At 34.4% G+C, this 72,089-nt stretch overlaps 1 protein-coding gene across 1 annotated transcript; it reads left to right on the top strand.

Moving 5' to 3' along the window:
• The first annotated feature begins 28,295 nt into the window (after nucleotides 1-28,295).
• Nucleotides 28,296-69,290, top strand: LOC139861477 (subtilisin-like protease SBT4.3). The gene is made up of 8 exons (XM_071849869.1): nucleotides 28,296-28,432; nucleotides 64,678-64,924; nucleotides 65,885-66,386; nucleotides 66,480-66,574; nucleotides 66,651-66,872; nucleotides 66,980-67,091; nucleotides 67,364-67,580; nucleotides 68,597-69,290. The coding sequence occupies exons 2-8, from the start codon at nucleotides 64,749-64,751 to the stop codon at nucleotides 69,181-69,183; spliced, it is 1,911 nt and encodes a 636-aa protein (XP_071705970.1). The 5' UTR covers nucleotides 28,296-28,432; nucleotides 64,678-64,748; the 3' UTR covers nucleotides 69,184-69,290.
• Nucleotides 69,291-72,089: the final 2,799 nt, after the last annotated feature.

Below are 72,089 nucleotides of genomic sequence, written 5' to 3'. Positions count from 1 at the left end.
GACGAGCTAGTATACCCGTGTGACATTACGGTTGAAGTCGAATGGAATCGGTAATTCATTCGGAAGCATAAATATAATTTGACAATAATTGAAGGTGTGTCCCCGGTATGGTTGTTATAAATATTCTCGGAGTTTTCGGATGTCCAAACCTGAAAAGATGAAGTCATGTACATGGCACATGGTGGTGTTTAGGTTGATCGAGTCTAACCACCATCACGCGTCACTAGAACTTTGGTATGTCTTACCGTAATATAACCACGTTGATCGAGTGTCGTTATATTACGCTAACTCATACCTCCATTCCCACATCACTCTATAGATTCAAGTTCGTGTAATCGTGAAATTTAAAATAAACAAAGTGTAACGACGTCTCTAACGTGACTCGTATTGAATCGAAAGAATTAGTGCAACTATAAAGAAGCGTTCCCCGAGGGAAGTGTATAAATGATTGTTCACGTCAATGTGGTTCAAGTCAGACAATATTGTATTTAGGTATGAAAAGAGTAACGAGTCATGATAACAAGTAATACGCAACCGTAGCGATAAATGGTGATGACGATACTCATCTAGAGTAGTGACAGTGACTTTACAATATTCATGGATAGTAAGATGAGACGGGGGGAATAACAACCAAGGAGTCAGAGTTCCCGAACTAAAGTGGCAGGATACGAGTTCGTATAATGAAGGTTGGGTACCATTAAAAAGTTTTCCTAAGAATGATTCAAGTATAATGCACAAGTAGTCAAGTAAGTGCTATCTATAGCAGATGTATGTCAGAATGCAAATGCTAACTATCCGGTTGTAGTCTAGACTCACTAATGCGTCCTAACGACTCTGTTAGACACACTAATGCACGTCCTAGTTCCCTACAACCAACGCTCTGATACCACTTGTAACGACCCGACCAAAACCGTTATTGACGGCGTCGTTAACTTAGGTCCCGTTGCGTGGTCGTAGTCCCTATATGAGACTCGTTTGACCAAAATTATGTCGCGTTCATTTGAAAGGTACAAAGTTTAGTTTAACAAACGGATCGACAATAAGTTTAAGTTTACAAAGTTATAAAGTATGAATGAAATAACTTGCGACATAATTAGTTTGAAACCACAGTTGCTATAAATAGCGTAAGTAAGTAGACAAAAGTTTGAATCCAAAAATGCTATCCCTAGCGTATGCATGCATGGTAGACTCCAATCAAGTAATCAAAGAGTGCGGAAGCGTGTAACAAATAGCCATGTGAAAACCTGAGAAAACATAGAAGAATCTGTCAACGCAAAAACGTTGGTGAAATCATAGGTTTGAGTAAGTGAGTAAAAGTAACGTAAGTCGAACCACAAGATTTGCAAAGTTGAAATAATAGTAGTACATTCTAAAAGTTAATATTCACGAGCACCCAATTATCAATGCTTAACATTTCCTTCCATTGAACCCCATCACTTAGTGCTAGAACATACACTGTTTCTCGAAAATATATTTCATTCGTAAACGGTAGCGAACCGTTTGAATGAGGGTTTGTCAAACCCATATGGATCCATACAACATAAGTTCTCGCTTACACCCGGCAAGTGTAACTAATGATAATCGAATTGAGGATTTTGTTCTAAACTCGTATGTAGAATGTTTGTTTTCCTGTACTTGTGTTCACTTAGTAAAAGAAATGTTTATGTTTTCTCATCCCAAATGTAAGTTCAAAAAGAGTAAGAGTGGGACTATGATCTCACCTCGAGTGCACGAGTATAAAAGTACTTCGCAAAGTAAACGTGTGCATGAAAGTTGCTTAGCCTTGACCTAAACAAGTAAGTTGTATCAATTAACCGGTTACGACACAAGGTCGGGCGAAATGTGTTCAATTAGTCCTATGGCTCGTTACGACTCGATTAGTATAGCATGTGAATCATGTTGTCAAGTTTCATGCAAGAATCACGTATAAAAGCATGTTAGAACATTTGCATAAAAGTTTGGTTAAGTTTGACTAAAAGTCAAACTTGGTCAAAGTCAAAGTCAAAGTCAACGGGGTCGGGTCGGGTATCCGACAATTTTCCCAAGACGAGAAATCATTTATGAGCAGAATGGCCAAGTTTCATGTTAATCGGAGTTACGGTTAAGCGGGAAACATTTTGTGAAAGGAAAAATACAAACAAAAATGAGCTGGGCATATGCGCGGCGCGCTATGGGTTGCGCGGCGCGCACCCTAGTGTAAATCCGGGTCAGAACTCAACTAAAGGGGGCAAATATCTGGGATTTCTGTTTTGCGCGGCGCGCGGGTATATGCGCGGCGCGCAATACCTGGGAAACATGCAGTTTGCAGAAAAATGGTCCAAGTCACGAACCAAAATACAAACAATCACATTTTATGATCCGCAAACAATTAGAACATGTATCTTATATCATCGGAAAGGTATTTTTACAAGGAATACAACTAAACACAATTCATCAATCACAAACATCATTTACAATAGCCGAAATCTCATCAAGTGATCAATAAAAGTCCATTTTCAAAGTTTCAAGTTCGTAAAACGTATTTTATGATTCGGGAATCCAATTTACACATACGATATGCCGTTCCGAAGGTAATTAAGCATACAATGTGTCTAAACACTTACTAACAACATTAACAAGCATTCAACGCAACAAAAGTTCATTTCAAAGTCTATCAAACCCTAACCAAAATTCACAAAAATCAATAATCATGTGTTTGAAGTTTTCTTAATCAACCTACGCATCAAAACGAAGCTAGTGATACTAGTAACACAATTAAAACATGAACTTTAACAATCAAACAACATTTAATCTTCCGAAATGCAAGATTAAGCAAACCCATTTCAAATGTTCAAACTAGTTACTCAAAACAACAAATCGAGCAAGTAAATCATATATTCATGCTAGACACGAGCCATAGACACTAACTAACACCATTTCAAATAAAAAACACGAATTTAGAGAAATCTATAGTTTTAGAAATGTTACCCAAACGAGATGAAGTTGGTATCAAATTGTAGAGGATGAAGAGAGGATTCCAAATATGTAATTTGTTTTGTTGTAAGCCTCCTAGATCGAATTTAGATGATGAATGATTGAATTGGGTGTTTGTGTGTGTGTTCTTGCTAGAGAGAAAGAGAGAGAGATGGAGGTGATTGAATGGTGGTGATTGGGGTGGACTAGTTGACCTAGTCAACTAGTTTGCCCCGTGTCAATTTTAGTCCCTCGAGTTTAGAAGCGGGTGCGGGATTATACCGAACGGATATTTTGAAAAACGCTCGAGTAAACGAGTGATGTCAAAATTAAATAGCGAGAATATAATGAACGTTACTCACGGAAACTATTAATTTAAATACGAAAGATTATGTTTTTAAAAAAAAAAGACGGTGTTAAAATTAAATTTAACGGAAAAACGCGGGATGTTACACCGGGTGTAAGCGAGAACTTATGTTGTATGGATCCATATGGGTTTGACAAACCCTCATTCAAACGGTTCGCTACCGTTTACGAATGAAATATATTTTCGAGAAACAGTGTATGTTCTAGCACTAAGTGATGGGGTTCTATGGAAGGAATGTTAAGCATTGATAATTGGGTGCTCGTGAAACAAACTTTTGGAATGTATTACTATTATTTCATTGATGCAAATCTTGTGGTTCACTTGTACTTACTTACTTAAACCTATGATTTCACCAACGTTTTCGTTGACAGATTTCTATGTTTTTCTCAGGTCCTTGAACGATACATGATACATGCTTCCGCTCATTATTTTGATACTTGCATTGGATGACGAGTATATATGCATACATGGAGCGTTTTTTGGCTACTTTTAAATTGTGTCGCATAAGTTTCATTTGTACTTATAACTTTGTAACGTAACTTGTGGTGGAACTATTCTCGTAAACTTTGAACAATCTTTACATTTGAAATGAATGCGACATATCTTTTGGTCAAACGTTGTTTTAAAGACTTATGACCACGTAACGGGACCTAAGTAGACGGCGCCGTCAATGACGATTTTGTCGGGTCGCTACATGTTGGCTCTTGAAGTCTTGATGTTTACTCCCTCCATTTTAAATTACTATAATATATTTTTTAAAGATTTACTTAATAATTATAAAAATACTTCTTTTTTTAAGATTGACTTTATATACTCGTAAAAGGTATAGCAAAACAAAAGTTATCTTTATAATTCAGGAACCAACTTAAAAGATTCTTGAGAGAGACGCTTACACTGACGACTTGTCATCCGAGTAAGTGTTATTCGACGTGGTGTCATCAGTAATGTTTGTTTTTGATGTAATGGATAAACGTTTCTTCGTAATTTCTACGCCAAGTAGAAAGAAATGGTTAATTTATTTCAGATGGTTAGCTTGGCGACATTTTTTATCGACTTATATAATACGGTATATATAATATAATAATATATAAAGACAAAAGTAGAAATTAAAAGAACATAATAATAACATAAATGATAGACTTTGATCATAATAATAACAATACTAATGGCATTAAACTCAACAGTAATTTGGAGTATAGATCATCGTGCCTTTCTCTCTTGCTCCTTGCTGGATACGACAAAAGCCATAACCTACTATGAATGCAATCAACACTTTCAGTTGCTCCATTATACTTCTCTTGTTTAGATAAAAATTGACAACACTTATTGATCCTTGTTGTATGGCTGCAAATACAACACCACAAAGTAAAGTAGCTAGGTTTTTAGATATAGTAATTATACAAACAGTTTTTATTATTTTCTATATATGAATTTCAGTATTACTAATATCATATTTTTCATAATTATTTTAAGCTGGACTTTCATCATTTAATACTTTAAAGGGTTTGGCTAACTTGTGCCTTAAGGGCAGAAGTTAAGCCTCATTTATTTCACTCAAACTTTTTTAAATATATTAGAAAATTAAATTATTAAACTCACGAATTTCTAAATTTACATTTACATTAATTACATTTTATATTATATATGGAAACTTTGAATTCATTAACCACTCTTAACTAGGAATGGCAATGGATCAGATATGGATCGGGTGAGGCCGTATCCATATCCATATCTATATTTTTTTTTTTTTACTTTTCATCCATCCATATCCATATCCGTCAGGTGAAGCGGGTTAATGGATAATTATCCATATCTGTTTAAATTTAGTTTATTTTTAACAATTATATAAGCGGTGGTTCACTATATACGATCAAAAGTAATATTTTTAATAGTTTATGCAACCGAAAGTCACATTTTACTAATCTATATAACAAATATTCAATAGATAACCCATTAAACGTGTAATGATATCGACATGTAAGTTGTTTACTTTTAGTTACATGGAATCACATTTGAACCACCAAAGTACGATAGATACATTTGATTATTTAAACAAAACAAAATATAAGAAGAAAGTTATATTTTTAGAGAAAATATAAAGAAAAATGAATATGAATATAATTAATGAAATATCACTACATAAATGATACTAATTTGAGTGATAAATTTATATATTTAGTTATTTCGGGTGAAAGCGGGTTCATCCATGGATGAAATTTTTTCATCCACATCCATATCCATATCCATTTAGATCGTCCATATCCACGAATAATCGGATGGATCGGATGGATATCCACTGGATCGGGTATCCATTACAATCCCTAGTACTCTTAACTAGTGCCCTTAGGGCATAAGTTAGTTTTTCCCTACTTTTAGTTTTTCCTTCGTATCATCTTGTAGATGTGAATCACATTTCACTTCTTTGATGTATACAATTAGCCACCACCGATAATTTTAGATCAATCTTTGACATCCCTTTTTGGTTTAAACCCTTTACGTGCGTACGTCGACCAACGTATTTTGTTAATATTGAAGAGATCAAGATGGCTTATGTGTGAAGATGACCAACACATTAAAATGCTTCGGATCTAATAAATTAATATTATTAAATCTTAAAATTAAAACAAGACTAGCTACCCAAGGGTTAGAATATTTTAGGATATTTTTTTTACTCTCCATTCTCGAACTTTTTTAATAAAAGAATGGAAAGGTACTGATTTCATTCTATTAGTTTTTACTTTAAACATAAAGGAAATTAGAAGTAGAGATTAAGAAAGGAAATTAAAAGGAAAGATTAAGAAAGGAAATTAGAAGAAAAGATTAATAAGGAAAGTGCACAAGTTTTTTTTGTTAACAATAAATTTCGTTCATATTAATTAGACGGATTGAAATGAAATCTATCCATTTACCTTTATATCATATTAAAAATTAAAGTGTTACCCCTAATCATTCTATCACCTAATAATCAACGTTATTATTTGTTGTACGCAACAGAATTAATCGGAAAAATTCTACCAATCTTATTTCTCTATCTATTTGCCCAAACATGTGTGTTTTTTTTACCTTGCCATAAGTAGGAATCTTTTTTTCTGTAAGTAATAAATTTTGACTACATATTTAAGTATTAACTAATACGGAGTATCAAATATAAAGAATATTAATGTTTATTCTAATTAGTTTCATTTTTTTTTCTTATCCTTTTATTTTCAACTCGAATATATATATATATATATATATATATATATATATATATATATATATATATATATATATATATATATATATATATATATATATATATATATTTCCTTCATACATGATTAGTCCATAAACTCAAAACCCAAAACCCAAAACTCTAAACCGTTCGTGTTAAAAAAACTCAATCTAAACCCTACATCTAAACCCTAAATTTCTAAACCCTAATATCTAAACCTTAATATCTAAACTCTTATATTTAAAATCTCAATATACGCTCGAAAAATACGATAATTGTTATATATTAATTTTTCGAGTGTTTTCCCGCCAAAATAAAAACATTTATCACAAAGTGTCTTTACTAAGCGTTCATTTTCATCCAATCTATAATCTTCGTGAACAAAGTATTTTCAGAAATGAAAAAAAAAAATTTGCTTCCCCCCGCTTCTCCCCAATTGGTTATTTCCCCTTGATCCTACCATTATATGTATGTATGTATGTGTGTATATATATATATATATATATATATACACACTTAAAAGCCCAACTGTATGCGCTGTGCTTTGCTGCTGCGCTGTTATCGGCGCCCAATGAGAGTTCGCATCTGGGATGACCCCAAATCCCCAACTATTAAGTAACGCCTGCGCATCCGCAGGAGTTAAAAATTGTGAAACTGGGCGCGGTGGTTGCCAAGGTTGCAACGGTGTAAATGACGAATTCTGCTGAATGCTCTGCGTATGCAGAGGTATTGAAACAGTGGTACTGTAAATAGGTACCTGGCCGCAGCAAACCACATGCGGCCCCGTTGTTCCACCGCCAACGCCTGCAAAGATGACCCTTGGATCCACTGACGAAAAGTCCAGCCGCGTGGTTGTGACTGGTGAGTTTGCTCTTGGCGGTGTGACCCCGTCTGAATATATCGGCTTGTACCTCTGAAAGGGTTCGCCGGATATAGGTGGAGGGTATATCGTGTATCCCGCCTGAGTAGCGGCCTCCGTAGTCATAACCGGTGTATGTTGACTACCAGACGGTGCGTTCTGAACATCTGTTTGGGTATGTTCCGATGATTCCTCGGAAGTCATGATACTGTTAAAGAAAAAATTCAAAAATTTTGTAAATAACGAGTCATACAATTCAAAACCTTAAAAGAAAAAGCAATTAAACAGTCTTGAATTAATTCGACTCTCAATGAAAGCACCACTTGATCATGCATATTTTAACCGAGGGGTTTAATATGCCTGCTCAATACGTAAAGAGGGGTTTAAGGATCTTCGAACGTGGCTCTCCGGCCCGGCTACCGTGAATAACCCTGGCCGACATGATGATGTCGGCGGGGTGGCCAAGTGATTAAGTCCACCTTCGATAGCGGTCGCTGATCGGAAGGCCCCAAATAAGGTCGTAGGTACTAGCTTACAAAAGACTAACCTGTTAACCTTGAAAAGATGCTGAATAATGCTGTTTTACGTAATGTGTATCGTATGCGATGGTTACGTAATGTGCTGTGTCCGGTAAACGATGATCAGGGTTTGTATTTATAGGCAAACCCTAATTCTTGAATCGTCCCAGATCATCATAATCTCATCCATAACTGACTCCCCCAAATCACCGATATAATTATGGAAAAGATATTTACTTGACAGCTAAGCAACCGCCGTACCGGGAACAAAGGCATTCGCACGCCGCATACCGCACACAAGAACACGCATACGCACAATAGTGATTGTCCGCATACATTCGCGGTGCGCCTGCGGGTTGCGGTATCATTAACCGGTTTGATCGTTTCCACGTAGTGAATCTTCAGATTCATGAACCCAACATTTCGCCAAGCGTAACTCATCTTGCTCGGTCCACGTATTCATCACGACTCCAGTACGTCTTTCCCTCGGTTTTTTGCTCAACGTCAACCTCCTTCGCTTTTCCTTTATCTCGAACACGTTAAGACGTTGGTGTTGGGACTTCGTCTTGAACCGATTGCGTATTCGATTCGCTTCGTTGTTGACTAGCTTTCCAAGCCGAAAATTGTTCCATTTCTTTGGGACTCATAATTGGGGTTTGTGGGACTTGAGTTTGTGATATTTATGTTTGGTAAGCATATGGATTTTGAAACGAGTTTTTTGCGGTGTTAAACGCGGTAAACGGATTCCATTGACTCGAGTATGGGTTTGACGGATTGTATAAATTGTTAGGATGGTTTGGATTGTTGGAATAGTTGGGATTACCTTGGTTGCTAGACATTTTTTTGAATAATATGGAATTAATTTGAAGTATAGAATTATAGAGAAAAAGACTGAAATAGTTGTGGAGAAAATGGGATAAATTTGGTGTATTTATAGGGATAAAATAAATTAATAAAAAAAATACCATTTTGACCGTTGGCAACGGACCAAAATCAACCAACAGCTCAATTTTACACCGTTACCCACTCAACGCTGGCGCCCGACGCCGGCATTTAATGTCGGTTGAACGTCGGTGGGGAGTCGGCACTTCCGCCGTCCCCGGCGTTAAACATGTAAAACGCTGATTTTTTTTGTTCGACTCCAAGTGCTCTAAGGGTCAGAGACTTGACATTGGTTTTTTTTAGGCACATTTTACGATTTTTAAAGGTAACAGATAATATATATCCTAATCCTAAAAAAAAATCATGGTTGAAGGAGTGGTCATGGGGTGCATATCTACCTAATCTAAGGGTTGCGGTGTGAAAACTCGGTGGTTTTTTTAGAAACTTAAAAATCAATTTATTTAAATCATAAATAAATAATATTTTATTGTATCTAAAACACAAAATCATCAATAAATTTGCATGTGTACATGATTGTCGTGAGTACGAGTCATGTGAGCCCTCTCTTTCGTATTTTTTTTTTGTTTACAAAGTCGCCAAACTCTTAAATGGTCAACTGCACTTTGAACTTGTTATTCTCATTTCTTTTACATTTCAATATTTTCGTAAAAAAAAAAAAAAAAAACACGAGAACACGTTATTTTTGTATGTGGTCAATTACATTGCTACAAAAGGCATAGCAAAACACAAGCTATATTTATATTTAAGGAACCAACTTCAAAGATTCTGGAAGCGATCCATTGCTAAAGGTAAAAGGTAGAAGGTTTTCTCTATTCGGGCTACTTCGGGGAGGGCGAGTAATCCGATCACATACTCTGATGTACGCAGCCCAGCAGGATTACTCCCTAGCTGTTTTCAGGCCTTCCCTAGCCACCACTAAATATTCGTCTCAAACGAGATTCGAACCCGAGACCTCTTGTAAGGAACTCATGGCCCCAACCACTGGGCTATCCAGTGATGGTTCATGCTAAAGTTAAAGTTATATTCTTGACCAAAATCATGTATAATTCATTATATATTAATTATATAATTCATTTTATTTTTATTAGTTACTTAAATGATTCGTATTTTCCCCCCTCCATGCACATACAAGATATACTCTTATGTAATTAGATATATCTGCTGAAAAGTTAGAAACAAGGTAGAAGATTCATCTTCAACATAAACAAAGGGTGGCTGCACATATTGTCCGCGACCATGTCACGATTAGGTATATATAAAAACAAAATTGTCAATTATTTTTCTAGAAAATCTAGATGCAAGAATTGAACTTAAATGCTTTCAATGGTACTTAAAGGATAGGCTTTACATGTTTCAAGAATGGTTTCCCTTTAAGTAAAATGTATCTTTTCTTCTTCCTCACTTTTTATAGATATATTTTGTAGCTAGGATCACCAGGAGTCACATCATGTGAAGTATACTACTACTATATAACATGCATTACTATACAGAGGTAACTTGTATGTTTGTTTTGTTTTGTTGGCTCTTGCTTAATTTGCATCTACTTTAGTTTTTGAACAATTTTTCTTTTATAGTAATGGATTTCTATTAATGCATGTAACAGAAATTAAAACAGTGTACGAAACCCAGATAGATAGATAGATGCTAACTTAATTATTATTACTTTATTTGATCAACGATAACACTTACTTTAGTACTCAATTAATATTCAAAGATCGAGGTGAAAATTCCTGAGGGTCACCAGCGACGACGTACTACTTCCGGTCAACTCTTTGATCGGCCGGAGATCGATCACGTAAACCGTCATCTTCACCGGCGAATCACCGGAATCACTACACTCTGGGAAACTTTTGCATCGAAGTTACGTACGTACGACGACTTACCATCAGAGCTAGCTAGGGTTTGATTTCTATCTCACTACGAATATAAATCGTTTAATACGACATCGTGGGGAAATTAAGCACTTTAATTACCCTTATATGTTTTCAGTCACTTCAATTGTTTAATTGTTACGCCTATTATTATTATTACTCCGTATATATATTTTATTTTTTTTCATCTATTGTTTACTTAATTAATACTAATAAAGTATTAATAATCAATAACATTAATAACTAATTATCTAATAATTATTTCAATTAATTATGCCTAAGGTATAATGGTTTTTTTGTTTATTTTTTCATGTTTATCAAATTACTATTTATTTACTTAATAAGATAGAGTTTATTTTATAACTTTTAATTAATGTATACATTTATTATAATATAAATATTAGGCTTGTTGTGTCGCGTTTTAATTAATGAATATCCACTGTATCGGGTAGTCATTGTCGTCCATATTTTAAGCTATTACGAAGGCCTTCATTACGTGAACTAGCACTTTTAGTTTTCAAATAAAGACGGTGCAAGTATATCGGGTTCATCTAAGAGTACTCGAGATAAGATTCTAATCGAGTTTCTAAGGCTCCGGTAGGGGTAAACGAGCTTGGGACTTCTTCGGGTAAATATGTTGGATTCTTGGAGTCGACGTTAAAAGGTCTCGAACATATTTGTGTTAAAGGCAAAATTATTAACTCGAAGATCCCCTCCGAGCCGAAAATACAAGAACAAGAAAGCTCTAAAGGTTCCGGGTGCCGAATTAAGAGATTTCAATATGGAGGGCATTTGAGGTTTATTTGTGTTTTATTGTTTATGTTCTGTGGTGCGGTTACGCGTTTGGTTGTGCTCTTCTTGTATGTATATTTGTTAGGTTTGTTTCCGGTGTGTGGTTGTTTTGTAATGTTAGTTTATGTTGTTTTTGTTGGATGTGTCAAGGTTGTTTCTTTTGGTCCTCGTTGGGTCGTGCTTCTTCCGTTGATTTCGTGTTTTTTTTTGTATGTTGTTAGTTTTGTTTAGTAATAACTTTTTTTTGTTTTTTTCGATAAAAAAAAGTATAGCATTTTTAGAACAAGAAAATAAATAGCGTGCACATTTAATCTTATACTAACTTACTAAAATGATTGCCTTTCTGAAAACTAGAGTACAGTTTCATCTTTTCTAAAGCTATAACATAATGCACTTCATATTTGGAATCTACACATATATATAGTATATATCTTGTACATACATGAATCATTCAATGTCTAACACTTTACTCCCGAACCAATGAAACTTTTGATCTTGCTTTAAAACATGAAAGTACTACTGTAATTTATCCTTTTCTTTAAGTTATTCTCGATCAGTTAAGTTCAAGCAGAATTCTTCTACTACTCAATGGTTTTTTAATCTTAGATAAATTACTTGTATTGTATGTTATAAAGGCTAGGCAAAGGGTAATTAGAATATGTTTGATTTTGTTTCAACATGAAAGATCAATAACTTCTGTCATATCTTAATTTAATCGAAACAGGAGAAGAAGATCAATAATATGGAGCATCGGAAAGTGTTGATCACGTTGCTACTAGTTACATCGGCTTTTGTCGTCGTCTTCAGCACTGAGCAAGAAAGAAAGGTTAGCTTATGTAAACTCCAAATTACTATTCTAACCTGTGTCGGAATTTGGAGATTAATCGTAACTATTTAACTAAGGTGTCTGTATTCTATGGTGCGTACGTAACTAATTTATACTTCACTTAGCCACCACAGACCACAGATAACTAACTATATATAGATCATTGGTGCCCACCTTTGGTTTAAACCCCTTTATGTCTCAGACCAAGGTTTTGTTTTGATATTTTATTAGAGACTAATTATATCACTTATGTTAAAGATCATCAAGAAATTAATAATGTGGCTTATCTAATAATTAACTTGATATTAATCTTTTGCAGATATACATTGCATACATGGGGCATCTTCCTGCTGAGGGAGAATACAATCCTGCACTTCATCATACCCAAATCTTAAAAGAAATAGTTGACCCTAGGTAAAAGTTTTATTACTCCGTAATTTATATATAGTAGTTGAATTTACACTATCAATCAAATTTTACATTATGGCTGACATATATACATATCGAAACTAAACAGATTTGCTGGTACTTCCTTAATAAGAAGTTGCGGAAGAAGTTTCAACGCGTTTTCTGCAAAGCTCACAACACAAGAAAAAGATAAATTAGCAGGTAGGTTTCTTTCTTTTGCTCTTTTCAATCTAAAATATCTGATATATAATATATAACTGAATGCATGTTAGCGGATAAGTTATGTTATGCTAATTAAATGTGTTCTTTTAGATTTAGGTTACGTTATATAATTATCATGTATGATGAACCTGAATTTTAAAATTAAGAAGGGAATTAAAACCGTAACTATATAGTCCATCCGGTATTAGAATCCATCTAGGATCTGGTTTCTATTCCGAGTGTTGAACTCAGATGTTATTAATAAGATACCGTCTACACGGATGAGCTCAAATCATTAGAATCCTATACACTAACTACAAGAGACATGTTAAGCTTTGTTACGAAAACAACCATTAACTCAAAGTATATAGTCACTCACAATTAGTGTGTATACTGTATGTGTGCAGGGTAATGCATCTTCTATTACAGAAGCAATTTAACTATTTAAGTAAACCTATAATAATCCATCCAAGTGAGTTAAGTATCTTTTAATTAAACCATCAATAGTCCATTAAAGTGAGTGAAGTATTTAAGAACCATATAATGTACTTTGTAATCATATTGTTTAAATACATTTACCGACAATGGTTCTAGAGGTTAGACCATGTTTGAAACAGGACATTGATCATCCATTCTTGTATCAAGAACGCTATATGTATAAGATGGTTATAAGAGAATTAGAAATCATTTGAGTTGACAGAAAAATGTGAATTGGGTACCTACTATATATGATAGTAATAATGTAATTATAGAGCATACTTAAAATGAAAATTTAATAATAATTACAATAGTCGTTGTAAGCTAGTAACACGGACCCTGAGAATCCGCATACTACTGCAAAAAAAAATTTGGAATATAAGCAGAATATGACAATCCAGAATGTGGGGCCTTATCATAGGTAGTTTTCAATCACAACTTCAGAACCTGAATCAGACAGTAGAACTTAGAGGTGGAAATCTCCACCCATTTGGATTTTGTGTGTGTTTTACCTGAAACTGGTCAAATGGGTTAGATAATTCATAGCCCGACCCGACCCGTTTGACACATAGTAAAAGTGACCCTTCTCAACCTGAACTTTTTCAACTTTACCCAACCCACCAGACCCACTTATCTCACCATTTGTTTAATCATGGTTGGTTAAACGAACGGTAGTATTAATTACCCTCCAGAATCGGATACATGGTATGAAGAAACGTTTGCACCACCTTCTTCTTTAATGTGAAGACCAACCAAAAGACTATAAGCCATGATTCTATCATGTTCAAGGAAATCACAGTCCCTATCGATTTTCCTGAAGATTCACACATGCCATTTTTTTAATTATTAGCATCATTTCGACAAATAAAGATCGAAACATATCTTAATTTTTACCTCCTGAATTTTTGGATCCAACTTTTATCTAGTCTAAACTGTTAGTCATAGTCCACTTATCATTGTAATGGGCCTAGCCCACGTTTACACTAGTCTAGGGTTAGATGGCTATATATATGTTGCACTGTATTGACATATGCAATCAATCAAATAATAATACGATCATTCCCATATATCCTGTGTCATGGTATCAGACGCCACCAGGGTGCAACCCTAATTTCTCTCTTCTTTTTTTTTTTTTTTTTTTCACGGCCGATCTTCTCAGGCCTACCATCATCGATCACCATGTCATCATCCTATGACAAGATATATACCGTAACCTCAATCTCTCATCTTATACCCGTTAAACTAGATCTCACCAAACTTAATTACACCCATTGGAAAACCTTGTTCACAACCCACTGCTCAGGTTTTGATGTACTTAAATTCATTCAAGGCACATCAACTGATGAAGAAAAAGCATCACTGGCTTGGAAGAAAGCTGATTCGGTTGTTCTCACATGGATCTTTAATTCTATTTCAGAGCCTCTCCTTGAACGCCTACTAAACTCCGAACCTGCATCATCAAACGAGGCATGGGTTTTCTTAGCTAACGTATTTCAAGATAATAAACTTTCCAAGACAATGGAATTAAACGCCCAATTGCGTGGACTTTCGATTGGAAACCTAACAATCGAAGAATACTTACGCAATATTGATCGAATTGCTGCTCATCTTCGCAACCTTGGTTCAACTGTTGAGGATCACGACTTGGTTATGTACGCGGTTAATGGTCTTCAAAACAAGTTTCCCCATGTCACTCACATTATACTTCACCGTGAGCCCTTTCCGAAATTTGATACTGTTATATCCATGCTCTTGATGGAAGAGATGACTTTGAATCGCCAAGATCGTCTCTCATCTGATATACCACTAAATACCTCTCACCCCACGGCTTTAGTTGCTCAACCACCACCGAAACCTGCATCAAATCAAACCGAGCTGTGTCGAAACTTTCAAAAAGGTTTTTGTAGATTTAAAAAGCACTGTCGTTATCTTCATACAGGAACACAGAAACGTACAAACACTAGCACCAACAATTACACTCGTGGCAACAGTGTTAGTCAGGCTCAGTTACTTCAAATTATTGCGACCCAACAGGCCCAACTAGCCCAATCCGCCAACACTCATCGGGCTCCCTTCAATCCTCAACAGGCCGCCACCTTTTACGGGCCCCCTTCTGTTTCTCGCCAACCTGGGCTTCTACCGATCCCGCCTGGGTTCACCAGGCCTACTACTTCGCATACTGGGCTTCATCAACAGCAACATTCAACTGGGCCACAGGCCTTTTACGCTAGTCAGCCCACGAATTTCACCATAGGGCAGCCCAATGTTTCGGCCATGCACTCTCCTCCGCCCACTGATTTTGGTCATACAAATTTAGCACAGCCCAACACCTTTGGTTCATTTGTTATCGATCCAAGGACTCAGACGCAGGAAACCGTTCTTCCAAGTGCATTTAGCGCCATGACACTCCAAGATTATGGCAATGCCGGTTGGCACATGGATACCGGTGCGACTTCTCACCTTACCTCTTGCATTAATAATCTTAGTACTGTGTTTAATAATTGCAAATATTCATCAGTCACTGTCGGTAACGGGAACACAATCCCCGTCACCAACACCGGCAATAGCTTGTTACCCTCATTTCATCGACCCCTTCACTTAAATAACGTTCTTGTAACCCCTAACATAGTTAAAAATCTTATTTCTGTACGTCAATTTACTCGTGATAACATTGTTTCTGTCGAATTTGATCCGTTTGGTTTTTCTGTAAAGGATTACCTGACACGCAGGCTTCTGCTCCGATGTGATAGCACCGGAGATCTTTACCCATTCACGACATCCAGCACTACCTCACCACAAGCTCTCCTCACCAGTCCTGTTATTTGGCACCAACGTCTTGGTCATCCTGGACAAGACACTTTTCGAAGACTTATTTCTAATAAAGATATTGTGTGTAATAAAATGTCGTTACCTTTATTTTGTCATGCTTGTCAGCTTGGCAAACACGTACGACTTCCTTTTTCTGTTTCTAGTTCTAATGTAACTGCAACTTTTGATATTATTCATTCGGATTTATGGACTTCACCTGTACCTAGTCTTAGTGATTTAAAGTACTACATCATTTTTCTTGATCATTATTCTCATTATGTTTGGGTGTTTCCACTACGAAATAAATCTGATGCATTTAATACTTTTATGACTTTTCGTTCCTTTGTACACACTCAATTCCAAAAAGAAATAAAAGCCTTTCAATGCGACAATGGTGGTGAATTTGACAACACCGCCTTTCACAAACTCTTTCAAGCCAATGGCATCCAGTTTCGCTTCTCTTGCCCCTATACTTCTCAACAAAACGGAAAATCTGAACGCATGCTTCGCACCATAAATAACCTAATTCACACACTTCTCTTTCAAGCTCACCTCCCTTCTACATACTGGGTCGAAGCCCTTCATATGGCAGCCTACCTTCTCAACATTCTCCCTTCCTCAGCCATAAATCATGAGATACCTCACTATCGTCTTTTCCACCAAAAACCTGATTACACCACACTTCGTGTCTTTGGTTGTCTATGTTATCCTCACCTACCCGACACTCATAAACTTGCACCACAATCTACACCATGCATCTTTCTCTGATATCCCTCTGATCACCGCGGATACCGATGTCTTGACCTTACCACAAATAGAATCCTCCTATCTCGTCATGTCACCTTTGATGAGACCTCCTTTCCTTTTGGCTCCATGACACCCACTGATCCTCCATCTTATGCATTCCTCGACCCCCCTCCTAGCCTCTTCTCTCGTTCATTCCCTCCTCCCCCTCATACCTCGGAGACTCAGCCTCCTCCTACTGAGGCTACCGACACCACTACCACTCAGCATACCACCTCGGAGACACAGCCTCCTCCTTCTGAGGCTACATCCAATTCCTCTAATTCCACGGAGACACAGCTTCCTCCTATTGATGCTACCGTTCCTAATACTACCCATCATTCCACCTTGGAGACACAGCCTCCTCCTACAGAGGCTACATCTTCTACATCGGTTCATCCTATGGTTACTCGTGCCCGTGTCGGTAAAACCAAACCTGTTGACCGACTCAACCTTAACACCTCTGTCGTTTCCCCCATTCCCCGCACTTATCCCGATGCCCTTCGGGACTCTAACTGGAAACAAGCTATGACTGATGAATACACTGCTTTAATTAATAATAGTACTTGGACACTTGTGCCTCGCCCTTCGAACACGAACATAGTTCGCTCCATGTGGCTCTTCAAGCACAAGTTTAATGCAGATGGTAACTTGAGCATGTACAAGGCTCGACTCGTTGCTAACGGTCGAAGTCAACAGGTTGGTATAGATTGTGATGAGACTTTTAGTCCGGTTGTTAAACCGGCATCGATTCGTACTGTTCTGAGTTTGGCGGTTTCTCGACATTGGCCCATTCATCAGCTTGATGTCAAGAATGCCTTTCTTCATGGACAACTTACAGAGACAGTTTACATGCATCAGCCACCAGGTTTTCGTGATCCCAGATTCCCGGATCATGTCTGCCTCCTGCAGAAGTCGTTATACGGCCTCAAGCAGGCCCCTCGCACTTGGTTTCAGCGTTTTGCAAGTTATGCTCACCAGCTTGGGTTCCATCAGAGCCGTTGTGATACGTCTCTATTTATTTTCCGCCAGGGTTCAGATACTGCATATCTACTTTTATACGTCGATGACATCATCCTAACTGCATCCTCCACAGCTTTACTTCAGAGGATTATTGCCTCCTTATATAAGGAGTTTGCCATGTATGATTTGGGTCCCCTAAACTACTTTCTAGGGATTCATGCTACTCGCACTACTTCTGGCTTGTTTCTCTCCCAGAAACAGTACGCACTTGAGATTATTGAGCGGGCTGGTATGCCCACTTGTCACCCGTACAGGACCCCAGTCGAACCAGGGGCCAAGCTTACTAGTCACGGGCCATCTGTTGAGAATCCCACTCTTTATCGGAGCCTCACAGGTGCTCTTCAGTATCTCACATTCACCAGACCGGATATCACTTATGCAGTACAGCAGATATGTCTCTTTATGCATGATCCTCGCGAGCAGCACTTTCATGCGCTCAAACGGATCATTCGATACATTCAGGGCACCACTGATCTTGGCCTACAGTTATATGCGTCATCTCCCACATCTCTAGTTGCTTATTCAGATGCCGATTGGGCAGGCTGCCCTACTACTCGACGTTCTACATCTGGTTACTGTGTGTTCCTTGGCAATAATCTTCTCTCATGGTCTTCTAAACGGCAACTCACACCCTCTCGCTCCAGTGCTGAAGCCGAGTACCGTGGAGTTGCCAATGCCGTTGCCGAGACTTGCTGGATTCGTAATCTTCTCGCGAGCTTCATTGTCCTCTCACCTCTGCTACTTTGGTCTATTGTGACAATGTCAGCTCAGTCTATCTCTCCAACAACCCTGTTCAGCACCAATGTACGAAACATATTGAGATTGACATACATTTTGTTCGCGACCTCGTGGCTCAGGGACATGTTCGGGTCCTTCATGTCCCATCCAGATATCAGTTTGCAGACATCTTCACCAAAGGTCTTCCATTCCCACTCTTCGACGAGTTTCGCACCAGTTTGAGCGTCCGGCGTACTCCCGCTCCAACTGCGGGGGATGTTAGTCATAGTCCACTTATCATTGTAATGGGCCTAGCCCACGTTTACACTAGTCTAGGGTTAGATGGCTATATATATGTTGCACTGTATTGACATATGCAATCAATCAAATAATAATACGATCATTCCCATATATCCTGTATCATAAACGTGAATTTGAGATCAAGATCTTTGAGTATAGTTTGTGGGATTGATTTCTGATTCGGGCTTATCTGTGAGTCTCTAAAGCAGTTGATTTTTGTTGCAATTCAATTAAAATTTTATCTAATTCAATAGTCTTTTTAATGATAGCTTGTAATCAGTCACGTACGTTGATGAACCAACGACTTCCTTTTAGTGACAGTTAAGGTAAGCTTTTATTTGGCATCATCTAAAAACTTAAAGCCCCGAATGGCCGAGTAGTTCCTTTTTATGCACCTAGCAGGCGGCTTTATACGTTTGTAAAATCAACTCTTTATAACCAAGGATATCGTTATTATGAAACCAAACCTTTCACAAAGATCAAATTATATTTATGTGCAAAGATCATACCATTCTGCCCAAAGATTTAGTTTGTCTACAACACACCCATTCTTCATAATACCGGCTTGCTGCCCGATCATCTAATGCACAATACCAGATTCTTATACAACCTACCCTGATATACATATTATGTAGACAACCCACCTTATAAACTAGGTTTACATAATGCGTACATGGCTTTCTCATCTGTATTCAATACAAAATAATCATAACGGAAACTTCAATATGAATATAAATAGTCACACCAGAGAAAGATGACCAAGTTATCGCGATATAGTATTTGTGATGCTCTAAATCACAATTTTGTATTTTCAATTCCGAATAGTTTCAGAAATGTGTTTTTTAAGGTGATGAAAACGTAATAGGAGTAATTGTTTTATTATTTATGTGTCAAGGGTATTTAATGTAATTTTGCACATTTGATTATAAAACTACTTGTAATGATGGATAATCAAAGAATTATTAAGGCTACAAGTGTTTTCTAAGGGTGAGATTTTACCATTAGTAGAATTTTCTAAAATAATGATTCATGATACAGATGAACTTCCGAATTATTTGTCTCATAGATTGACGGCTCCGGACGCGACCATCATTTCCCTAGACGAATTAATACAGTCCTACCGCCCCTCAGGAAGAAACCTCACGTCGAATTCAGACATTGTGTGTGGTAAAATCCACGTCGAATCCATGTAGAATCCTCCGAGGCCCATGATATTAGCGGGTAACCATTAGAGAAATATTTTTGCAACACATTGGAGTCGAGCCATCTACCTCTCTTATGAAAAGTTAAGTTACCAATGAGTCAACACCTTGTGGTTTCTATATCGACATACATTACCATATATTAAGATTAAAACTACATATTATAACACATTACATTCAAAATCTGTAAAACCTTGAAGATATTTGATCACACAGTCTCTTTTATCATAATCGAGTAGTGAGTTCGTAGATTCTTAGAGTATTTCTTTTGAACGACACGCGTTATTTTTATAAACATGAGTAAGTAGCCTAAATTTACAAGGAAGACATTGAGTTTTGGTTCAACTTAATACTTTTTAGTATTTACTGTACGTCTATAAGAGCAGTGGGTATCCGGAGTCGATCCCACTGTCGAGATCGACACAACCCTTGAAATGGATACCAACCCACCGTCGCTTGATGTCTATTCGGGCGTCGGTTTTCCATCATCGGTGACAATGATTTTTTATTTTTTTTATTATCGGTCCACATCATATTTTCTCACATCACGACTTTAAACCAATGACACCGAACGACACGTCACTTTAATCAATTTCAATGTCTATTTTCGACATTGAAATGAACACCTAAAAATAGACACGACACTTCGTGCTCTAACCCCTAAATTTTTTAGTCGATAATATTTTTTCAAATTTTTATAAGCGAGAAAGATGATTTTGATTTTGATTTTAATTTTAACACAAAATTGCCTATTTTGTCCCTGTATTTTTACTTTTTGTCCGTTTCATCCCTGTGTTTTATGTGCATTTTTCATCCTTAAAAGCTTTTTAAAGTCCCAATTTCATCCATCACCCTAACGAAGGTTAACTGAGTCCGTTAAAACTATTCACAGGGACTATCCATGTAATCTTCAACTAAAGTTGTCTAAAGTGTATATTTAACACATAAAATCAAATAATTGGTGAAATTTATATTTTTTTTATATCATCTACATTATGAGATACTAATTATATATAAAACATTTAACTTTTGACATTACACCGTTATAGTTCCACCCGACATGTACTAAAATTTCTTGTTTCAAACCATTACACAAAGATTTAACTTGAAAGTTTTAATAAAACTTGAAAGTTTTAATAAAACGAACTGATTTGGATAACGAACTAATTTGCATATTGAACTGTATGTAATTTGTTTAAAAGACTACATATTGCAATACTGAATCTCTTCGCAAAATAATAAAAACACCTTGGTTTTTAGAAATCACTTTTGTCTTTTGTAAAATAAAAAGAAAGCCACACTTGTACAGAAAAGAATAAAGTCACATTTGCACTCTCAGAGGGAACAAATAAGGCTGCAATGTGAGGGCTAATAACCAAAAACTTCTATTTATCCATTGAATAACATATATAGTTTACATTACACACCAAAAAATTAAGTATTGTCATTGTTGCACATAAGTATTACAGATCAAGAAATTTAAAGGATGACAATCTGAAACCTAATGTATAGTTTAGATCAGTTTTATAACGCTATCCTTATTGTAATATCATTTATGCATTGAGCGTGTTTAAAAAAACTGGACGAAAACGTTGCAAGTAAACCATAAGTGACCCGACCCGTTTTGACATGTACTAAAACGCATGCATTATAGCCTATTTCAGTGATGTTTAGAGGATATACTATCCTTGTGAAGGATTGGAGTGACATGAATTAACGTCTAATAATTAGATATGCAACTGTGGCATTTGACAATCTACAATGATTAATGATAATGTTTTAACATGATTTTTCCAGGCATTAGTAAACTGTATGTTCAAGATTAAACGCTTGTTGTTCGACTGACATGATTTTAACATGACTTTAACTAATTAATTGATTTTTGTAATTTAACTAGTTAAAGATTACGTGGATAGTCCATGTGGATAGTTTTAACGGACTCAATTAACCTTCGTTAGGGTGATGGATGAAATTGGGACTTTAAAATGCTTTTAAAGATGAAAAATGCAAAAAATAAAATACAGGGATGAAATGGGCAAAAAGTAGAAAATACAGGGACGAAATGGACAATTTTGTCTAATTTTAATTTTAATTTAATTTTTGAAAATTATTTTAGGGGCTGTGTAAACTGTAAACGTCCAAAACCTCATGAACGGGTAAAAAGTGATCTAATTTGACTAAATTAAAATTATACTTTATGTACCTCACGAGTCACGACACACACATCACATAACTTATAGGCATTTGATATTTTCACCACTGTTTTTACTTAATGCAACTTAATGTACTATAATACCCTTTGTTAAAATACAATGCAAATTTAGAATAATATGGAATTAGTAAATGTATATGGGTAAAATATCTAGATATTAATATGTATAAGAAAATATCTAGATATTAGAATATGAGAGAAAAATCTAGAAATTGAAATGTAAAAGAAAAATCTAGATATTTGTAGGTTGTAGAAATATCTAGATATTTATATATCCATGGAAATATCTAGGTTCTAGAATGTTCTATGGAGTAGTATAAATATGTGAGGAGATTTCATTTGTGTTGTGTGAAGTTGTGAGAGTGAAATAAGAAGTGAGTTGTGAAGAAGAGAAGAAGAGTGTGAGTTAGCGAAAGTAGAGAAGAGAAAGCTTGTAAGTAATATTGTAATTGTAATTTAATATAAGTGTTTTTGTTAAGTTTCCCGATCAAGCCTTAGTTTGTGTTTAAGTTCTTAGTGCACTTTTGTTGTTCTTATTATATGGTCGGTTCTGCCGCCTAAGTAATACATGGTCGGTTATACCGCCTAAAGATATATGGTCGACACTGTCGCCTAAGTACATTGTGCACTAAGAATTCATAAAATTAAAGGCTAACCAACGTCAAAGTGTTGGTGTAGTGAGTCTAGTATAGTCTAGGTCCTCTATAGTGGGTGTGTTGGGCTCGTCGAAGCTTCCAACAATTGGTATCAGAGCGGGTCGTTCGGGATCATTTCTAGTGGAGGAAATCGGTAAACGTTGGACGTTTACATCGACTTGTTTTCACCAAGGCTCTAAGGGAGATTCTGTCGGAGCACAGTTAGGAACTGTGAAAGCTCATCGGTCAGGGACCAAGCTTATTGGACGTTGGACGTCATGATGGCAGATCTTGCAAGTACTAGCAGTGGTATCAAGAGTCTCAATAACCACAACTATGGTTATTGGCGGACTTGTATAGAATCCTACCTACAAGGACAGGATTTATGAGAAATAGTTGCTGGCATTGACACAACGCCTCCACCGAAAGAAAATGCCGAAGCCTTGAGAAAATGGAACATCAAGGCCGGGAAGGCTTTATTTATATTGAAGACTACAATCGAGGAGGATCTATTGGAGCACATCCGTGACGAGAAAACACCAAAGGCAGCTTGGGAAACTTTTGAAAAGTTATTTTCAAAGAAGAATGAAGCACGCCTCCAGCTCTTGGAAAATGAGCTCGCAGGTATCTCACAAGGAAGTCTATCTATTTCTCAGTATTTTACCAAGGTGAAATCTATTTGTCGTGAGATATCTCAACTTGCTCCTGAAGAGAAAGTGAGTGATGCAAGGATGAAGAGAATTATCATCCACGGCTTAAGGTCCGAGTATAATGGATTTATAGCCGCTGTGAGAGGATGGCCTACTCAACCATCATTAATAGAGCTGGAGAATTTATTGGCTAATCAAGAGGCATTAGCCAAGCAGATGAATGAAGTAACCATAAAAGACGGAGAAGATGCACTCTTCACCAATAAGAAGAAAGCAACATCTCGAAGACAAGATGCGATGAAAGAAAGTCAGACATATGGATGGAAGAGTCACCCAAAGTCAAAAGGCAACACTTCAGGGGGAGCTCGGGGAGCTCAACAAGGAAGAAGAGATCATCGCCAACAATACGGGCAAAATGATAAGAGAAAGAATGGTGAATGCTTCAATTGTGGCAAGAAGGGTCATTTTGTTCGAGATTGTAGATTCCCCAGAAGGCGAACTTTCGAAGGAAATGTGGCCGCTGCAAGAGATGAGAAGAAAGATGTCACATTCGAAGCAACCATTAATGAGGAAACATGGGATGCAGAAGCTGGACTCTCTGTTGAAGTTGACATAGATGATCAAGCTCTTACAACAACTTTAAAGTCAAAAATAAACTACAAAGATGATTGGATCATCGATTCTGGGTGCTCAAATCATATGACCAACGATGGGACAAAGCTGCAAGAAATGGAGGATTACAAAGGAAAGAGAGTCGTGTTGACAGCCGATAATTCAAGGTTATCTATTTCTCACATTGAAAAGACAATAATTCCAAATGAAGGAGGCTCTCATAAGCTCCAACTCGAGAAGGTGTATCTTGTCCCTGGCCTAAAGAAGAATTTACTGTCAGTACCACAATTAATAGCAGAAGGGAACTATGTGCTCTTTGGACCAGAAGATGTGTCCGTATTCAAGAGAGTGAAGGTGGTTGGCAATCCAATTATGCAAGGAAGAAGAATAGAGTCGGTCTATGTACTATCTGTTGAAACAGCATATGTGGATAAGACTCGAAAGAATGAGACGGCTGATCTTTGGCATGAACGTCTTGGGCATGTGGGCTACAACAAGTTAAAGGAGATGATGGTGAAACACATAGTAAATGGGCTTCCTCAAATTGATATCCGAACAAATACAATATGTGCTGGATGTCAATTTGGAAAAGCTCACCAATTGCCATTCAAGGAGTCACAACATCAGTCCAAGACACCACTAGAGCTCATACACTCAGACGTCTTTGGCCCAGTGAAACAAACATCACTTGGAGGAATGAAGTATATGGTGACATTCATTGATGACTTCTCAAGGTATGTGTGGGTTTACTTCATGAAGGAAAAGTCGGAGACTTTTCAGAAGTTTAAAGAGTTCAAGAAGAAGATAGAAAGTGAGCTCAATAATAAGATTAGGTGCTTACGCACAGATAATGGAGGAGAATATTTATCGACTGAGTTCAATATGTATCTTGAGAAGCACAAGATCAGAAGGCAATTAACTTGCCCTAATACTCCACAACAGAATGGAGTGGCAGAACGTAAGAATCGTCATCTTGCTGAAACTTGTCGAAGTATGCTTCATGGTAAGAATGTACCAGGAAGATTTTGGGCCGAATGTATGAGGACGGCTTCATACGTGATTAACAGACTCCCGCAAACAAAGTTGGGATATATTTCACCATATGAAAGATTATGGAAGATCAAGCCAACCGTCAATCATCTCAAGGTTTTTGGATGTGTATGCTACGTCTTCGTGCCAGATCATCTCCGAAGCAAATTTGATAAGAAGGCAATTCGATGCATTTTTGTAGGTTATGATGAATCAAGAAAAGGATGGAGATGTTGTGATCCAAATACTGGAAAGTGTTATACTTCAAGAAATGTGGTATTTGATGAAGCTTCTTCATGGTGGTCACCTCAAAAGATAGAGCTTCCAGAATCTCACGGATTAGAAGAAGTTCCAAAAGAGAAAGAAGAACATAAAGAGCACATATCGGATCCAATTAAAGAAGGAGATGGATCGTACTCTAAGGAAACGAGTCCATGGAAAACTGGGGTACATCAATCTACATCCGAAGAGGTTCGTCCAAGCCAAATGGATGCCGAGGAGCATGTGCAAGAATTACGGAGATCAACAAGGCCGAGGCAACCTAATCCGAGGTATGCCAATGCTGCTCATGTGGATGAATCAATACCTATTGAACCTTCCACTTATGAAGAAGCAGCATAAAGTCAAGAATGGCAGAAAGCGATGGAAGAAGAAATTAATGCACTAAAAGAAAATCAGACATGGAGTTTAGTTCCAAAGCCAAAAGATGTAAAACCAATATCTTGTAAATGGGTTTACAAGGTGAAGACTCGATCAGATGGCTCCATTGAAAGGTATAAAGCTTGACTTGTTGCTAGAGGTTTTTCTCAACAATATGGGCTGGATTATGAAGAAACGTTTAGTCCAGTGGCGAAGATCACAACAATTCGTGCTCTACTAGCTTTAGCCGCTAGCAAATCTTGGAAGCTGTGGCAGATGGATGTCAAGAACGCTTTCTTACATGGAGAACTTGACAAAGAAATTTATATGGAGCAACCAAGAGGCTTTGAGAACAAGTCCCATCCTGACCATGTCTGCAAATTAAAGAAAGCACTATACGGCTTGAAGCAGGCTCCAAGAGCTTGGTACGAGAAGATTGGCGAGTTCTTAGTACAAAGTGGTTTCACAGTTGCTCCTTCAGATTCTAGTTTATTTGTGAAACAAGATCAAGGAAAACTAGCCATAGTGCTAGTATATGTGGATGACTTAATCATCACGGGAGATCACTATGAGGAGATCCAAAGAAGAAGAGAGAATCTGTCTATCAGATTTCATATGAAGGAGCTTGGAGAACTCAAACATTTTCTTGGACTCGAAATAGAGCAGAAAAGAGAAGGATTATTTCTGGGACAACAGAAATATGCGCGAGATCTTTTACAAAAGTACGGAATGCTTAATTGCAAACCTATCTCAACTCCGATGGATCCGAATACAAAACTACGAGCAGATGAAGGAAAAAGTCTTCAAGATGTTACCATGTATCGAAAGATGGTCGGAAGTCTTATTTATCTCACACTAAGCCGGCCAGATATATCTTATGCAGTTGGAGTGGTTAGTCGATACATGAGCAATCCGAAGAAGCCTCACCTTGATGTTGTACGACGCATCTTAAGGTATGTCAAAGGCACTATTAACTTTGGTATTTTATACAAGAAAACAAAAGAATGTCACGTAACTGGATATTGTGACGCCGATTACGCTGGAGACTATGATACACGACGGTCAACAACTGGATACATGTTTAGTCTTGGATCGGGAGTAATATCATGGTGCAGCAAGAGACAACCAACAGTATCCTTGTCAAGCACTGAAGCAGAATATCGATCGGCAGCATCAGCAACACAAGAAATTATGTGGTTGAAGCAACTAATGGAAGATCTTCATCAATCAACAGATTATCAAGTAAAGCTTTTCTGCGATAACCTATCAGCTATTCGTCTAGCAGAAAATCCAGTCTTTCATGCGAGAACAAAACATATAGAAGTGCACTATCACTATGTTCGCGAGAAGGTCCTTGAAGGAGAGATCAAGATGATGCCAACAAAGACAGATGAACAGGTTGCAGATATATTCACCAAGAGCCTAAGTAAACCGAAGTTTACAAAATTCAGAGAAGCACTTGGAATGGTCTGCAAGACATCGTTGGAAGAAAATTTGCATTGAGGGGGGAGTGTTAAAATACAATGCAAATTTAGAATAATATGGAATTAGTAAATGTATATGGGTAAAATATCTAGATATTAATATGTATAAGAAAATATCTAGATATTAGAATATGAGAGAAAAATCTAGAAATTGAAATGTAAAAGAAAAATCTAGATATTTGTAGGTTGTAGAAATATCTAGATATTTATATATCCATGGAAATATCTAGGTTCTAGAATGTTCTATGGAGTAGTATAAATATGTGAGGAGATTTCATTTGTGTTGTGTGAAGTTGTGAGAGTGAAATAAGAAGTGAGTTGTGAAGAAGAGAAGAAGAGTGTGAGTTAGCGAAAGTAGAGAAGAGAAAGCTTGTAAGTAATATTGTAATTGTAATTTAATATAAGTGTTTTTGTTAAGTTTCCCGATCAAGCCTTAGTTTGTGTTTAAGTTCTTAGTGCACTTTTGTTGTTCTTATTATATGGTCGGCTCTGCCGCCTAAGTAATACATGGTCGGTTATACCGCCTAAAGATATATGGTCGACACTGTCGCCTAAGTACATTGTGCACTAAGAATTCATAAAATTAAAGGCTAACCAACGTCAAAGTGTTGGTGTAGTGAGTCTAGTATAGTCTAGGTCCTCTATAGTGGGTGTGTTGGGCTCGTCGAAGCTTCCAACACCCTTAATGATGAGTTATACAGATTTCTTGTAATAATCAAACAAGGGGTATTTTTGAAATAAAGACACCAAATGATGGTGGAAGAATAAATTTTAAAGGTGAAATATCACCTCCCTTCTTATCTAACTTATATAGTTCAATTTAGTTTCTTGCTTCCTGCAAGTTCAAGAGAGAAAGAAATGGTACGAAAGAGAGGGTGAGACAATGAAGGATGGCTAATTTTGTGTTTATTCATCATTCTATTTACAGTTCCATACATCCATAATCACAGGTAAGCTATGTGTTCTTGATTTATTCAGCTAAAAGTTATTGTTTTTGATGATTTTGGATTAAAAAGATGGAATTAAGTCAAATAATCCATGAGTATTGTTCTTGTGATATTATTAAACATCTAAAAATCATCCATTTTCATGGTTAGGGTTCATGAATATGTAAATTTGGGGATATATTTTTATAAGAGTTAATTACAGTGATGGTCCTGTGGTCTTGATTAAATTACGTCGCTAGTCCGAACTCTTAAAAATTATATACTTCGTCCCTGTGGTTTTAAGTCCACACAGCGGTGGTCCCTGTGGTCTTGGTTAAATTACGTCGGTAGTCCCTAACTCTTGAAAATTATATGCTTCGTCCATGTGGTTTTAAGTCCAAACGGCGGTGGTCCCTGTGGTCTTGGTTAAGTTACGTCGCTAGTCCATAACTCTTAAAAATTAAATGCTTTGTCCCTGTGGTTTTAAGTCTAAACGGCGGCGGTTCGGAAACATGGAAGTTACAAGTTGGTGTAACAGAGACGTGTTTCCAAAAGGTGATTTCATGCTTCTAACTTGTTATGTGTTTTAGGGAAATTCTATGTTTATGTTCATGCTGTATATATTTTGATGTTGAAAACTGACGCAACATGAGCGGGGATATTAGCAACAAGAATTCATCAACTCCTCCTTAACAACAAGCAGTTTGGTTTTCTCTTTTTAAAACAGTGTTTCCTTCATATAATAGGAGTTGAATGCTACCACTATGTAATTTATCATGTAATATGTAATCTTACCAACAACCAAGAACTACTAGCATCGGTTCGACCCGTCTAACTTTACACATATGCCTACAAACATTCGCTGCGAAGTGCGGATCTCTACACTAGTTCATAATCAAATTTGATTAATACATTCGTTTTAAGTGTACTATCAGTTCAATTCAGATCATTATCTTGTAAGGTATAAAGCATATTGATAAGGGTTAAAAATTGTGTCACTGTAAATGTCAGTTAATGAGTTAAATATATATTTATAATAAGGGGAACAAATTTTGTTACTGTAAATGAGTTAAGAAATATAATTTTACGTAAAAAATAGATCAGTTTGTCAAAAATAACATGAAAATAGGATGCATATTACTTTGGTATATACGTCGAAGACCCGTCAAGTTTGAACTTAAAAAAAGGACCACCACCGTTTGAACTTAAAACCACAAGGACGAAGCATATAATTTTTAAAAGATAGGGACTAGCGATGTAATTTAACCAAGACCACAGGGACCACCTCCGTTTGGACTTAAAACCACAAGGACGAAGCATATAACTTTTAAGAGTTAGGGACTAGAGACGTAATTTAACCAAGATCACAGGGACCATCGGTGTAATTAACTCTTTTTATAATTATACTGTATTATTTTATGGTTGATAAATCATGTTAAATTTCAGTAGCTAATATATACACTTAGCATTTGGTTATGGAGTTTTAATCCTCTGATTTGTATAATCATCACCAAACACAAAACCTTAGCATAATCCCTACCATCTTGATCCTTGGTTGGGTTAATTTAGGGAGTTTTCAAACTCTAATTGGAGTTCTTATCTGTGCTTGACAAGTACGCTTAGCAATTTCAGTATTTACAAGTTAACTAGCAACTTACCAAATAGGACTATTTGATGCTATTTGAGTAAATAAGTTGCAATTGGGTTAACATATGCCATTGGGGATATTAAATTTGTTCCTTATTATTATTGTATTGTTATGATTGAGGTGTTAACAAATTATATGTTGTGATATGAGATATTATATTAAACTACTATATGATATGATGTGTTTTCATATAAATATCTATCATTGAGTGGAGAAGCGGTTGTAAGTTGTGTTATTGTGCTAAGTATGGGTAAAGCCTTGAGACTAAATCTCCTAGCCAAGGTTGCGAAAGCCGTAAAAGGGAAATAAAAGATGACATGAAGTTTGGTTAGAAGAACGATCATTAGATTATTTGTAACATATATGAAACTTTTGCAATAGCAATAGATGATTCTGATAGCGCACTGATTACCGGGTGCAGACTATTTTTATTAGTAGGATTTTAGCAGAGGATTGTAAGATTTCTGCATAGCTGTAGAATAAAAGGCACAAGCGCCTTGTATTATCCTGATAGAATTACATAAATAAATATAAGATAAGATTTAAAGGCTGAACAATATGTAAATGGATGTTAGATGTACAAATATCAGTATGATCTCTTCAACACTGCAATATATGAATGAAGATACACAATTGGTGTAACAATTAGTCAATGAAACTGACATCAAAAGCTTACCCTTTATTGTTGGTACGATCATATGTTGTTTTCTAATCTGCAACACCACAAAGAGAACCATGAATGCGAATTGAACCCGAAATTTAATATATGAACATAATAAAAACACCAAATGCAACCAGATACATGTAAACACTGTTAGAAATAGGAGGTTATGTATATTATTTGTGGAAGAGAGGATTGATGATTTAGAAGTTTGATTGATCTTGAAGGCTTTGTTTATTACTTGATTTGCTTATTGAATTGCTTTGTTGCTTGATTACAAATGAGGGGTGAAGCCCTCTATTTATACTACTCAATGGAGTAGTCTAGATCACTCCATCATCTACTACTATCTAGATATTTCCTAGTATTTCTAGACCTAGATATTTTACAAGATTATTCTACACACATTCTACACACTTTCACTACTACATATTACAAGAAGTTTCTACATAATGGGCTATAATCTTGATCCAAAATATTTGTATACTTGCAAACCCAAATCCAAAACAAATAGCCCATAATCAAGTTTAGTTTCCAACAGCCCCCCTTAAACTTGATTTCGTCACTCCGAGCATATTTCGTAATCTCTGAAAAGTCTCGTGTTTTAGAGGCTTTGTGAAAATATCAGCCACTTGTTCGAATGACTTCGTGTACTTTATCTGCACCTCTTTATTTGTAACACACTCCCTGATGAAATGGTATTTCGTATCGATGTGCTTGCTTCGATCATGGAAGACTGGATTCTTTGCTAGAGCAATCGCAGACTTGTTATCCACATATATCTCCGTAGCTTCCTTTTGAAAAAACTTAAGCTCATTTAGTAACTTCCTGAGCCATATTGCATGACAGGTGCACGATGTTGCTGCTACAAACTCGGCTTCACACGTTGACAGAGTCACAATGGGTTGCTTCTTCGAGCTCCATGTGAACGTCGTATCTCCCATATAGAACACGAAACCACTCGTACTCTTACGATCATCTATGTCTCCAGCCCAATCACTATCACTGTATCCAACTAGCTTGAAGTGCTCAGAAGGCGAATAAAACAGGCCATAGTCAATCGTACCTTTGATGTAGCGAAGTATCCTCTTGGCCGCCTTCAAGTGATTTATTGTAGGTGCTTCCATGTATCGACTTACTAGTCCAACTCCGTAGAGAATATCTGGCCTCGTGCAGGTTAGGTACCTCAGACTTCTGATGTAGTGCGAGGTGTATACGAAATAGTTTATATTTTACTAGGAAAAACTATTAAATACGATACAATTTTACACAAGATATTTATTTATTTATAGAATGGATATACTTAAACCTTGCTACAACACTTATAGGCAGTGTACCTAATCGTACAGTAGTGTAGTTTTTAGTAAGTCCGGTTCGTTCCACAGGGAAATCTTTAAACAAAGCTCAACGCTATATTAGTTTACTTTTATAAAAATACAAACATATATATAAGTAATATTATTATTATAAAGGGGGTTTTTACCGTTTAATGACCGGTTTGTCGATTTTAAGACTTTAGTCGCAGTTAAAACCTAATGTAAAATATAAAATAAATACAAGACTTAAATTAAAGCGTAAAGTAAATAACGATAATGAAATTGCGAATAATAAAAGTGCGATAAAATAAACTTGCGATAATTAAAAAGTACGATAATTAAAAGTGCGATTAAATAACAATAAATAAAAGTGCGATAATTAGAAGTGCAATTAAATATAAAATAAAGGAAATTAAATATGAAATAAAAGAATTATGCTTATTTAAACTTCCGTAATCATGATGTTTGACGTGTTGATTTTAGTTTTATGCCCATGGGTTAATTGTCCTTTGTCCTGGATTATTTAATATGTCCGTCTGGTTTTTGTCCATAACAGTCCATCAGTCATAAATATAAAGTGCGAGTGTCCTCGTCAAATTATTATTATACCCGAAGTTAAGTATTCCAACTAATTGGGGATTCGAATTGTAACAAGGTTTTAATACTTTGTTTAATGAATACACCAGGTTATCGACTGTGTGTAAACCAAGGTTTTACTACTTTGTTAACAATTACACCAATTACCCTTGAATGTAATTTCACCCCTGTTTTAATTATTCTAGTGGCTATTAATCCATTCCCGTGTCCGGTTAAATGAACGATTATTCGTACATATAAATACCCCGCCCATCGTGTCCGATTGAGTGTATATGGTAATTTATAGGGACGCCCAATTGTAAATCTTTATATTAACATTAACAAACTATCATTTAGTTAAACAAATATAAAGCCCATTAATAGCCCATAGTCTAATTTCCACAAGTGTCGTTCTTTTGTCCAAACCTCAATTATGGTACAAAGCCCAATTACCCAATTTTAGTAATTAGCCCAACATCATGATTACTTCGTTTTAAATAAGCATAATAATAACTTAGCTACGAGACATTAATATAAAAAGGTTGAACATAACTTACAATGATTAAAAATAGCGTAGCGTTACACGGACAGAATTTTGACTTACACCCTTACAATATTCGCTAACATACCCTTATTATTAGAATTATAATTAAAATTAAAATTAAAATATAAATTATATATATATTTTACGTATATATGAGAGAAGAGAGAAATAGATTATATATTTTGATCAGAATTCGGTTGGCTTTATAGGGATTTTCGTTTTTTGGGGCTCCGCGACTCGCGGTGAATTTTGCCTTCAATCTCCGCGAGTCGCGGAGGTTACTTTTACAGCTCAGAGGAGTTTGGCTCTTTGTTTACCGACGGTTTATAATATATATATAATATATATATAATTAATATAATTAATTATATATTATATTATATTTATATACATAGTTAACTTGTAATTTTTAGTCCGTTGCGTCGAGCGTTAAGAGTTGACTCTGGTCCCGGTTCCGGATTTTCGAACGTCCTTGCGTACAATTTTATATTTTGTACTTTGCATTTTGAATCTTGTACTCTTGTAATTTCGAGACGTTTCTTATCAATAATTGGAACCTTTTTGATTGTCTTTTGTACTTTTGAGCTTTTTGGTCGTTTGCGTCTTCAATTCGTCGAATCTGTCTTTTGTCTTCACCTTTTATTATTTAAACGAATATCACTTGTAAATAGAACAATTGCAACTAAAAGCTTGTCTTTCTTGAGGAATAATGCTATGAAATATATGTTCGTTTTTAGCATTATCAAATATTCCCACACTTGAGCGTTGCTTGTCCTCAAGCAATATTGTCTTGAAATACTAGAATCACTTCTTTATTCTTCACACTTTGTACATCAGTGATTTCTATACGGCGGTATAAACAATGGTAGTAACGATATGGTTTACAGTCCCACATGACTATAAAAAATTTAGATCCATTAAGGAAATTGGATCTTTATGAAAACATTTGATCTTTTGAAAATTAAATCTAGTTTTTACCCTAGATAAGTTTTCCGGGATAACCCTTTACCGGTGTTTGCAAAATATTTTTGTGGGTTTGGTGGGTTTCAGATTTGAAAATTTTAGCTCAAACTTGCGGTTTTGTGTCACCCACTTGCTAACCTTGTATTTGGAAAGCAACACGTCCAGTTTACTTGTCCCGTATATTACCTTTTGGTAAACTACCGTCCGGTTGAAAGGAAAGCGTTGAACAAGCAACTGTTAAGGCAATGTCCCCTGACATGCTTTTAATTATGGTCTATAACGTGTCGGACGCAATCACTATCCTTGGTAGGAGCAATAGTAAAGCTCACCCTTATAATTTTTCGGTATGGCACAAGGTCCTGTCTTTGACCACTATGCAACCACCGTTCTTACGGTTGACACCCGATTTAGTTCAGGTGACCTAATGAATTCCAGGTGAATTCCTAGGATTTTACGTTCAATGGTAATGAACGCATTGAAAATAGGGTTTTCAGAAAACAAATCGGTTTGTAATTTTGATCAAAATATTTTCTCGTTCAAGCTCGAGTTTAGATATCATTGAATTCCATGAGTTTGAATTCTCAATCTTTAGGGTCAATCTCTAGGATTGAGTAATATCAGTCTTAAAAGCTGATTTTTAATCTTTAAGGAGATTATCCTTTCTGGGGATCTGATTCATTAGTCTTATCCAGCTAATTTGCATGGTGCCCCCCCATTTTACAAGATAAATCCTTCTCATGGTTAGGATAAATCTGACCACTTGGCGACCCTGTTTAATGCTGAGGTCCGTGGATTTCCAACCGATTTTAGTGATGACTTTTCTAGATTTTTCGTCAACCTACAGCTGCTCTGGACGACAACTTCATGACCTAAATCAAGAAGCGCGTGTCTTTTTCGGAAGACTTTACTTCCTTTTAATGATGGAATTGATTCATCGTGTAGATCCATCTCTTCTTTTCTTTCATCGGGTAAAACAGTTTAGTTTAGTCCAAAGCAAAAGTATTTTCAGTTATTTGTTACAGATATATGTGACATATGTTTAAAATAACTTGGTAAATTTTCCCACACTTGGCTTTTTATTTTTCTTTTTATCGTCCTCTATTCCATTTTAAATGAATTTTGACATTTTAGTTTGTTTCTTAATTTATGTCCTTTCCGAAGTAACAATAATTTCGGTGTTAAAACCTAGTTTTATCATTCATAAATATGTATAAACATGATTTTGAATTCATTTAATTGAAAATTTTGAAAATTTTTACTAGAATTGGGTAGTCAGTATATAAGACTAGGGCTGTTCTTTTTTATCAGAGAGCACTAGATTCTAATACAACTACTGCTTTACTAGTATTTTTAATGGTAATCAAGTGTTTAAGATAAAAATTTTAAAATCCGAAAGAATTTAACCCCTTCCCACACTTAAGATCTTGCAATGCCCTCATTTGCAAGAAATCAGTAACAATTTAAATTATTGAGGGTGATTAGTGTGAAAATGATTAAATTTTTACCAAAGTTTCCAATTATATTGGCGTTTGTTTGCTGAATGATAAATGGTGCACATCATTTGTTCATTCCGTCTTGTTGTTATTTCGCATATATTTTGCATCTTGTCGTCAAAATTAGTTGCTTTTGCTGAACTTAATGCCAGTCTTTGAAAATGCGTTGTTTTACCCTGTTGTGTACATAAGATAAACTGCAAACATATATACATATTTTTGAAGTTTGGTATATTACCCCACATTCAAAAATTATTAAAATCTAAGAATAAAAGTTAGATAATTATAAAAATGATTACAATATTAACAAAAGTATTAAACGTATCAATAATTACAAATTACAAAATAAATAAAAAAAATAATAAGTAAACTAAGGATGATATTGGTACCAATAGGGGTTCCAGGCATAACCATAAGTGCTATAGAATGCTTCGGCAGGGTCATACGTAGGATATGGTGGCTGCATCTCTATAGACCAAGGAGGGAAGATGGGTTTCGGTGTAGGAATATAGTTTCTACCTATATGTTGGCAATGAGCTATGATTTGGTTCTGATGAACTTGCCAATCTTCAAATGCTCTCTGTCTAGCATTTTCGTATTCCTGAGAAGCTATAAACCTATGCATTTCTTGCATCTCATTCCCCCCTCCTACATTACCTTGCTGCTGGTTTCTCTCCACCTGTGGATGTCTACCATGGTATCGTACTGCGGCGTTATTTCGCCTCTTCAAAACTTTCGCACCATGGTATACATTTAAACCTATAGTATCGCGGGGTTCCGGCTCTTCTAGTAATAATCCCCCCCGACTTATATCCACACCGAGATATTCACCAATCAAAGTAATAAAAATACCACCTCCTATTATGCTATGTGGTCGCATCCCCCGAACCATAGCTGATAAATAATAACCCACACAATATGGTATACTTACAGCGCTTTGTGGGTCTCGAATACACATATGGTAAAACAAATCTTGTTCATTTACTTTTTCTTTGTTCTTACCCCTTTGTGTAATCGAATTAGCTAAAAATCTATGTATCACTCTTAATTCGGCTCTATCTATATCCAAATAAGAGTAATTTCCCCCTTTGAAACGGTGATGGCTTGTCATTTGACTCCACACACCGTGTGTATCAAAATTTTCATCTATCTTTCTACCGTTTAGTATCAATCCTCTACAATCGGCAAACGCTAACTCCTCAGGCGTATATATACGTAAAGCCTGAGCCATGTCCAGTAAAGACATGTGGCGCATCGAACCGCCTAACAAAAATCTAATAAAAGAACGATCGGTTAAACTAGCTACCCGATCATTCAACTCTATACTACATAACAATTCTTCACACCATACTTTATATACAGGTCTACGTATGGTGAATAAATGTACCCAGTCATTAAAAGAAGAATTACCATACCTCTGTACAAGTAATTCCCTAATTGGCCCGGCCAATTCTACAGCTTCTAAGGGTCCCCATTCTATGACCCTCGGTACCTCAACAACCTTAGAATGAAGAGTATGCAAACCCCTTTGATATTTTGGATAATCTATCCAAAGTCTGTCAAATCTCAGGTTCGGGTGCAACTCTTCCAAGTGCATATCGGAAAAGGTCATGACTGGATGAGGTATATCCTGCTTGTAGTAGTTATCCACCTCATGTTGTTCCAAATTCTCAGCAGGAGCATTGCGGGCTTGGGATGAAGATTCACCCCTTTTATTCTGCAAAACACATCAAACACAATTTTTGTGCATCCAAATATGCATTAGTGTCAGCAAAATCATCAATCAAAATAATTACAATGACATTATCAATTTATATCAAACATAAGCTCATTTTCACATTTTTATCAAATCTACACTTTTTCAAATAAGCATATACGAAAATGTTCGCCAAGTTCATAAACATTCAACTCAAATAACATGTCAAAATAATCATTACTAGCAATTAAACAAGTCTCAAATGGCATTATCTTTCAAAAATCAAGTTCATGAATTTTAGACTTGAAAAAGTCCACTTTAATTCTCAAAATCATGTTTAGGCTCAAAGTTTGGATCATTTAATTACCTAGACATGTTACACTACTCAATTTAGCAACAATTCATGACAAAAATCGGCCATAACCTGTTTATATCAAAAAGCCCCAAATTTGCTCAAGAACACAAACCCTAGATTATTCAAAATTTGAAGTTTAAGGCTTCTAATCATGTTAAACAGCATCAATCTAGGTTATACAAGCATAATACATAAACAATTTAAGCTTAATTACACTAAAAAGCATCAAAATCAAATTGGGAAAAAATTTGCTCAAGAACACCAAATTTCGGATTAAATGGTGTTTAGGTGTAGAAATTTACCGTTTTTCTTGAGTAATTCTTAGATAGCATCCTTCTCAACATGATTTTAGCAAAAGATTTGGTGATTAACGGTTAAAAATTGGGATTTTTGGGGGTGTTTTTCGGGTTTTTCAGGTGCAGTTTTTCGCAGTTATTTTTGAGTTGGGGGTTGGACTGATCAGTTTGCAGCTCTTTATTTTTTTTCTGATTTCCGACCCCTCCGCGAGTCGCGGCGAAATGCACTTCAAACTCCGCGACTCGCGGAGTTTGGTATATTTTTTTTTTATTTTTATAATCATTAACTTATTAAAACAATTAAGTAATTAATTTTAAAATTTTGTTTCCCTTGTTATTTAGGACGAGGTCGTTTCGGATCGATGTCCTAGTCCGTCCTTCGACAAAATTTTAAAATTTGTCTTTTTGTAGCGATTGTTTTAAAAGCTAAAATTTTTGGGTTTTTTCAATGTTTTTGGCATACTTTAAATCAATAAGATTAAAAATAATGATAATAAAAGTTCTCGTCCCTCCCTTGGGTAAAGCAATTTCGGTTCAAAGACCTAGTCTTCAACTTACGACGAATTTTAAAAATCATATTCTTAACTTAATCAGATAAAGTAAATTTTTGTTTTTAAATTCACACAACTTAAATATAAAATTCAAAATTAATATTAAAAATTCACACCAAACTTAAAATTTGAAATGCATAAAATTAAAAATTTATATTTTAAAAATTAAAAATTCACACCAAACTTAATTTAAAAATTTATAAATTCATATCAAACTTATATTAATTTTTCAAATATTTACAATTTTAAATATATTGTTTTTACAAAGTTTACAATATTAATTTAAGATTTAAATATTAATTTTAAAAATATGGTAAAAATAAAATTAAAAATCTTTTTTTTTTGTCTTTTTATCCCACTTTAATCAATCAAATATTAACAAAAATATGCGCCCCTCTTTTCGGTAAAGTAATTTCGGTTCCAAGACCTAATTTAACTCATGACGAATTTTTGAAATATTTTGGGTTGATTGATTAAAGATATTTATACCTTAAGAATAAACGTTAAATTTCGCAGTGATGTAATAAATTTTTGAATGATATCAATAATTTCGGTCGCCAAACCTAATTTTATTCAATACCAATTTAATACTTTTTAGCGAACAAATTAGCGTTTATTATCAAAAGGTTAAAAATAAAAATAAAAATAAAAACTGTACAGACATACCTGTGAAATAGATTTCTTAGTTATATGATCTATCCCATTCATAAGATAGTCGGTTTAATTGATTTTCCATGGCTACATAGGCGTAACCTCGAGCATTCAGTGTCTTTTCTTCTAAACATATGAACGGTCCGTCTCTGCATAAAGTAACAAATTCGGTATTTGAATAGGTTTGATTATTTGAACATTTACCTCCATGTGACCATTTTCCGCATTTGTGACATCGTTCTAGGTGTCGTGCTCTTCTTTTCGCTGCGGATTTTGATTTTCCTTTACCAAATTATAACTTATTATCTTCGCATCTGGATTCTTTTCTAACTCCGTCCATTCTTTCTCTGATTACTGATACTATTTCACTCGGTAGTATGTCATTATTACGTTTAGTGATCAAAGCGTGTAGCATTAGACCATGGTTTAGTTCACAGGCAGTCTTCATTTTGTAAAAACCTAAAAAAAATAAAAATTCAGAATGGGGGGAGAAGACTAGTTCTTTAGGGTCTGCTAGGGAAAGACCATTCGGGTTCCATTTTCGAGAACTACACGAAAACAGACAATCTAACTCTAACAGAAATACATATTATCCTTTAAAGACTTGATTCTCCCCACACTTAGTTAGCCGTGGTGTCGAAATTGTGATTAACTTCGTTGTCGACTTCCATCGGACCATGTATGTAATGTTTAACTCTGTGACCATTAACTTTAAATTCAATCCCATTTGAATTTATTAATTCTATCGTTCCGTATGGGAAAACTCTTTTGACTATGAATGGTCCAGACCATCTTGATTTCAATTTTCCAGGAAATAGTGTGATGACCCGGGAATTTCCGACCAAATTTAAACATAATCTTATATGATTCGACTCGATAAGCAAAGTCTATTAAACCGAGTCTCATTATGTTTGAACTATTTCATGATAACATTTGACTTTTAACTATTTCCGACGATTCACGAACCTTTAATTGTAACTAAGAATGTAAATATAAATAATTATATATAAAACTAATTATATTAGTATTAATGAACTATTAAGTAATTTTGTTATTATAAAAGATAACATTTAATAACTAAAGATTTTCATTTTGAATATATATAGTATATTGTATATAAATGATTCAAACATATTTTACCAACGTTATCAAAATATTAAATGTACAATGTTATACTTTGTAGTTAATTGTTTAATATACATAATTAATCATCTACTCAACATTTAAAACATGATTTTATATATATGGTAGTATACATATATACATAAATATAACTATATATATATATATATATATGATTTTATACATAATTATTATATTATGTATATGTAGAAATTTATAATATATCTATGATGAAATAATGTACTATTTTAATAAATATATATAATACTTACATATATAAAACATTTATATTTTTCATAATTACATACATAAGTATAATATAATTAGTATGTAAATAAATATTATAATATATTTATATTAAAATGCATAAATATATAATATTCAGTATATGTTACAATACATATTACATAATTATTAAATATTACATAATAATAGATGATATTAATAAATTAAATTTAAATACAAATATAGTTGTTGTAGTAATGTTATTTGTATCGTCAAATATCAATATTTGTATTCATAATATCACTTTATATCATATAAAGATGAAATTGGATGTATAAATTAGATTATTATTACTAATATTATTATTATCGATAAAATATTAATATTATCATAATTAGTATGGTATTATTATTATTATTATTATCATTTTTACAATTATTATTATCATTAATATTATATTTATCATTATTATTAATTTTATTAATATTATTAGATATTAATAGTATTGTTATTATATATTATTATTATTAATTAAAAAAAAAACAGTAGGGATCTATATTATACGCTTGACCTCTGTATCCTTTATCTCTATTATTATTATTTTTTTTGTTTCTTTCCTGCTCCCAACTCGTGAACCTGTGTTGACATTTTCTCCATTTTTTATCAACCGATCTCTATTATTACAACATGATTATGTATAATTGCAAATCAAATAAAAAGGAAATCCAATGGGATTAAAGAGCACAGCGATATTTTTTTTTCTTCTTCTCTGCACGCTCCAATTTTTTTTTCTCTTAATTCAATTTCGAATAAAGTTTTAAAATCTAAAAATGCAGAAAGGTTAGAAATCTTTCTTTGAATCTATCTGCAAAATCTCAACTCTCAAATCTTTATATCGATCTTGAATTTTGAAGTCAAAGTTTAGTTTAAAAAAAGTCAACAATTGTTCTTGAGACAAATTCGCGTTCGTGTATATGTTTCTGATCAAATTGACGATTCCAGTAGTTTTTATACATGTTTAGAAAACTATTTCGTATTATAAACATTATCTATAATGTTATCTATTACGAAATCAATTTTTTTTTTTTTTGTTCCAAGAACCGACGCTGCAGTAGGCCTTTAGTATTTTTTTATTTTATTTTAGAGCCCAAATTATTTTTTTTTCTGTAATGTTTTGAAGCTTTAAATGGAACCCCGATTTTTTTTTTGGTTATTGATGTTTTGTTGAATCCATGAGACTTGTGGAAAAGAAGAGGAATAGAAGAAAAACAGTTTATATATAAAATTTAAATTCGATATTAGTACAGAGAATCAGAATTGGTGGGATGGTCGAGAGTGTTTGCGTGTGAGCATGTGGTCACGAGATCGAGTCCAGAGGACGGTAGTTTCTTTTTTTTTTTTTTGAAACTCTTTTCATGTGAGGTAGTTTTCTTTTCTAATTTTATTATTGTTATTATATATTAATTATTATTAGTATTATTATTATTATTGTGATTGTTTTGATTGTTATTGTTATTGTTATTATTAGTATCATACTTGTTATCATATTTGAAAGTATTATAGACATTACTATTATTATTATGATTGGTATTAATAATATTATTATTAGTAATAAACTTATCATTTTAGTATTTTATCATCATTAGGATTATGATTATGATTATCATTATTATTATTATGAAGGAAATAAAAATATATTATTATCATCAATATTAGAATTTGTACCGGTTTATAAATAATAGTATCATCAGTACATTTACAATTAATAATATCATATTTATCAGTATCATCATTAATATTTACTAGTATTATTATGATTATCATTTATCATTTTATAAATATTAGAACCCTTATTATTAACATAAGTATGGTATTAGTATTAATATTATTTTAGAGTTATTATTATTAGTATCATTAACAGTTATCATTTTCATTTTTTTTGCTTTTAGTATTATCATTATTAATAAAATTATTATTATTATTAGTAAATCATTATTATCTAAATTATTATTTTAACAAATAAATCTTTTGTACACTATATATATATACTTATGGTATATACTAGGATTGTATTAATAATTCACATAACAAACTAATAAAATTTCATAAATACAATACTAACCACAAATATATGTATATAAATATATTAATGTCACTATTTATATAAACGTAAATCATTATAGATATATATATACATAAAATCGATATATATATATAAAATATAACTTAAAATATAATATAAGTATACGTTTTAAAATAAAGGTTAGAATAAATTCTACAAAACTATAATATATAAATAATACATATTAATAAATGAAATTTTGTAACTTACATTATACGTATTAATATATACACAATTGATATAGGTTCGTGAATCCGAGGCCAACCCTGCATTGTTCAATGACGTCATATGTATTTTTACTACAAAATACAGTATCGTGAGTTTCATTTCCCTTTTTACCCTTTATATTTTTGGGCTGAGAATACATGCGCAACTTTTATAACTGTTTTACGAAATTGACACAAGTACGTGAAACTACATTCTATGGTTGGATTATCGAAGTCGAATATGCCCCTTTTTATTAAGTCTGGTAATCTAAGAATTAGGGAACAGACACCCTAATTGACGCGAATCCTAAAGATAGATCTATCGGGCCCAACAAGCCCCATCCAAAGTACCGGATGTTTTAGTACTTCGAAATTTATATCATGTCCGAAGGAGGATCCCGGAATGATGGGGATATTCTTATATATGCATATTGTTAATGTCGGTTACCAGGTGTTCAATCCATATGAATGATATTTTTGTCTCTATGTATGGGACGTATGTTTATGAGAAATGGAAATCTGAAATCTTGTGGTCTATTAAAATGATGGAAACGATTGTTTAAGTTAAACTAATGAACTCACCAACCTTTTGGTTGACACTTTAAAGCATGTTTATTCTCAGGTACGAAAGAAATCTTCCGCTGTGTATTTGCTCATTTTATAGATATTACTTGGAGTCATTCATGGCATATTTCAAAAGACGTTGCATTCGAGTCGTCGAGTTCATCAAGATTATTATCAAGTCAATTATAGTTGGATATATTATGAAATGGTATGCATGTCTGTCAACTTTCGATGTAATGAAATTTTGTCTTTTCAAAAACGAATGCAATGTTTGTAAAATGTATCATATAGAGGTCAAGTACCTCGCGATGTAATCAACTGTTGTGAATCGTTTATAATCGATATGGACTTCGTCCGGATGGATTAGGACGGGTCTTCACAGTTGGTATCAGAGCGGTGGTCTTAGCGAACCAGGTCTTGCATTAGTGAGTCTAACTGTTAGTCGTTAGAATGCATTAATGAGTCTGGACTTCGACCGTGTTTGCATGTCAAAAGTTTTGCTTATCATTTAGTGTCGAAAAATTATTTGCTTATCATCCTTAAAGTCTAAGACACGTCTTACTGCCTTTATTGCATAGACAGTGTATAGTTAAATTCATATCTTAGCGTATCTGTTATTGTTACCTTTGCCTGACAGCTTCCGTAGATTCCTCCGTAGCTTATGGGATTTTAGTATTATATATGCATATGTAAATTATGTATTGCAGGGTACTAATCTACATCCTATAATCTATTTCTTATCGAAAATCCTTCATCTGATCGTACGAGATGAATGCCTCAACCAGTTCGAGTCCATCAGATTTCGATAGCTATTTCGATAGTTATTCCGACAGCTATTTCGATATGGATTTCCACTCGAGCTCCGAAAGCAGAGTAACCGGAATGAATCGATCAATTAGCCATCATCTATTCTGAATGAATTGGAGATGGGTTCGTAGTCGACTTAATCAATGGAAACGCGAAGAAGGCGATCATTTCCACTAACCAAATTCACCTCTTGACAATGAACCTAAAACGTTTACCGGCGAACCTGTTCGAGACACCATTTTCTCTCTCATTTCCAAAGTATCTCATCACGATCATATACTATCTCAGATTCTAAACCTCATTCATCCGCACGTCCGAACCGACAATCATCCCGGTGTAATAGAAGAAGTTAACGAACTTCGCGCATAAGTTGTAGTCTTGAAAAATATGGTGCAAAACGTACCAGCTTCATCCAAATCACCGGCACCAACAGCACCACCAACAACCCAAATTTCAATATCACATGCCTCAACATCTCAATCTATACCTCGAGTATAATCATCATTCTACATGACATTCTACATCAGTTATCTTCGTTCGACATGGTGATTATGTAATCTCTAATGTTTTAGAGATTATTTATTCTAGTTCCAACTGAAAACTAAATGAGTTTAATATCATGTTAACTCATTAAATTCATGATTACATCTGAAGAAAATATATATGTATATATGTTTTCATAAAGATTGTAATTAAAAATTCTTTTGTACAAACTGTTAATAATAAAAATATTTTAACGGGTAGGTAATACCCGAGGAATATTTAAATTTCACATTAATAAGTTACACTGTATATTCTTCGAATCTGATTCAACAGTTATTCACTATCCTATTTACAACCACCGGGATACTTATCCGTTCACCAAAGAATAACTATTTTCATTCAAATTCAATTTCATATTTGAATTTTGACCTATCAGAATCCAACAAGTGGCATAATGAAGAAATAATGGACACAATAAAAATTGATTAGAAACAGACTAATTAACAATATTAAATTTTATTAAGAAACCACGCTAACAAAATCCTAGCTAACTGTTCCTAGCTAACTGTTAATTCCGTATTACATTTTATTTATCGCAATTTATTTATCGCAATTTATTTTATCGCAATTTATATTCTCGCAATTTTATTTATTGTCATTTAATTTCTGTTATTTACTTTACGCACTTTATTTATCGTCATTTAATTTCTGTTATTTATTTTACGCACTTTAAATATCGGGACACGTATACAAGGTTTTGACATATCATATCGACACATCTATATATATTATTTGGAATCACCATAGACACTCTATATGCAGTAATGATCGAGTTCTCTATACAGGGTTGAGGTTGATTTTATAATAATATATATACTTTGAGTTGTGATCGAGTCTGAGACATGTACACGGGTCACGATACGTATTAATTAATTCAAATATTATATATTAAACTATATATGAATGATTGCACTGTCAACTGTGGACTATCGACTGTGGACTAATAACATTGGACAATTAAAATGAATTAAAATATTGAATATAACATATGAAACTAAACAATTCTTCAAGTTTGCCACTTGATTTCGTCTTAAACCTCATTTGTATCTTCACGATTACATTCTGCGTTCAAACCTTTCATGATTTTTGAAAACACCTCAATCGATAGGATGAATCAACCGCACTTCATCTACGGAAGGAAAGATTTATGCATATAGTTATGCACCTGAGAAACTCTCGGCAATTGAGTAAAAGTTCAACACGTAGCCGCGTCAGATCCTTTGGCATTTATTAACAAAAACAACTTTGCGATCCCTTTTCAAAATTAGCCAATTTTGTCACAGCTCCAACAAGTCAACTTCGACTTTTCGTACGAAACAACCTTATTATAACGTTTATATATACGCGTGCTCTTTTATTGTTACCAGGTAACCTTTCATATTCCATCATATTACCATCAGCGTTTAATCATCTAAAAACACAATTCTCCTGAAACCACCTCGGATTAATAACCGATGATTCAGATATCATAGCATTAAATGCAGAGGAAACATAAAAATGGTAGATGGTCTAAACGGACAAAAGTTTGATGATAAAGAAAGGAGTGTTAGGAACGCTCGATAAAAAATTGGGTATTGAAAAACAGATTGAGTTACCCATGAAGGAGACCAAGGACAAATACAAGGACCAAATCATATATTCAAAGGATTCAGGTAATTCTGGATCCGTTGAAATCTTTAGAGAATATCTTGCTCCGAAGTCATGTTAAAATCTTGCGGAAAATCTTTCTCCATCAACCGTCGAACTTAGAAATTCCAAAATATCATCATCAATATCTTTGATATTTCTGAGGATATTTTCATAAATATTCTCGTCCGAAATTATATACCTCTTCGTGCTTCCTGTGTATCAATATATTGGAAACATTCAATAGAAAATATAGTACCGAAAAGCAGATTATGCGAAACTATGAAGAAAGCCGTGGATAAATCACAAAGAATAAGTTTGACTTCAAAGAATCCAAATAATTCAATGTCTGCTAAAGTCTATAGTGAATAACTTGCTCCTTACTCTAAACCCTTGCAGACAATAGTTTCTATCATCCTCTGATCTTAGATATTCTGAGATATTATCGTACCTTTCATTATAAATATCCTCCATATTTCTGGAGATATTTTTATAACTATTCTTATCTGAAATCATTAATCTTTTCGTGCTATCAGTATTACATCATATAGAAACTGTTAGTTTCTATATTCTGTAAATTTTCAAGCTTAAAATATGAATGTTATTGTAGTAATGATGGGAACTGATGCATGAGTTAGTATAATATAATGACACTTGATCAACGTGATTATATTACAGTAAGTCATGCTGAGTTTCTAAATGAAACGTGATGATTCACAGATCATAACGTCATCATGTGCCATGTTACATAACTCTTTCATCCTACTTAACTCCGTAACAAATCAAGAAAATGTATTCTTGATGGTTCTATCTTCCGTGATGTTGATAAATTTGAAAATCAAATCGTGCTATCACGTTCCTTCATGCTTAGAACATTATAATCATTCGAAACTCTATATCTATAAATTCTGGACCATTATTCGCTTGACTTGAAGTCGGGAAGAGAAAACAAAAGCATAGAGCTTTGAAATATAAGGGAGAATATAAAGTCCGATAACAACACATAAATTACAAACCGTGTATATCAATGTTTATCGCAACATAAAGACACGGGAGAATTAAAAACATTATAATCCCGAGGGCGAAGTAGAAGAAAGCAGATTCCTCTGGTGGAAGTTGGAAAAGGAGAATGATTGTTGCGATAGTAAGGATGAGGACAAGGATCAGAACTGGATTAATCATTTTCAGAATCTTTTGGATGTATGAACTAAGAAAGAAAGTATAAGAATGGTGAGAATAATGGAAAGGAAGAGCTTAATTTATACTGGAAATATCAGACGTAGTAATCGGGGCAGATCACCGTATTTAATTAAAGAGATCTTAATTTCCATAAATCCCGAAGAATCAGATTTTATAGATCTTCAAGATTTTCTTTAAATCCCTTAAATTCCGGAATTCAACCAAGGCAATGTCAAAAGTTAAGACGCGCCTTATTTTCTAAATTCAAACCTGACTACGTCAAAAGTTAAAAACAAATCTTTGTTTCTCATTTCATCCTTTTGTGAATAGCTTCATTCGCACTCTTCGAATAATCGAATTATTTTTATCCATATTACTCAATGATGATAAAACTCAAGTTATCAACTCATATTCGTCAGGAAAACATATTTATTGTTAGCTATGACGACCTCACTCAAATTTCGGGACGAAATTTCTTTAACGGGTAGGTACTGTGATGACCCGGGAATTTCCGACCAAATTTAAACATAATCTTATATGATTCGACTCGATAAGCAAAGTCTATTAAACCGAGTCTCATTATGTTTGAACTATTTCATGATAACATTTGACCTTTAACTATTTCCGACGATTCACGAACCTTTAATTGTAACTAAGAATGTAAATATAAATAATTATATATAAAACTAATTATATTAGTATTAATGAACTATTAAGTAATTTTGTTATTATAAAAGATAACATTTAATAACTAAAGATTTTCATTTTGAATATATATAGTATATTGTATATAAATGATTCAAACATATTTTACCAACGTTATCAAAATATTAAATGTACAATGTTATACTTTGTAGTTAATTGTTTAATATACATAATTAATCATCTACTCAACATTTAAAACATGATTTTATATATATGGTAGTATACATATATACATAAATATAACTATATATATATATATATGATTTTATACATAATTATTATATTATGTATATGTAGAAATTTATAATATATCTATGATGAAATAATGTACTATTTTAATAAATATATATAATACTTACATATATAAAACATTTATATTTTTCATAATTACATACATAAGTATAATATAATTAGTATGTAAATAAATATTATAATATATTTATATTAAAATGCATAAATATATAATATTCAGTATATGTTACAATACATATTACATAATTATTAAATATTACATAATAATAGATGATATTAATAAATTAAATTTAAATACAAATATAGTTGTTGTAGTAATGTTATTTGTATCGTCAAATATCAATATTTGTATTCATAATATCACTTTATATCATATAAAGATGAAATTGGATGTATAAATTAGATTATTATTACTAATATTATTATTATCGATAAAATATTAATATTATCATAATTAGTATGGTATTATTATTATTATTATTATCATTTTTACAATTATTATTATCATTAATATTATATTTATCATTATTATTAATTTTATTAATATTATTAGATATTAATAGTATTGTTATTATATATTATTATTATTAATTAAAAAAAAAACAGTAGGGATCTATATTATACGCTTGACCTCTGTATCCTTTATCTCTATTATTATTATTTTTTTTGTTTCTTTCCTGCTCCCAACTCGTGAACCTGTGTTGACATTTTCTCCATTTTTTATCAACCGATCTCTATTATTACAACATGATTATGTATAATTGCAAATCAAATAAAAAGGAAATCCAATGGGATTAAAGAGCACAGCGATATTTTTTTTTCTTCTTCTCTGCACGCTCCAATTTTTTTTTCTCTTAATTCAATTTCGAATAAAGTTTTAAAATCTAAAAATGCAGAAAGGTTAGAAATCTTTCTTTGAATCTATCTGCAAAATCTCAACTCTCAAATCTTTATATCGATCTTGAATTTTGAAGTCAAAGTTTAGTTTAAAAAAAGTCAACAATTGTTCTTGAGACAAATTCGCGTTCGTGTATATGTTTCTGATCAAATTGACGATTCCAGTAGTTTTTATACATGTTTAGAAAACTATTTCGTATTATAAACATTATCTATAATGTTATCTATTACGAAATCAATTTTTTTTTTTTGTTCCAAGAACCGACGCTGCAGTAGGCCTTTAGTATTTTTTTATTTTATTTTAGAGCCCAAATTATTTTTTTTTCTGTAATGTTTTGAAGCTTTAAATGGAACCCCGATTTTTTTTTTTGGTTATTGATGTTTTGTTGAATCCATGAGACTTGTGGAGAAGAAGAGGAATAGAAGAAAAACAGTTTATATATAAAATTTAAATTCGATATTAGTACAGAGAATCAAAATTGGTGGGATGGTCGAGAGTGTTTGCGTGTGAGCATGTGGTCACGAGATCGAGTCCAGAGGACGGTAGTTTCTTTTTCTTTTTTTTTGAAACTCTTTTCATGTGAGGTAGTTTTCTTTTCTAATTTTATTATTGTTATTATATATTAATTATTATTAGTATTATTATTATTGTGATTGTTTTGATTGTTATTGTTATTGTTATTATTAGTATCATACTTGTTATCATATTTGAAAGTATTATAGACATTACTATTATTATTATGATAGGTATTAATAATATTATTATTAGTAATAAACTTATCATTTTAGTATTTTATCATCATTAGGATTATGATTATGATTATCATTATTATTATTATGAAGGAAATAAAAATATATTATTATCATCAATATTAGAATTTGTACCGGTTTATAAATAATAGTATCATCAGTACATTTACAATTAATAATATCATATTTATCAGTATCATCATTAATATTTACTAGTATTATTATGATTATCATTTATCATTTTATAAATATTAGAACCCTTATTATTAACATAAGTATGGTATTAGTATTAATATTATTTTAGAGTTATTATTATTAGTATCATTAACAGTTATCATTTTCATTTTTTTTGCTTTTAGTATTATCATTATTAATAAAATTATTATTATTATTAGTAAATCATTATTATCTAAATTATTATTTTAACAAATAAATCTTTTGTACACTATATATATATACTTATGGTATATACTAGGATTGTATTAATAATTCACATAACAAACTAATAAAATTTCATAAATACAATACTAACCACAAATATATGTATATAAATATATTAATGTCACTATTTATATAAACGTAAATCATTATAGATATATATATATAAAATCGATATATATATATAAAATATAACTTAAAATATAATATAAGTATACGTTTTAAAATAAAGGTTAGAATAAATTCTACAAAACTATAATATATAAATAATACATATTAATAAATGAAATTTTGTAACTTACATTATACGTATTAATATATACACAATTGATATAGGTTCGTGAATCCGAGGCCAACCCTGCATTGTTCAATGACGTCATATGTATTTTTACTACAAAATACAGTATCGTGAGTTTCATTTCCCTTTTTACCCTTTATATTTTTGGGCTGAGAATACATGCGCAACTTTTATAACTGTTTTACGAAATTGACACAAGTACGTGAAACTACATTCTATGGTTGGATTATCGAAGTCGAATATGCCCCTTTTTATTAAGTCTGGTAATCTAAGAATTAGGGAACAGACACCCTAATTGACGCGAATCCTAAAGATAGATCTATCGGGCCCAACAAGCCCCATCCAAAGTACCGGATGTTTTAGTACTTCGAAATTTATATCATGTCCGAAGGAGGATCCCGGAATGATGGGGATATTCTTATATATGCATATTGTTAATGTCGGTTACCAGGTGTTCAATCCATATGAATGATATTTTTGTCTCTATGTATGGGACGTATGTTTATGAGAAATGGAAATCTGAAATCTTGTGGTCTATTAAAATGATGGAAACGATTGTTTAAGTTAAACTAATGAACTCACCAACCTTTTGGTTGACACTTTAAAGCATGTTTATTCTCAGGTACGAAAGAAATCTTCCGCTGTGTATTTGCTCATTTTATAGATATTACTTGGAGTCATTCATGGCATATTTCAAAAGACGTTGCATTCGAGTCGTCGAGTTCATCAAGATTATTATCAAGTCAATTATAGTTGGATATATTATGAAATGGTATGCATGTCTGTCAACTTTCGATGTAATGAAATTTTGTCTTTTCAAAAACGAATGCAATGTTTGTAAAATGTATCATATAGAGGTCAAGTACCTCGCGATGTAATCAACTGTTGTGAATCGTTTATAATCGATATGGACTTCGTCCGGATGGATTAGGACGGGTCTTCACAAATAGCTTGAATCGTGAATTGAAAAGAAGAACTCTGTCTCCTTCTTTAAATTCTTTTAAACTTTTGATTCTTTTATCATGCCATTTCTTCGTTCTTTCTTTATAGATTAACGAATTTTCGTATGCTTCATGTCTTAATTCTTCTAATTCATTTAGTTGACTTAATCGTAGACGTCCAGCTTCATGTAAATCAAGATTACATGTCTTCAAAGCCCAAAATGCTTTGTGTTCAATTTCTACTGGAAGATGACATGCTTTTCCATAAACAAGTCTAAAAGGTGTGGTTCCAATTGGAGTTTTGTAGGCTGTTCTAAAAGCCCAGAGTGCATCCTCCAATTTAATGGACCATTCCTTCGGATTTGATCCTACGGTTTTCTCTAGAATACGTTTTAAAGCTCGGTTGGTATTTTCAACTTGTCCACTTGTTTGTGGATGATATGCGGTGGAGATTTTATGAGTTACTCCATATCTTTTAAGAACTTTCTCAAGTTGATTATTACAGAAATGAGTACCCCGATCACTTATTAAAGCTTTCGGTGTTCCAAACCTTGCAAAAAGACGTTTTAAAAAGTTGACTACAACTCGTGCATCGTTAGTTGGGAGAGCTTGTGCTTCCGCCCATTTAGATACATAATCAATGGCTACGAGTATATATAGATTATTATGAGATTTTGGAAATGGACCCATAAAGTCAATACCCCAAATGTCAAATACTTCACATACTTGGATGACATTTTGTGGCATTTCATCACGTTGAATTATTTTTCCGGCCCTTTGACATGCATCACAGGATTTGCAAAGAAGGTGTGCGTCTTTGTAAATTGTAGGCCAATAGAATCCAGCTTCATAAACTTTTCTTGCTGTTAGTTGAGGCCCATAATGCCCTCCTGTTGGTCCTGTGTGACAATGGTTTAAAATTTTACTAGCTTCATCTCCAAATACACATCGGCGTATTATTCCATCGGGACAACTTTTAAACAGATGTGGATCTTCCCAGAAATAGTGTTTTATATCACTGAAGAATTTCTTTCATCTTTGGTACGATAATCCTTTTTCAAGGAATCCACAAACTAAGTAGTTTGCATAGTCTGCAAACCATGGGATTTCTTTATAATCTATCTTCAATAGATATTCATCAGGAAAGTTGTCTTGTATGGCTGATTCATTTAGAACTTCTAATTCGGGATTTTCAAGACGAGAAAGATGATCAGCGGCGAGATTTTCTGCTCCTCTTTTATCTCGGATTTCAATATCAAACTCTTGTAAGAGTAAGATCCAACGGATTAATCTTGGTTTAGCATCTTGTTTTGAAAATAGGTATCTAAGAGCAGAATGGTCGGTATAGACCACCGTTTTTGCTAGAACGAGATATGATCGAAATTTGTCAAAAGCAAAGACAATAGCAAGGAGTTCTTTTTCAGTAGTTGTATAGTTCGTTTGTGCTCCTTGTAACATCTTACTAGCATAATATATAGGTTGAAATCGTTTTTCAATCCTTTGTCCTAAAACGGCTCCCATTGCAAAATCACTTGCATCGCACATTAGTTCAAATGGTAGATTCCAATTTGGTGTTATCATGATCGGTGCATTAGTGAGTTTCTCTTTAAGAATATTAAAAGATTTGATACACTCATCTGAAAAGATGAATGGAGCATCCTTTTCTAGGAGTTTATTCATAGGAGTGGCAATTTTTGAAAAATCTTTTATGAAACGTCGGTAAAAACCGGCATGCCCTAGAAAACTCTTAACTCCTCTAACATTTGTGGGATGTGGAAGTTTAGCAATTACATCTACTTTAGCTCTATCCACTTCAATTCCTTCTTTTGAAATTTTATGTCCAAGAACGATGCCTTCTTTAACCATGAAATGGCATTTCTCCCAATTAAGTACTAGATTTGATTTTTCGCATCTAATTAGCATTCGTTCCAGATTAACTAGACATGATTTAAATGTATCACCGAAGACTGAAAAGTCATCCATGAAAACTTCCATGCATTCTTCTATCATGTCGTGAAAAATCGCCATCATGCACCTTTGAAAGGTTGCAGGGGCGTTACAAAGTCCAAATGGCATGCGTTTGTAAGCAAAAGTACCATAAGGGCACGTGAATGTGGTTTTCTCTTGGTCCTCGGGTGCTATTGGAATTTGAAAATATCCGGAAAATCCATCTAGAAAACAATAGTAACTATTTCCGGCTAATCTTTCCAACATTTGATCTATGAAAGGTAAGGGAAAGTGATCTTTTCTGGTGGCGTCATTTAATTTTCTATAATCAATACATACACGCCATCCTGTTACAGTCCTAGTAGGAATAAGCTCATTTTTCTCATTTGTAATGACAGTCATGCCACCCTTCTTAGGCACGCATTGAACTGAGCTTACCCATGGACTATCAGAGATTGGATATATCAAACCTGCATCTAGCAGTTTAATAATCTCTTTCTTAACTACATCTTACATATTAGGATTTAGTCTTCGTTGGCGTTGCACATACGTTTTATGACCTTCTTCCATAAGGATTTTATGTGTGCAATACGAAGGACTTATTCCTTTAATATCATGAATCTTCCATGCAATGGCTGGTTTATGAGCTTTCAACACAGAAATGAGTAGTGATTTCTCATTTTCAGTAAGAGAAGACGATATTATTACAGGTAATTCAGATTCACCATGTAAATAAGCGTATTCCAAATGGTTTGGAAGTGGCTTTAACTCTAATTTCGGAGGTTCTTCTATCGATGATTTATATCGATATCTGTCTTCTTCTTTTAGCATTTGAATTTCTTCTGTTGTTGGTTCATATCCATTAGCTATAAGTGTAGCTAACATTTCAGCTTCATCAATTGGTTCATTACCTTCTCCTAAAGAACATTCTCCTGTTCCTTGTAATTCTGGAAATTCTTCTAATAATTCTGCATGTGCATCTATAGTTTGAATATAATAACATGTATCATCTGCAGATTGTGGTTGTTGCATTGCTCTATCAACTGAAAAGGTAACACTCTCATCCTCTATACTTAGGGTCAATTTCTTACCGAACACGTCTATAATTGCTTTAGCCGTGTTTAAGAATGGTCTTCCTAATATGAGAGGAACTTGAGAATCTTCTTCCATGTCCAAAACAACAAAATCTACTGGAAATACTAAAGTACCAACTTTAACTAGCATGTTCTCCATTATCCCTCTAGGATATTTTATTGATCTATCGGCTAGTTGTATGCTTATTCTGGTTGGTTTCAATTCTCCAAGGTCTAGTTTAGCGTATAGTGAATACGGCATTAGATTTATACTAGCACCTAAGTCTGCCAATGCTTCTATTGAACTAAGACTACCCAGAAAACATGGAATTGTGAAACTTCCTGGATCAGATAGTTTTTCTGGTATCTTATTCAACAGCACTGCTGAACAATTAGCATTCATAGTAACAGCCGAGAGTTCTTCCATTTTCTTTCTATTTGAGATTAGATCTTTCAAGAATTTAGCATATCTTGGCATTCCTGAAATCACATCAATGAAAGGAAGATTTACATTTATCTGTTTAAACATATCCAAGAATTTGGATTGCTCGGCTTCAAGTTTCTCTTTCTTCATTTTACTCGGATAAGGAAGTGGTGGTTGGTATGGTTTAACATAAGGTTTATCCTTAACTGTGTTATTTTCATTAACCTTTTCAACTACCGGTTCTTTTTCCTTATCTTGATCAGGTTGTGGTTCTTGTGGAGTAGGAATAGTTTCATCAGAAGTTACAGGTATTTCAGGTGGTTTAAGTGTTGTACCACTTCTTGTGGTAATAGCTTTAGCTGTTTCATTTCGGGGGTTAGCATTTGTATCACTAGGTAGACTTCCCGGTTTTCTTTCACCTATTAATCTTGCTAGGTTACTTACTTCTTGTTTCAGATTTTGAATAGAAGCTTGTTGATTTCTAAATGCTTGAGCATTTTGTTCATTAGTTTGTTTTTGAGATGTGAAAAACTGCGTTTGAGTTTCAACTAGCTTCGTCATCATATCTTCTAAATTCGGCTTTTTATCATCGGTTTGTTGTGGTGGTTTGTTTTGAAAATTAGGTCTTTGCTGATTGTAAGTATTATTGGATACTTGTTGATTGCTAGGACCTTGTTGGTTGTTGTATGGAATATTTCGGTTATAATTCTGGTTTTGATTGTAAATCGGTCTTGGCGGTTGATAATTATTCTGATAATTATTTCCAGGCCTTTGGTTTATGTATGAAATATTCTATCTTTGTTCCATTGTTAATTCAATACTGAGACAATCTTTTGTCAAATGTGGTCCTCCACACTGCTCACAACTAATTCGTATTGAGTGAATATCTTTAGTCATCTTTTCCATTCGTCTCTCTACAGCATCTATCTTTGCGGAAATGGAATCTAAGTCATGGCTAGAATCGGCTCTAGCTGCTTTAGATGATCTAATGATATCTTTTTCTTGGTGCCACTCATGTGAGTGGGAAGCAGTATTATCAATAATTTTGTAAGCATCAGTTTCGGTTTTCTTCATAATAGAACCACCAGCTGCTATATCTATGTCTTTTCTTGTAGTGATGTCGCATCCTTGGTAGAATATTTGTACTATTTGACAGGTGTCTAAACCATGTTGCGGACATCCTCTTAACAACTTTCCATATCTTGTCCACGCCTCATATAGAGTTTCATTTGGTTTCTGTGTAAACGTAACAATTTCTGCTTGAAGTCTTACGGCTTTAGATGCAGGAAAGAATTGTTTAAGAAATTTGTCAACTAAAACGTCCCATGTATCAATCGCCCCTTCAGGTAACGATTCCAACCAATCTTTGGCTTCTCCCTTTAAAGTCCAGGGAAATAACATGAGATATATCTGTTCATCCTCCACTTCTCGGATTTTGAATAGTGTACAGATCCTATTAAAGGTACGTAGATGTTCATTTGGATCTTCCTTCGGCGCACCACTAAATTGGCATTGATTAGTCACCATGTGTAGAATTTGTCCTTTGATTTCATAATCTGGCGCATTAATGTCTGGATGAGTAATTGCGTGACCTTGGCCAGTGCGTTTAGCTCTCATTCGGTCTTCCATACTTAAAGGTTCCAGATTCTCCATAATTGAATTTGTTGAATCGGTATCACTAGATGATTCTGATTTAATGGTTCGTTCCTCAACAATCTCTGTTTGAATGATTGGTGGCTCCGGAGGAAAGTTTAATGGTTCAGGATCTAGGAACCGTTCCTGAATATTTTCCGGATTCTCAATTGTGAGGTTGGTTTCAAAAAATGGATTATCGGAAATTTGAACTGAAGTACTTGGTCTACTGGATGACGATTCTAAATAAAAATCAACGGCGGTTATATTTGCTAAATGTCTTGATCTAGTTACAGGTGGTGAACGTACAAAAGGTGGTGAACGTCTTGCTCGGTGCATTCACTGAATATCCTATTAGTTTTAAAAAGGAAAGAAAAATTATAATAAGTTATCCAATTAATAGACTTTTCTGATTTTGCCCACGTTTCGAATAGCCAAAAGATGCAGCAGAGGGGCAGGATTCGTTTGGTCTCAATATAATTGAGGACTGTTTGGCTCCAATAACCCGGTCCACGTACAAATCCAACTATTACTACGAACCAGAAAATTTTGATGTCTATCAATTTAACCACTCAAAATAAATTTTCGTAATTTTAAGAAATTTAGATAAGAAGTAGAATAAAAATCTATGTCCTAAAACTAGAATAGCGAGAAATAAGAGAGAAAAAGAGTTCGTCGAAAAAGGTCGAAAAACGAAAAATGGTTGAAAAATAAAAGGTGACGGAAAAATAAAAGAAACTTATAAAAACTTAAAAATACTTGACTAACCTAACCTTATTACTACAACTAACTTAAAATTATAATCGCAAATTGAAATTACTAATTGGAATGATAATTGATACATAGTAAAAGGTGTCTAAAAATATTAAAGCTTACAGGAAAAACTAAATCCCAAATGGAAATAACTTAAAAAGAAACTAAAACTTAAAAAGGCGTCGCAAAATTTTAAAGTACCTAAATCTTAGTCTAAAGAAAAAGCACTTAAGGAATTCTACGGCAAAGCCTAAAAATCTAGGAGTAAAAATAACTATAGCAAAAACTAAGTTTAAAATTAAATATGAGCTAAAAATACAAATATTATGCTACAACGATTAAAAAGGGACAAAATATAAAAATATACAAAAAGTTGTAAAAAGTGCAATTTTTATAAATATATTATTTTTATATTATTTTTTTTTATAAAACTACTAATTTTACAATTTAATAAAACTAATTTAAACAAAATAAAACAAATTAAATAAAAAGTAAATCTTAAAATAAAACTAATAATAATAATAATAATAATTAGGGTTAAATAATAATAATAATTAATTAATACCCGTAATTAATGCTGGATTAGGGTTTTTTGTCGCCTGTCAGAGAAGCTCCGCGAGTCGCGGCAATTAAAGCATCAAACCCCGCGAGTCGCGGGGTTCCAGAATTCAGCTGACAGGTTTAAATATTCGACGCGTTTTTTCTTTATTTTTTTTTTTTATTTTCTGTTTTCTGTTTTTTTCTATATATAAAAGATATTTAATAAAACTTATATTTTTATAAATTAAAATAAGAATAAAGAAACTTATAAAACTTAAATATTTAACAAAATCTTAAAAATACTTATATTTTTGTTTTTCTTTTTATATTTTTGAATAATTAAAACGTATTTTTACAAAAACGAATTTTAATAAAAGTTAACTAAAAATCTTTTTTTTTTTTTATATATTAGCGTTGCGCTTCCGGCGTTTAAGAGACTCCCCGGCAGCGGCGCCAAAAATACTTGATGTAGTGCGAGGTGTATACGAAATAGTTTATATTTTACTAGGAAAAACTATTAAATACGATACAATTTTACACAAGATATTTATTTATTTATAGAATGGATATACTTAAACCTTGCTACAACACTTATAGGCAGTGTACCTAATCGTACAGTAGTGTAGTTTTTAGTAAGTCCGGTTCGTTCCACAGGGAAATCTTTAAACAAAGCTCAACGCTATATTAGTTTACTTTTATAAAAATACAAACATATATATAAGTAATATTATTATTATAAAGGGGGTTTTTACCGTTTAATGACCGGTTTGTCGATTTTAAGACTTTAGTCGCAGTTAAAACCTAATGTAAAATATAAAATAAATACAAGACTTAAATTAAAGCGTAAAGTAAATAACGATAATGAAATTGCGAATAATAAAAGTGCGATAAAATAAACTTGCGATAATTAAAAAGTACGATAATTAAAAGTGCGATTAAATAACAATAAATAAAAGTGCGATAGTTAGAAGTGCAATTAAATATAAAATAAAGGAAATTAAATATGAAATAAAAGAATTATGCTTATTTAAACTTCCGTAATCATGATGTTTGACGTGTTGATTTTAGTTTTATGCCCATGGGTTAATTGTCCTTTGTCCTGGATTATTTAATATGTCCGTCTGGTTTTTGTCCATAACAGTCCATCAGTCATAAATATAAAGTGCGAGTGTCCTCGTCAAATTATTATTATACCCGAAGTTAAATATTCCAACTAATTGGGGATTCGAATTGTAACAAGGTTTTAATACTTTGTTTAATGAATACACCAGGTTATCGACTGTGTGTAAACCAAGGTTTTACTACTTTGTTAACAATTACACCAATTACCCTTGAATGTAATTTCACCCCTGTTTTAATTATTCTAGTGGCTATTAATCCATTCCCGTGTCCGGTTAAATGAACGATTATTCGTACATATAAATACCCCGCCCATCGTGTCCGATTGAGTGTATATGGTAATTTATAGGGACGCCCAATTGTAAATCTTTATATTAACATTAACAAACTATCATTTAGTTAAACAAATATAAAGCCCATTAATAGCCCATAGTCTAATTTCCACAAGTGTCGTTCTTTTGTCCAAACCCCAATTATGGTACAAAGTCCAATTACCCAATTTTAGTAATTAGCCCAACATCATGATTACTTCGTTTTAAATAAGCATAATAATAACTTAGCTACGAGACATTAATATAAAAAGGTTGAACATAACTTACAATGATTAAAAATAGCGTAGCGTTACACGGACAGAATTTCGACTTATACCCTTACAATATTCGCTAACATACCCTTATTATTAGAATTATAATTAAAATTAAAATTAAAATATAAATTATATATATATTTTACGTATATATGAGAGAAGAGAGAAATAGATTATATATTTTGATCAGAATTCGGTTGGCTTTATAGGGATTTTCGTTTTTTGGGGCTCCGCGACTCGCGGTGAATTTTGCCTTCAATCTCCGCGAGTCGCGGAGGTTACTTTTACAGCTCAGAGGAGTTTGGCTCTTTGTTTGCCGACGGTTTATAATATATATAATATATATATAATTAATATAATTAATTATATATTATATTATATTTATATACATAGTTAACTTGTAATTTTTAGTCCGTTGCGTCGAGCGTTAAGAGTTGACTCTGGTCCCGGTTCCGGATTTTCGAACGTCCTTGCGTACAATTTTATATTTTGTACTTTGCGTTTTGAATCTTGTACTCTTGTAATTTCGAGACGTTTCTTATCAATAATTGGAACCTTTTTGATTGTCTTTTGTACTTTTGAGCTTTTTGGTCGTTTGCGTCTTCAATTCGTCGAATCTGTCTTTTGTCTTCACCTTTTATTATTTAAACGAATATCACTTGTAAATAGAACAATTGCAACTAAAAGCTTGTCTTTCTTGAGGAATAATGCTATGAAATATATGTTCGTTTTTAGCATTATCAACTTCCAACCAAACTCTTGTATTGTGTTGGGTCCACCAAGTATCCTTCATCATCTTTTGACAATTTGAGATTGCAATCCACCGGTGTATTCATTGACTTGCAGTCAGTAATCTTAAACTTCTTGAGCACCACATTCGCATAACCTTCTTGGGATATGAATATTCCTTCTTTCTTTTGTTTTACCTCGATCCCAAGATAGTAAGCCATAAGTCCAATGTCGGTCATCTCGAACTCCCGAACCATTGCTTTCTTGAACTCCTCAAACATTTTGGGATTACTACCGGTGAATATCAAGTCATCCACGTATAGGCACACAATCATAACATCTCCATCATTGCTAACTTTGGTGTAGAGGGCATGCTCATGGGGGCATTTCGTAAAGTCATTCTGCTGGAAATACTTGTCTATCCTGCTATTCCATGCCCGAGGTGCATGCTTCAACCCGTATAAAGCCTTTTTCAATTTTAGTACCTTATTCTCTTGGCCTTTCACGATGTATCCCAAAGGTTGTTCTATATAGACTTCTTCTTCTAAGTGGCCATTAAGGAACGCGGATTTGACATCCATTTGATAAATCTTCCAATTATGTTGAGCCGCAAGTGAGATTATCAATCTTATAGTTTCTAGACGAGCGACGGGAGCAAATACCTCGTCATAGTCTATGCCGGCTCGTTGACTATATCCCTTCGCCACCAACCTTGCCTTATATCTTTCAACTTCACCTTTGGAATTCTTCTTGGCCTTGTACACCCATTTTACACCAATAGTCTTATGTCCCTTTGGTAGTGTGGCAAGATCCCACGTATTATTCTTCTCGATTGCTTGAATCTCTTCGTCCATAGCACATTTCCACTTTTGGCTTTTTGTTGCGTCTTCATAGCTTATTGGCTCACAATCGGCAAGAAGGCAGAACAATGATAGATCCTCCATAGGCTGTGTTACCTCGTACAACTCCTCAATGCTCCTTGTGTGATGTTATAGCCTACTTGATTCTCCTCCTGATGTTGGTGTCACTTCATTAGGTGTAGTGGTTGGAGTATGTGGAGAGTGCGGAGATGGTGTACCAGAAGGTTCTTGAACTTCTAGATATTCTTCGTTCTTTGCAGTACTCTCGAATGGATAAGGGAGAAAGTCGTAGTTCTCCTCTTCGGGAACATTCCAATCCCATGTTGCTTCTTCATCGAACACCACCTCTCGACTTGAGATTACTTTACCATTCTTGGGATTGTATAGCTTGTAACCCTTCGAACTTGAGTCATAACCCACGAATATGAGTTTCTCGCTTTTATCATCGAGCTTCGTCCTCTTCTGATCTGGCACATGAGCATATGCCACACTTCCGAACACTCGAAGGTGTGAGATGCCGGGCTTCCTTCCACTCCAAGCTTCAATGGGCGTTTTGTTCTTGACACTTCTAGTGGGCGAGCGATTTGATAGATAGATCGCACAGTCCACTGCCTCAGCCCAAAACTCCTTAGGCATCCTTTTGCTCTTTAACATACTCCGGGCCATATCAAGAATGGTCCTATTTTTTCTTTCCGCAACACCATTTTGTTGAGGTGAATACGGAAGAGTTAGAGGACGTCGTAAGCCATTGTTATCGCAAAATTTCTTGAATTCCTTAGATGTGAACTCTCCTCCACGATCGGATCTCAACGCCTTTATGGTGAGACCACTTTGATTCTCCACAAATGCTTTAAACTTCTTGAACATTCCAAAAGCTTCCGACTTCTCTTTTAGAAAATAGACCCATGTCTTTCGACTAAAATCATCAATGAATAGAATAAAATATCTATTTTTACCAAAAGACGGTGGGCTGATGGGTCCACACACATCCGTGTGAATAAGTTCTAGAGGTTTCTTCGCTCTACTAGAAGCTTCTGTTGGGAAACTATTTCGGAAGTGCTTTCCTAGAAGGCATCCCTCACATATTTGATCCGGATGATTAATTGGAGGCAAACCCTTCACCATTCCTTTACTTGATAATAATTTTAACCCTCCAAAATTTAAGTGCCCGTATCTCATGTGCCAAAGCCAAGAATTATCTTTGAAACATGCTTTTAAACATCTTGGAATGTCATGTTGAATATTTAGCATGAACATCCTATTCGTTGACATTGGCACCTTAGCAATCAAACCTCCTTTTTGGTCTCTTAAAGAAAGAGTACGATTTATCATGTGAATATCATAGCCTTTTTCTAAGAGTTGTCCAATACTCAGTATATTCGTCTTCATATTAGGCACATAATACACGTTAGAGCTAAATTGATGCCTTCCATTTTTCAAGCGGATGAGAATCTTACCTTTGCCTTTAACCGGGACTTTAGAGGAATCTCCGAAGGTGATATTTCCACTAATTACCTCGTCTAACTCCACAAACATGTTTTTGTCACCGCACATATGGTTGCTTGCACCCGTGTCGAGATACCATAAATTTGATTCTCCGTTATCTTCACCTTTGCATGCTAGTAACAAAGTGTTTTTCACGGCTTCGGTATCTTCTTGCACTAAATTTGCTCTTTCTTGCACGTAATTGTTTGACTTCTCGCATTCCGGAGCATAGTGGCCATATTTATGACAATTATAGCATTTGGTTTGAGAATTGGCATACCTTGGCCTTCTACTTGTGTAGCCTCTCCCGCGACCTCTTGTCGGGTGAAAATTTTGACTTCTTTCTTCATTTCTGTAAGAACTATAACCTCCACGTTTGATATATCCTTGTCCTCGTCCTCGGCCACGTACTTGACCACGACCTCGTTGACTCGTTTGATGAGTCTTTTCACTGCTCTCTTCCTTGAAAGACAGTTTTGCTTGTAAAGCTTGCTCCAATGGCTCCTTATTATTCTTATTGAACCTCTCTTCATGGGCTTGTAGTGAACCCATGAGTTCATCGATAGTCATTGATTCTAGATCTTTAGATTCTTCGATGGCTACGACTATATAGTCGAATTTTGAATCTAATGATCTAAGAATCTTCTCAATGACTCTTACATCACTTAGAGTTTCACCATTCCTCTTTAATTGATTGACAATCGCCAAGACTCTTGTAAAATAATCGAAAATTGATTCTGAGTCTTTCTTATTTAAGGATTCGAACTCACCTCGTAGTGTTTGTAGTCGAACCTTTTTCACCTTTTCAACTCCCTTGTGAGAATTCTCCAAGATCTCCCATGCTTTCTTGGCGGTGGTTGCACTAGCAATTTTCTCAAAAGCTCCATCATCTACACTTTGTTGGATGATGGAAAGAGCCTTTTGATCGTTCGTCTTCATTAATTTTTTCTCCTTGCCGAGAGGACCTTTTTCTGCAGGTTCCTCATAGCCTTCCTCCACAATCTCCCATAAGTCTTGTCCACCTAGGAAGGTCTTCATTTGGATGCTCCATCGATCATAATTATCCTTTGTGAGGCGAGGAAATGTGATGACATTGTTGGCCATCATCTTGTCGAACCAAGCTCTTGATACCAATTTGTTAGAAATAGGAGGTTATGTATATTATTTGTGGAAGAGAGGATTGATGATTTAGAAGTTTGATTGATCTTGAAGGCTTTGTTTATTACTTGATTTGCTTATTGAATTGCTTTGTTGCTTGATTACAAATGAGGGGTGAAGCCCTCTATTTATACTACTCAATGGAGTAGTCTAGATCACTCCATCATCTACTACTATCTAGATATTTCCTAGTATTTCTATACCTAGATATTTTACAAGATTATTCTACACACATTCTACACACTTTCACTACTACATATTATACAAGAAGTTTCTACATAATGGGCTATAATCTTGATCCAAAATATTTGTATACTTGCAAGCCCAAATCCAAAACAAATAGCCCATAATCAAGTTTAGTTTCCAACAAACACCAACAAATAACCACTGATATAGTGTTATACTAATAACTCACTAGCAACAAAATTATTTCATTTATATTGTCTCATACTTGCACAACTAGAGATCCATAGAAATTAACTTTTATTTCATTTATAATTACCTGTATGCATAACTAATTGTCCTTGTTGATCAACAGCCTACCATGGGGTGGTGTCTGTGTTCCCTTGTAAAAAGCATAAACTCCAAACTACAAGATCATGGGATTTTATGCGAATTTCACAAACGGTTCAAAGACAACCTTCAGTTGAGAGCGATATCATTATAGGTGTCATTGACAGCGGGATATGGCCAGAATCAGAGAGTTTTAATGATGAAGGAATGGGCCCCATTCCCACTAAATGGAATGGCAGTTGCCTAGGGGGTAACGATTTCACTTGCAACAGGTATTTACCTGTTAAACTCACTGACTTTTGCGACTACATTTAGTAATTGGTTAAAAAGAAAAAGAATTTAGTAAATGATTTGATGGGTCGATTATCCAGTGTAGTGGGGACCTTAACCCTATTACCAAATGGGTCTGACCCTTACCCAAATTACCAAACGGGTTGACACTTACACATATTACCAAACATGTCAACCTATACCCAAATTTCCTACAAACGGGTCGACCCTTACCTATATTACCAAAATGTTCGACCTTTACCCAGAAATCCCAACATACTGGTCGATCCTTTCCCGTATTATCAAACATTTCGACCTTTACCAAAATTTCCTACAAATGGGTCGGCCTTTACCTAAATTGTCTACAAACGGGTTGCCCCTTACACATATTACCAAACGAGTTGACCTTTACCCAAATTGGTTGCCCCTTACACATATTACCAAACGTGTCAACCTTTAACCCAGATTGCCTACTAATGGGTCTGCTCTCACCCATGTTACCATATTACCAAATTGCCTACAAACGGGTCGACTCTTACCTATATTACCAAACTGTTCGACCTTTACCCATAATTCCTACATACTAGTCGACCCTTACCCATTTAATCAAACATTTTTTACCTTTACCAAAATTGCCTACAAATGGGTCGACCATTACACATAAAACCAAACTGGTCGGCCTTTACCCAAATTGCCTACAAACGGGTTGCCCCTTACACATATTACCAAACGTGTCAACCTTTAACCCAGATTGCCTAGTAATGGGTCTGTTCTCACCCATGTTACCATACTGTCTTGGTTAACCATAATGGTCAGCAGGACTTGTTAGCATTTGACCGTGACACAAACTTCTTACCTATCACGAAGCTCACGTACTTATTCCACACATACCCGAAGATGATATAAAAGTATACAAACATACCCGGAAATGAGCATAAATGTTTGTTTACGTATAAATGTAGGAAAATTATTGGAGCGCGTGTCTATAGCCGAGATATTTTGGAAATAAATATCTCAGCAAGAGATTTCATTGGGCACGGGACCCATGCGGCGTCGATCGCGGCTGGTAACGAAGTTAGTGATGCTAGTTACTATGGACTAGCGCACGGAGTAGCGCGGGGAGGTGTACCGTCTGCAAGAATTGCAGTCTACAAAGCATGTGGCGAGCACTGTTACAGTACAGATATTTTGTCGGCATTTGACGACGCTATTGCTGATGGAGTAGATATAATATCAGCTTCTTTCAATTTTCATGATCATTTAGAACTTAATAATGATCCGATTGCAATTGGTTCGTTTCATGCGGTTCAGAAAAATATTCTGACAGTCAATTCGGCTGGGAATGATGGTCCCGCTGTTTCATCTACCACAAGCTATGCTCCCTGGATATTAAGTGTTGGAGCAAGTAATACTGATAGAAGGATTATCGATAAACTCCTCCTTGGGACTGGTGCAGTTGCAGTGGTAAGTTGTACGGTACTACTTAAGTTTTACCTCTATTTAGTTAACCTATATAATTAATATAATAATAATAATTAATTACATGTACGTATTCAGGGTCATGGTATAAATGCATTTCCATCAAGTGATGGATATGCACCACTTGCTTATGGTAAAGAGGTAACCACTAACTGCTCTGAAGATGACGCAAGGTAAATATTTAATATTATATGGTGATTTTTAAATTATTATTTTTTTTTACTTATTTTTTTACTTATTCAATTACAGGAAGTGTGCTTTTAGTTGCTTAGACAGTAGCTTGGTAGAGCAAAAGGTTATTCTTTGTGATGAATATTATCGCGACCTGGATATACTGAAAGAATCGGGGGCCCTTGGATTTATCATCCCAGATTATGGAGAAGGTAAAGTCTCGAGGATCATGCCGTATCCGGTTATCACATTAGGTGATACCGATCTCAATTTGGTCAGGGCGTATAAAAACTCTACCACGTACGTAATCAACCTTTTTATTATTTATTTTCTCCACTAGAAATATGATTATTTTAATTGTTTATGACTAACTTTAAACACCTAACTGTTTTTTGTCATCTGAACAGGTTAGCTAGAGTTCAAATACTTAAAAGTGAAGTTATTGAGGTTCCAGATGCTCCTCGTGTTGCTTTATTTTCTTCTAGAGGACCTCACAGGTTTTTGTTGGATATAATCAAGGTATTATTTTCTCTGAACTCGACACTTGTTTAATATGAAAGCAAATTTATCATCTGTAGACAACATCTCTAATTCAATTTGAGAGCTTAGAGTACACTTAGGAGTTAGGGAGTGGATCAATTATTTTGTAGGACCGTTTTAGCCCAACAACATGTCTTACATATAATTCCAACAGTTCCCTAGTATGCATACATTTATTTCTTTTTAATTGGTTTAAAATTTCTGCACAGATTATATAAGATTTACTAATAAAGTAGTTTATATTATTGTAGCCGGATGTAATAGCTCCAGGTGTCGAGATTCTGGCTGCGTTTTCACCAGTGGCTTCACCATCTGGTATGTCATCTATCGACACGAGGCCATTGAAGTACAATATCGAATCTGGTACATCAATGGCGTGTCCACATGTAGCTGGTGCAGCAGCTTTTGTGAAGAGTTTTCATCCGGACTGGTCCCCTTCGGCGATTAAATCCGCTCTGATGACTACAGGTACTTTCATGTCATTAGTCTTTTATCAAGTATACTAATACAGTATGAAAACTCGTGAATGGAGAAGCTATAGAATAACCTAGCTAGCCTGATAGTAGGGGTGGGCATGGTACCATACCGGTACCAAATTGTACCGAACTGGTTGGTACCACATTCTTTTTTGACCCTAATGTGAGTACCGAATATGATACCGATATAATGGGTTCAGTACGGTTGCGGTACCGGTACGGTAAAAGAAGCTACTATACTCGTATGGTACTGAAACAAATAACAAAAACATATAGTGCTCTAATAAACTCTAACAATCCCAGATAAGTTAACATGCACATAAATTAATTCACTCTTCAAATTAAAAATGTTAACCATCATTTTTTGATTAAAATTGGACGGATCTTATTTACATGAGTGTCATGTTCAAACATTACTGCTAAAATTTGGATGATGCTAACGTTGACCAATATATAGTTTAGAACAATAACGAGTTTGTTTAACGTATGTACACCAGAAATCTGGCTATATTCTGTAATGGTCTATTAGTCTGTAACGACTAACTAAAGAAGTAACTTTGTTTAGTAATGTTCCCTTCTTTTACACTAATATATATCAACAAACAAACAGTCATATGATTATAAATTATGTGGACTTTCACCATCATTTCACAATGATAAACTGTAATAGCTATGGTTTGAAACTTGCTGTTCATTACCTTATTTATTCTACAATGAAAATAAATATTCAAGTGTATAGCATTACGTATGGTTCAGAAAAAAGCTTCAGACTTTCGGGACCGTACCGTAAAATACCGAATTTGTATAAAATGAAAACCAAATACCGTACTGTATATATTGTATTGGTACCGTTTCGGTATGGTATCGTATTTCAGTCTTAATGCTCATCCCTACCTGCTAGTACTTGTTAACTCTGTGTTCGAATCGTAAAATCAAGTAGTCACATTTATTTCCGTTTATATACTCCATGAGATATAAGACTTATAGATATTTCTTACTTTGTCATAGCATTTGAACTCAATGCACCCCCTCACACTCAAGCTGAATTTGCCTTTGGATCTGGCCATATAGATCCTTTAAAGGCCATAAACCCGGGACTCGTGTATGAAGTTTCTGTAATGGAGTACTTGCGCACATGGTGCAACTTGTCTGAACCTGCATCAACAGATTTCAGTTGCTCTCCAACGTTAACTCCGAAAGAAATCAATTACCCGTCCATGGCTGTTCGGTTGGAGAAGAAAGACGCGTTCAAGGTATCCTTTCCCAGAACTTTGAAGAATGTGGGTCCCGCTAACTCCACATATAAAGCAATATTCAAAGGAGATCGTTCGAATATGCGTATCATTGTTAAGCCTGACACGCTGCATTTCTCTGAAGTGAACGAGAAGATGTCTTTTACTGTCACTGTCCGAGGAAAACAAATGACGCCGTGGACTATATTACGTTCTTCACTGATATGGACCGACGGTGTTCACTACGCCCGGAGCCCGATTGTAGTGTATGCAGAGGAAATCACCAAGTCTGGTGGAAAACAACAGCCAAAACCATCATGGTTTCATGTTTTTGTAATTTCTATTATAATGGTTCTGTGGTAAACTTGTAGCAAATAATCACATATTATGATTTTTTAACTTGTAATACGGGTAGTTTGTATTATTTAGATCGGTACATATGGCTAATTACTTGGTCGATTATTGATATGATGGGTATAATAGATGGGGGTTATTGTTGCTGTTAGTGTTTTCTGTATGATTGTTGCTAGTTTGATGGCTGTTGACTTTTTAAATCAACATAGTGATGAAGAGGATAGGTATGGTTATGCCATGATAAATATTAGTCGCAAACGTTGTATTATTATGTTCTGCTGTTGCTATTGTAAAGTTTGCAATGGTGGTAGTTGTAGTCTGACTTTATTGGGTCAAATAGGTAAAAGACAAAATAGGTGGGTAATTGGGTATCTTAGGTGCCGTTATTATTATTATTTTTTTTGGTTAACGAGGGAACCCGCCCCGCAACACCCACATTGGAGCCCTACGGACCGGTAAACCCTCGGTACCCGAGCCCCCAGGCTTACCCGGATCCCAGATGAAGCATCCTCAGGTGAGCTCCCTTTTTATCTTAGGTGCCGTTATTATTTGTGATAATGTCTCTGGTTTTGAAGCTTTAATGGAAGCACGCTCGGACGACTTTGTTCTTGTCACCCCCGTGAAAATTTTGGCTAAAAAATATTTTAGATTCACTTGGTTGGAACTCATGAATATTTTGTTTGCTTACGCTTTGGCCGAGAGTGCTATCTCGATTGCGAGTCTTTTCGGTGATGTACTAAAGATTGCAGACGGTTCTAAGGGTTTGGGCAATGTTGGGTCGTTTTCTGCCTTCGCTAAAACCGGGAATCCGAAACATATTCACGATTTGGTTGAGGCAGATCTCGAAGATGAATTGTTTTCGACTTGCAACATATGGGTTAACGAGTGCGGTGCCTCGTAGGAGTTTGATTTGGTCGACTTTTCCACCGATTTGCTTGCTATTACTAACCGCATTGTCATTGTGGGGTACCGTGTTTATGGTGTCCAAACCGAGATTTTGTCTGAACGTTGGTGGTGTTACCGGGTCTCAAGGGGTCGATGATGTTTGTGTTCGTCATGAGATCGAAAGTGAATTAGCGGTTGATGATATGGTCGATGATGAATCTAGGGACGCAGTTACAAATGGTGAAAATATTATTTTCGGTACTTTAGGTGTTTTGGAAGCTACGGGGGTGATTGGTGTTTCGAGTTCGAAGAAGGTGACTGATCATACATATACATAACCTAGAACGCTTAAAGTTTCAAATTTCTGGTTAAAGTATTCGTCATATTGGCACGAACGCACTTCAATAATCCCAAAGAAATTTCAGCCATGAAATGATCCCGGTAGATGCTATGATGTTTTGGTGATTTACTTTTTATTATATATCCAACAATTTTGTGACTCACTTGATTATAAGTAACAAATATATGTTGTAATTGTTTGTCATTCATGTTCCCTTCTTATTTCAGTAGATTTGACTATCGGTAATGTTGTTTGATTACTGTAACACTCTTAATTTTTTATGACGTCGAGTGCTGTACATGTGCTTATGATTGTTAATGTACATTTTGTACATCTATGACAGTTGTAGAGTTCGAGATATATACGACACTGATGAGAATAATGAAATTGCATCTTCAAAGCCTCTAACGGTACTGGTAATGCCAACAATACTACCTTTTTATGTTTACTAAAGTATACAAGTACATGCAGACATGTTTTTTATTTATTTTATACATAGATTTTAGTGTTTTAATTAATTTAAGATATCTCTTAGGTTTCATGTCATGTTAGGATGTGTGTCGTAGAGGTGTTCTAATCATTTGTGATTACCGCCATCAAGATTCTTTAGAGGTGTTATTAGCAAATTAAAAAGGAAAAGCTATTTACTGTTATTCAATTGCCTGGAAGCATGGTTGTTTGCTAATATTTTTGTTTTGTTAAACATAAATGTCAAAAAGTGGTATTATGATGATTGGGTTAAATAAACGCGAAGGAAATGTAGAAGAGGCAATCATCATAAGTTTGGGAACTTAAAGGCAAATTTTGGGTGTTTCAATAGTTGTAATATGGTTGGGAATAATGGGTCAAAATTGGTCAAATTGACTAATATGGTACATTTTGACATGCTTAATGTTCAAGGTACATTTTGACCTTTCTAATGTTCAAGGTACGTTTGACCTTTCTAATGGGGTTTTTACACATACACAACCAAATATGTCTTACAGTGTTGTACAGTACAACACTGTAAAGCGTGTTTGGTTGTGTATGTGTAAAAAGTGATTGTGTACATATCACTTCCCTTTCTAATGGGTCAAAATTGGTCAAATTGACTAGTATGGTACATTTTGACATGCTATGTTCAAGGTACATTTTGACCTTTCTAATGTTCAAGGTACATTTGACCTTTCTAATGGGTCAAAATTGGTCAAATTGACTAATATGGTACATTTTGACATGCTTAATGTTCTAGGTACATTCTGACTAATGTAAATTTGATATGGTACATTTTGACATGTTTAATGTTCAAGGTACATTTTCACCTTTCTAATGTTCAAGTTATTTTAATGCTTATTTATGTTTTATTATCATAGTTGTTGGTAGTCCTCATTTCTTTTATTGCCTTTGAATTGCAGTAAATTCAAGGTCAGTGTTTTTTTTTTTTTTTTTTTTTGAAATGATACTATTAGGATAAATAATTTTAGATAATTGAAATTAAATTATATTGTTACACATTTAATGGGTTTCACTTTGATTATGCAGTTCATCTGTCCCAGGGCAATTTTCATTCATAGTCGTGTTCGTTGGATCTCATAAAATGTACGGATTATGTTCCAATCGCTTTGTTATTGGCGTGGTCCATGGTATGTTCATCATATAAATCAAGTGTTTTCTTTTATAGTCTTTTATAAAATAATATAATTATATATTA

The sequence above is a fragment of the Rutidosis leptorrhynchoides genome, chromosome 8, assembly GCF_046630445.1.
Source record: "Rutidosis leptorrhynchoides isolate AG116_Rl617_1_P2 chromosome 8, CSIRO_AGI_Rlap_v1, whole genome shotgun sequence".
NCBI lineage: Eukaryota > Viridiplantae > Streptophyta > Magnoliopsida > Asterales > Asteraceae > Rutidosis > Rutidosis leptorrhynchoides.
Note: the sequence above shows the minus strand (reverse complement) of the source record. Positions and strands in the feature narration are given on the sequence as shown.

Coding starts and splice junctions, on each gene's coding strand:
- LOC139861477 (XM_071849869.1), top strand. CDS start 64,749: ATGCGAATTTCACAAACGGTTCAAAGACAACCTTCAGTTGAGAGCGAT. Junction 64,925..65,884: donor AACGATTTCACTTGCAACAG/GTATTTACCTGT, acceptor GTATAAATGTAG/GAAAATTATTGGAGCGCGTG. Junction 67,092..67,363: donor TTTTGTTGGATATAATCAAG/GTATTATTTTCT, acceptor ATATTATTGTAG/CCGGATGTAATAGCTCCAGG.